Here is a 60,094-nt window from a genome sequence, read left to right as displayed (position 1 = left end):
ATAACAGCAGGTCAAACACAGCATTTAAACAACTCAGGAAAAATGTAAACATGATGCCATAAAAGAAGAATTATTAAGTCTGCTATGAGAACAGGATGGAGGAATATTTGCTCTACTATAGGTAAAGAAACACATGTGGATAATATATGGAATATGATAAGGCATAAGAGTGGGAAAGGTAGAAAGTCGATTCAAATACCAGTTTTAGTAGAAGATGATATTGTAGCTGTAACAGATATAGATAAATAAAACATTTTGGGATGTTAACTTCTAAGTCTTGAGAAGGATTCCACAGTATAGATTTGGGAGAAGAGTATGAATTAAGAAGAAGAGTTATTTTAGAAAACAATCTAGATATTATGAAGAAAAAAAAATAGTAATAGTTGTCTAGATATGGAATATACAATTACAGTATTGAAAATTGCATTGCAAAACTGTTCTAATACTGCACCTGGTCTAGATAGATTAAGCTATATAATGTTTAAACATTTATCAAACAATGTTTCATCTTTGGGATATGGGAGGAAGGTATAATTCCAAAGGTCTGGAAGCAGGTAGAAACCAGGGAAAGATCCAACCAAGTCAGGAAGTTACCATCCAATAGCAATAACTTCAAATTTATGTAAATGAATGGGAAACATGATAGTTCAGAGATTATCTTGTGATCTAGAAAGAAAGGGTAAATATTCTAAATAGCAATGTGGATTCGGAAGTGGAAGATCAACAATGGATGCGCTAATTAAGATTAGCAATGATATAGAAAAGTCTATTGTTATGAAAGAGGTTATGGCAGTGGTTTATTTTGATATTGAGAAGGCATATGATACTATATGGAGAGAGGGCCTGCTAATTAAAGCATCAAGACTAGGAATAGAAGGAAACATGTATAATTGGTTTCTACAGTTTTTATTTGATAGAATATTTGTGGTACATGTAGGTTCATGTTTATCATCTATTTCCTCTGCTGAAAATGTCATTCCACAAGGTAGTGTCATTAGTCCATTGCATTTGAACATAATGGATAATTATATATTTGCAAACTTATGTCTAAGTATAGGGTGTGCTTTGTATGCAGATGACAGTGCTATATGGAAGAGAGGCCAAAATATTTCTCATGTGAATTTAAGTATGCAGACAGCTATTAAAAAGGTGGAACAAAGGTCAGTAGATTGGAGATTTAAATTGTCATCGAGCAAATCATGTTGTATGTACAATACTCGTAAAAAATAAATTCCCAATAATTTAGAATTATTACTATTTGGAAAATTAATAGAATGTGTGAATATATTTAAGGTATGTGGTTTGATAGCCTTTATACATGGAAGAAACATATAGATGAAATGGATAAAAATGTCTAAGAATTTTAAATGTGATGCGAGCAATAGTGGGGAAAGAATGGGGAGCAGAAAGAACACTATTATTGATGATATACTGTATCAAGCCATGATAAGGTCTGTGATTGATTATGGATGCATGATTTATGGTGCTGCTTCAATAACATTGTTAAATCAATTACAGTACAGAACTCTCAGAATATGTCTAGAAGCAGTTAAGACGACACCGGTTGAGGCAAATGAAAGGCCAATGAATATACTCAGAATAAAATTGTTGTTGGCATATTTGGCAACCTTGAATAGTCATGCTGGAAGCCATATTGCTTCTGATGTTTTAAATAACTGTTGGGAGTAAATAATTAAGAAATGAAGGGGTTTTGGGTGGATTATAAGTGATGTGGCAGAAAGTATCAAATTGTAGACAGAATATTTAATGTGTCACCTGTATGGAGTGATGTTCCGTCATGGATATTCCCTGATGTAGAAATAGATATAAGAAAAGAGATGTAAGAACAGAGAATGGGTTTAAATAGGACAAATGAAATATAATGTAAATAAGCATATCAAGGAAAAATTTTATACAAGAACTCAAATATATACAGATGGTTCAAGAGACCCAAATCTAGAGTCATCAAGTAAAGATCTGAGGAATTACATATTTACATTACTGTGGCAAATATATAGGAAATTAGTGGAAGTAGGATTCTGTTGGGTACCAGCACATGAAGGGATATCGGGTAATGAAGTGGCAGATGAGCTAGCTAAAAATGCTTTAAAAAGGAAAGAAGTGGATGTTAGGATGAATGTGATATTAAATCCATTATAAGGAAAAATATTGTTAAAGAATGGCAAGAGGTTTGAAATAATGATTGTAGACATATACGATTAAAAAAATGGTAGATAGTAAAAGGAATATTTATAATTACTAGGTTAAGACTTGGGTATTCAGGTTTGAATTCATACTGCATATAATTGGAGTACATGAAAATGCTTTATGTGAGTGTTGTGGAGGAAGAGAAACAGTTGAGCATGTCATATTTGAATGTAGTAGGTATGAAGAGGAGAGAAGAGAGTTATATTATTATATAGAGAGTATTATATTTAAATAAAAAAGTTAGAAAATATAAGGATTTGGATTTTTCTTGGGTTGTGAGTATAATAGGGATCAAGTAGGGTATGGGGGGTATGAAGAATTTGCATGTTTCCATTGATCATGGTATAAATATTGGGGGGTTTGTACTTGCTTCTTCTGAATATAGGAGGGGTTACCTCCCCCCATCCCCACTGGAATCTACGCCCCTGTGAATGAGTTAAAAGTGAGTTCCGAATTGCAGTTATTTTAAAGCCCCAAACCATCATTCACCACACATAATGAAGCATTTATTGCTTTATTAATGGAGAGGGAAACACCATCACAACGACAACAAAAACAATAATAATATGCGATTCCATTGGACCACTCACATTTAATGTAATTTTAACTGTGCTGTCTTTATTTTCACACATTCATAAATTGAAGATTATGATTTGTGCATTGCCAAAGTATTGTCTTTTGGGCTTCACTCTGTCATTGCACAGGCTTTCTCTTCATGTTGAACTCAAAAGCTGGAATAATGCTGGAATACACATAGGAGAGCAAGCAGAAGACTGTCATTATGATGCACATTTTGCGAGAGAATGCAAAATAATATGCGAGAATGCAAAATAATATGCGAGAATGCAAAATAACTGGCAAGAGAACGCAAAAGTTTTGTGAGAGCATGCAAAAATTATCAGGGTAATGCAAAGTTTTGTGAGAGAACGCAAAAGCATTTGCTTATTTTTTCCCCCACTACATTGACCCTTTAGGGGCTCAGCAGAAAAGAGAGCCATTCCCTGCATCCGAATATCAGTATGCTAGCTTCAGAAGCAGGTGAAAACCTGGCGAGCAGGAGCCATCTCTACTCTTCAGGACTGTTTTGAGTGTACTGACTGGGCTGGCACATGTTCAGGGACGCTGCAACATATGGCGACTCTACCAACTTGGAGGAATACACAGCATCAGTGACCAGCTACATCAGCAAGTGCATTGATGATGTCACTTTCTCCAAGACCATCACCACACGCCACAACCAGAAGCCATGGATGACTGCGGAGGTGCGTGTGCTTCTGAGGACCCGAGACTCCGCCTTCAGAGCAGGCAACAAGGCGGCCCTAAGAACAGCAAGGGCCAAACTGTCCCGGGCCATCAGAAAGGCATAGCGTGCACACGCCCAGAGAATCCACAGTCACTGCCAGGACAGCGGCGGCACGCAGCGCATGAGGCAGGGCATCCAGGCCATCACCAACTACAGGACAACATCAGTTGCCTGTGACAAAGATGCCTCTGTGGCAGGGCGGGGCCGGGTCGTGATCCTACGCACCCGGTGCCGTATTGCCACAGCCTCCCTTCCAGATGCGCTGAACAACTTCTACGCTCGGTAATTACACAGCAGTATCACCTTTTCAAGATTTATAAATAGAAACAAAAATTCCGCTGACTTTGCCTCATCTCACAGCGCAGCACAATGAAGAAATATGGAATTTTGGTCACAAACATGGCGGCGCAGTCATACAGTGACGTCACATATAACACGTTAATACTTTGTCAAACTCAAACTGATCTTGGATGGATTTCAAAATAGACAAGACAAAAACAAATAAAAAAAATTAACACAACTACACATTTAAAACCATGTGATATTTTACTTTATAAGGCTTACTTAAATATGTCCTTAACCTCCTAATTATTTTTGCAACATTTTTCATAAAGCAAGAATAACTTACAAAAAAATAAATATAAGATTTTTTTTTAAACATGGTACCAACATTTTCAAATTCATGTAATTGACCATTTATTTATTTAGTTAATGAAAATGTATTATTATTAGTTTTATTAAATGTTTTTTTCTATTGTATCTTCATATCTTATATTCTATATAATAATATTATATTTTATCTCTATATTATAGATAAATAATTAGAAAAACTCTTAACTTTTAATCAAATGTTTTTAGTGAAAATAACAAAAATTAATCTAATAGAAAATTGGATGGATAGATATGGATAAATATGTATACATTTATGAACAGATAAATAACCTTGTATGAAATGAACATTTCTTCAAATTACATTTATCAATTAATAAAGTTTATTTACATATTCTAATTTTGATGATTATTAATTTAAAAGCTAAATTATTAAAATGAATAAGCTGATGAATTCATAACTGTATTAGAAAATGAATACATCCAAATTAAATAAATTATTCATTATTTTGTTTTTAAGGTTACTTTTATAGATATTTATAAAAAAAAAAAAAAAAAAAACTGCAGTGTAATAAAATTTTCACTTTACAGTACACAAAACTGGGAATGTAAAGAAAGAATAAGAATATATTTGTCGATCTCAGAATTTATTATGTATTTTAAAAAGTTTGACATCAGTAAAAAAAAACAACAACAACAAAAAAACAGGCAATATTCACATGTTCCATGTATTTTTGTATGGAAAGGGCCTGACAACCAACATTGACTGCAATGGCTAAACCTTCAGGAGCATTTTCAGACACAGAATAATTACCAAACTTCATCAGGTTAAACCATCAAATAATATTCTACATTCTACATGAATTTTACAAGATGATTAGTTAAAACAGAAATATGACACACAAAAGAGGGGGACATGATTGTACACATTTCTTTAATAATCTGCTTTTTTTTAATCTAGTCTTCCTTTTATTTCCATTAGATTTATTCAACGTTAAAACAGATATAAATTAACCAAGAAATCAGCATAAATGTTTAATGCAAAATATAAAAATGCAATTCTTCGCAGGAAAGGGGAGACGCTCCATGTCGTGTAATGGTAGTTCACAGAACGGCCAGCAGATGGCGACTCACAATACATCTTTTTCAACTCAACCGTGCTCTTGTTCCTCCATGTCCCTACTTTTATCAGTTTAACGTTATAATATTTTATTTCCAGTGGTCACATCTAAATACCGAGTATGTATGGTTTGGGAAAATTATGCATGTAGGAGGGACTCAAATGCAAAATGCTCATATCTACAAAAATGCTGGATATGAAGGTTAGTCCTTGTTTTAACATGATAAAACAATTCAGTCAACCTAAAAGCAAACAAAAGGTATATCCACAGTGGTTTTAAATTACACATAGACAAGTATTACACAGATTTCTGAAAGACAAGTCACAAGTGAAAACCTACCTAGAAGGAGCATCTTAACAAACAAAAACTACTTCAGCCTAACCACACTACTAGAGTGTGCTTCAAAACATAATTGTTCCCAATGTGTAAAAAAAAAAATAACACTCAGATGAAACCCTTTAAATCCTTAAATTTGACTGGATTTAAGTATGCTCACTGGCTGGATTACCTTAAAGACTTCGTGGAGGTCAGAGGTGAGGGCTAATTAACAGTGAGGTGACAGAAAATATGTGCGCGGGCTTAAACAGAACCGACCACTTCGCATTCCACTGGGCTTCTTTAAGGCAAGAGGTCTATATGAAGACATCAAAGTGTGAACTACCTATACATTTCTAATTAAACCAAACCCAAGTCAACATCTTTTTAAATTACTTAAAAACAAGACATTAGAATAGGTTTTAAGATAGCATAAGATAAGATCATCTCATTTATTAGATTTGTGGAATTACAATGTTCTTTTGTGATGTTGAATCAAGCCATGTTAAATATATCAAGGTTGAGGGAATTTGCCAAACAGTTATTTATGGTATTAAGGTATTGAACACATTCAACAGAAATATACAAGAAATTCATAATAATGAATAGTAATACTATTTATTAACTTGGAGTTAATAAAAAAAGTTTGTGTGGCTAATTAAGTGTAAATCAGCTTTTTCCATTACACCAGGAGCAAATGTTTTCAGGTAAGAAATGTAAACAGTATAAAACATCACACACACAGGACTAAACCTAATTTCTGGTCCCAGAAGATGTTTAGATAATATGATTAAAATTAACCTCTAAACAAGTACAAAAAGTTGATAGACATGATAAAATCAATGGCTCCGCTTTTGAAAACACACACACCACTAATTCTGATGACATTTTTGACTTATAAGACATCACAACACATTAAGAGCAATCATTTCAAAGTGTGAAATTTACAGATAATGTTTCTGTTAAATTATTCATTTTACAAAACCCTTAAAGTTTGTGAGGTTCAAAGTCAAGTCTGACTTCCCAGGCTGAAAGGCCAAGTCTCTGGAGGTTGGCCCAGCTATCACTTATAAAGTGATAACTGTGCCATCCTCCTCCACCCCTCCTCTGGGTAAAGACAGGCTGTGACGGGCGTCTGTCCTCAGACTGCTGAGGATTTTGTGCAGGCTGCCATTGCTCCCCCTCATAGTGGGGTTACTGCTGTGGTAGGGGTGGTGCTGGAGGGTAAGGTCCTTGTGAAGCTTGTAACTCAAACTGTTGTGCACTGTGCCATTAAAGCTCGGTTGAGAATGGAAAGAGGCAGTCGATACGGTGGATGGGGGTCTTGTTTGGGGTCGTGTAGGGGGGCTGGGTGGGGCAACTGCAGTCGTTTGCATCTGGGACCGGGATGCAGTCGAAGCAACCGATGCGTTAGAGCGGCGTGATGGCCGTTTGATGTTGCTCTCAATTACGATGTCCGACTCCTCGTCACTCTCCAGGTCTTCTGGGCTATAACCATGGCTGATGGCGGTGGCACCTGAGGGTGCAGTGATGGCGGGGTAGCCCACAGAACCGCTGCTGTCAGATGACTGACCCGAACTGCCAGAGATGCGACTGCTACGCACCACATTGTTGCGCTGGTTTGCCGGCTTCACAGTCACAATAAGGTTGTGGCTGTTTGCAATCATCATGTCCGTTACCTGGTCCAATGTCTTCCCGGTCACCTCAATGCCATTGACCTCCAGGACCTCATCATTGACGGCAAGCAGGCCTGTGCTCTCGGCCAGGCCACCAGGGACCAGGCGGGAGATGAAGATACCCGGGACCTTTTCCAAACCATGGGCTGTAACACGGACACTGGTGCCATCACGGATGTAGAAGCCCAGAGGCTTGTCTGAGCCATACCGGTAGAGTCGAACTCTCCGGTGGGACTCAGGAAGTATGTCCACGTCAATAATGGATGACACGGGACGGAAGTCCTGAGGCATACCAATGCGGATATGTGGCCGCTTCCGGTTCAGGTCGTTGCGGAGAGTAACAACAGCCTTCTTTTTCCGGGTCAGTGTGCTGGTGCCAAAGCTGCTGTAGTCAACCTCTTCTGCAAGAGAAATGAAAAAAAAAATAAAAAATGATGACTGGTAATACGTTTGAAACTCGGGTGGATTAAAGACATAATTGTATTTATTATCTAATGACATAGCATAACTCTTTTGGACAGCCTTCGGCCGTAATACTGTTAAAATGTAAAGCTTTACAAAGTTGTGGACAAGACATGTAAACCTAATCAGATACAATACATTGTATACCCCTCAGATGCGGATTATGATGTAACATACTTTTTCTGACACGTTAACACAAAACGTTACAGTCTCTTTTTAAAGTTTTCAGGATGGATTAGAGTAGCTACATGTTCTTATATGCAGATACATGTTGCAAAAACACCATGATATTGGAAGAGCATAGATTAGGATATCAAGTGCAAACAAGTTTTGCAGTGCAGAGCCAAAAGTTAATCTCAAATTCCTCTAAAAAAGAGGGCATAAAATGAAGTACACAGGCCTGTCGTAGGTTCCTTGCGAGTCTGCTATTGATGGAATTTAATTTGGTTAACACAAGGTGGGTTAAAAAGGCTTCTTTCTGATTACTTGCACAACTCTCCAGAAACAGGCAAGAAAATACTAAACTGTTCAATTATTCTCAAATTTGTTTCAAAAATGCTTTTACAAAGCTTCTGAATTGTCAAAGCATCCTGCCGCAGTTGTTCTTATGTTGGCTCTATGGAAGCCTTATTATTTTGATTGAGTCCAGACAGGCTTATATTATGTCCTGGAATTTTAGCCACAGAATTTTAGTTTTTGATAGAAAACACATTTAAGTATTTCTGCTTCTGGCCTTGATTAGCAGTGTACCGTTCTCTCCAAACCTCCACCCTCCTCTGTCCTTTTCTGAGAGGAAATATGAACACCTAATGGTTCAAGGAATTCTGCTGAAAACGGCAGAATTTAGGGTCTAGTAAAGGACTTGAGCAAGCAAAACCAAAGAGCAGAAGCTGATCCTAAAGATCAAAAGTCTTGGTACATGGCGCTAGAGAGCAGTGTATCGTTTTTACTCCATTGGACTTATTAACCATTATTCCAGCTGCAGGTCACTAATCCGGACAGGTATCGGCATGGACCCAGCACAGCTAGACAGGTCTGCATAGTGGATTCTTTGTGCCCTCATGCTCAGTCCTAGGGTTGCGGTTAGAAATTATTTCTCCCGATAAAAAACATAGAACATGTGACAAAAGGGACAGTTGTCCTTGCTTATCGGTAGCCCTGCTCAGTCCCATTGAAGGATAAAGTAGGTAAGCTATCCAGTCTCCAAACCTAAACTACTCCTGACAGATTAATCCTCACTGCACTGATGCATAATGGGAAAACAACTTCAGCTCACTGATCAAAGGGTAGCTGGCTGTTTCCAGACATTTCCAGAAGCAAGTGAATTGTCCAGACCAACCAGACAGAAAACAAAGACCCCAGATTGAAGAAAGGTAACAATATTGCCAAAGCTTCATTAAAGGGAGTTTTCTTCAGGAAGGGAATTGTGGATAGGTACATCAAGTATACTTTAAAATGCTTTAGGGGTGTTTGTAATTAAATATTTGCAAGAACGGATTAAGTCCTTTTATCCCAAGCCATTCCCGATTTAGTTCCTGTTTACCAAATCATGTCTTTAAACATCCATTTAAACATGAGGTATATGGCTGTTCCTTGTATTCAGGGGTTCATGGATATGTTCACGATTGTAACTTGTGGACAAACCCATGTTATATTTGGCCATTTTGTTCTGGGAAACTTTTTTGAAAGATTTTCAACCCGAAATTTGTCTTGTGGTTGCAAAGCAAAAAATAATTTGAGACCAAAGCAGCAAAACCCACAAAACTCTACAAAATGTGAGGGAAATATCTGATGGCTTGATAACTTAAACAGTCAATTTGCTTAATGTGTATCTGCAGCTTACACAAGAGCTATAACATTCGAAAAATAAAACCATGAGAACAAGTAAAAAATAAAAGCCTTGCAGTAGATTTTGAATATAAAATTATGTAGTCAATGAATTTCTTTAAAATGTCAGGAAAAAGAGACATGATAATCAACAGAGTAACATTCTCCATAGAACAAAACACGAGACCGAAACAAAGTAAACAAACTCTGCAAACAAAAAGCAGTGGAAGAATTGCTCAAATGTTGTCAATCAGGAATGGTAAACTTGTCTAGACAATGTCTAGATGCTGCATTAGCGCTGTGCCAGGTACTGTAGTCACCTGACTGGACCCTTGAGGAGCATTGTGGAGGGGCTAAGCCCCCAGAATCAGGGGTCATTGGAAATGGGATGGGTGAGACTGAAAGGAATAAACCCACAACTACACATCTCAACTAAGATGACCATCAACACGTTTGAAGTGTAATCCATTAGTTGACTGTAGCAGTGCGGACCCCCTCAGTCACCCAAGGGAGGCTGTGGAAAAAGCAATGAGTAAGGAATTTGAACTTTATTTCGTCCCACCTCTCGTTAATTTCCACATTGAAAGGGTCTCTTTTCAAGTTCTCTTGGATTTTTACAAACGCTCATGAAAGCGGGAGTCAAAAGACCTTTACGACCAATCATTATGCCTCCCAGCTATGGCTGGGCGATATATTGAATATTAATTGTATAATCTAGATAACTTTGCTGACGATGTAAAATTGACCAATATCGTGATATCGCATTGATTTTATTGTGCTTTCATTTGGCCATTAAGTTTCATAAAGAGCACATCAGTAGACTCATTTCATGATCCTTCAGGGCTGCACAATTAATCAAAATAACACCAACATGGCAAACTGCTCATATGTGATTATTAATCCACAAAAAGATGTGATTTAAAGTCAGATAAACATGGTCTGTGTGTGATTCAGAACAAACCGGTGACACGCTGATCTGTGTGCCCGCGCATGGCGGTGCTCTCAGATCAGTTCACGTGCATTGTGAAATCAAAGTAATGCAGGTTCAAGCCTTCGCGCAATTCCAAACATTAGTAACAGTTACAAATTATTGCACATATCTACAAAGGCAGCACAGAATAACAGAAAAGGAGGAGATTACTGGGTTTCAGGAAATGCAGAACATTGTAAACTGTCAAATACACATTGCCTTTGCTGTGTCAAAATAAAAGCTCCTTGTAAAGTTGAAGTAAATACAACAGCAATTTCGGTGTAAAAATAAAAGCCCCCAGGCGAAGATGAAGTAAACAGGACAGAAATATATTACTTTTGTATAACACAAATCTAATAATCAGAAAATTAATGATAATTCAGCATTATATTATAATAATCAACCTGACGTATCCCACAGTAATAATTTAGTATTATGCAATGTTCAACTGGGGTTTCAAAAATAAGTCAGTGAAGTAGCTCTGCACAGTAAAATCATTTGAAGGTAAATAATACTTTTATTAAGCTACTATGTATCATTGTGTATGAAATTTAAACAAAGTGCATATCAATGAATATTATTAAATATAATTCTCCATTGCTGTGATGGACTGGCGACCTGTCCAGGGTGTCCGCCGCCTTTCGCCCAATGTTAGCTGGGATAGGCTCCAGCCCCCCGCGACCCTGTACGCAGGATAAGCGGTTGACGATGGATGGATGGATGGATAATTCTCCATTGTGTTTATTTAATGAAAAACAAATTATTACTATTATATTATTTTTCTACTTAGCTACAATGGCTGTTTGAATGAAATGATGGTTCCTCTGATAAAAAACCAAACACTTTTGAGCTATTTTAGAGCAAATACATATTAATCGAGATATATATAGAATATCGTCAATAGGCTGAAAAGTATATAGATTAGAGCCCTATCGATATGGGATTTTTGAGACCGATACCAATTTTAGAGGGGGGAAATTCACCAATTACCGATATAGTTAATTTTTGAGCTGGAATTAAAACAGACATTTTCTCTGTGAATTGTACACCGATTTTGCACTGATATGACTATGCAAAGGTACTCCGAATGCTGCTTTCTTAACCAAAATTTTTTATCAAAGAATATTTGACATTATTATTATACATCGTCAACAATTCTAGAAATGAACACTGAGAAAATAAAGAATAAATAAAAATACAATAAATAGCTAACTAAACATCAGTACTGTATGTTCAGTATCAAAGTTGCTGATCATTTAAATAAAGAAAAATTAAAATTATAGCCAAATAAAAATCAGTACTGTATGTTTAGTATCAAGTCAATGATTGACCATTAAAATAAAGAATAAATTCAAATAAAATAAATAGTTAAATAAACATCAGTAGTGCTGTTTAGTTTCAGTCAAATGCTGACTATTTTAATACTGCCAGTCAATTAGGGGCAGGTTGTAAAACAAGAAGCATTTACACCTGCGAGTCAAGAGATAAACAGCGGCAGCGGTGTTACACTGTATTCTGGTATACAAGTTCAAGGAAAACTTTCCACTGTGGAAAACCAGACTTTAAAATATTACATTTTGTAAATGCAATGACTGAAATTGTTTGGTTGAAGGGGGTACCAAACTGAGAATCCTTTTGGTGAATACATGTTTACATATTAGCTTACACTCCGATATGATATATCTGTGAAAGGCTAATATCGGTCAGGCACTAATTGAGATGTTATTCAAGACATATCGCCCAGCCCTACACCAAACTCCCATTTTCTCCTGCGCTTCCTACTCTGTATTCTGGAGACACGGCCAATTCAATGTAAACTTTCCAATTTCCATGTAACCCTGCCATAAGTCCTGTCTGGGCTTTAAAATTTGTGCTCAGTGTCACTGTGCTGCAGAAGAATTTGTGTTTTTGGTGAGAGTAATCCATTGATGCTATAAGCAGTAAAACATTAATAAACATACTTACATTAGCATTGAGACTGATAGCTTTAACAAAATTCTACATGACAATACCCTGCACTGTCTGTTGAGAAGCCATCCGTTCTGAAACAAGAAGACTATGTAATACCCTGACAAACAAAACTTTTGATTTACATGATGTCACCAAGCTAACCGACTGGAAAAGCAGGAGAATTCTGTTAAACTGCATATATTGGGTACTCCAGGATTCACCACAGTGCAGGATCAGGGTAATGAGACTGAGCCCCATGGAAGAGTCTGTGGAGAGAAGGCGTCTGTTTGCTTTAAGCCTTTGCACTCAGATTTCCCTGGATGAGTGGAGAGATGGCTTTTGGCTTCGCTCTGTAGCACTGACAGAGATTGAGGAGGAAGTCCTGCCTTTACTAGTGCACACTCAGCAGAGATCTCTATACAGACGTCTACACACCCCTACTTTTTTAACTTGTGTTACCCGCACCTCGCCATTGTACACATCTGGGAGACGTTAGAGGGCTGCCATGAAGGGTGGAGACTATGTCTGTAAACTAAGATCCCCTACCTTTTCTTCTGTATTTCCTCATTTGATTTTGTGTATTTTGCTACAATGCCCCATAAGGATTGCTTAAAAAAATAATTACAGGTTGGCAAAATACAAAAATTGTTAAGACATTCCATCAAGTCTGCCCGGGTCCAGAACATTTCTGCATGGAATTTCTATTAAGCACAGCCCACATATCAAACATGTAGGTTAAATATGTGCACTACGAAATTAAACTTCTGATTCTAATTTGCATGCTTCTAAATGCAGCTTTACAAATAAACCATCTCTACACGAAAAACATATGCTTCGTGTTTAACCTTGCTCTTCACCCCCCATATGTTCTGCAAATGTGGCCAAGATTAGGATATGATTGCCAACAGTCCTTTAAACCATATAACCAAGCATGTCACATCATTCCATGGTATAAACACTGTGTTTACAAGTATGTAACTTTAACTGAGATGTAAAGCAAAGATATTTAAGGCAATTGCATAAGCTCATAGGCTAAAAATCTAATATTTGCTGGCAAAAAGAGACAGGATGTAAAAGATTTGGGGAACTGAGGATGACTGTCAGGAAATAGGACATGGTCCAGGATGCACTGGTTGGCCTGTTAATAATGTTGTGCTTTGTTTATGATCCCATTTACATAAGTAAGAGGAAACTGATGCAAAAGGCAAAACACAGCTCAGGTTGAATGCTCAGCACTTTTGTTAAGACATCACGAGGACCATTTCTAGCTAGGGAAGCACCAATTGATCGACCACCGATTTCGATCTTGCAGATCTTCATATTAAATCTGTGATCAGGCCGATCGTGCCGAGATTCAGGGCTGATTTTTTTTGTATTGCAGCACGCACACAATCACACATACACTGCTACTCTAATGAATAAACATGTGTATTACGGTGTTAGGAATATTAGGGCGCCCATTACATCTGACCCGCTGTACAGTGAGTAGGACAAAGATACTGCTAACAGATGTAAAAACTAATTAAATAACAAATAAAGATGCTAATAATAATCTCTAGGTGCTCTCAATCTCACATCAATCACTCATCCCAGTGCTAGTTTGGGAGAACCTAATATAAAGGTTCTCTCAATCAGAGATATGTGTCTTCTCTCAGTTTGCTTAATAAAAAGTGATTTGTGATACAAAAAAAAGAAGAAAAAAAGAAAACCCGCCAAAGATCAAATCATAGGCCTGGGCATAAACATATAACTACAGCATATAACTTGTAAAAGTGTGGCTGGGGGCACTTTAAAAACAGAAATTGGTGATCTCTTTGGTATCGGCCTATCACAGTGTTAAAATACTGCTGATTGTATCGGCATCAAATTTCACTCACCACTCTTATAGCCTTTAGTTGTGGCCTCTGGACCTGCTAACAGGATCAAAGCTTGTGCCGCCCCATGTGCTACTGATGAGACTCTAAAGGCAGTGGGATCAAGTACAGTTATGTAGAGAGGCATGCAAACAGTTCAAAATGGGGGAGATAGAGAGAAAGACTTTGGCACTGCTATGCTTGGTGATGTAAACCTCATGTTAGTAGCCACCTGTCACCATCTGTACAGTGAAAAAGCTTTTTCCAACCTAGAGCATGGCAAGGGAACAGTAATGATGAGTAAATATCTATGAACTGATCAAGTGCAAAATATAATAAACGTTGCACACTTTGGAAATAGTCCAATAAGATTTAACCACTACTGTGTGACAATTTTGTGCTCTCATGTGATGTGTCACAGATTTTGGAATTTCAAACATTCTTAGTGGTGTTTGCTAAGGCAAACATCGTTATTATTAGAGGTCGACCGATTAATCGGCCGATTTTTTTTGCATTTTTTAACATAATCGGCATCGGCCAATATCAAAGTATATCAAGCCGATTATTAGGCAGGCGCATCTGTGGGCAGCCTAGTGTTGTTGTGGAACACGTGTTCGACGCACGCTGCCCGCACGCTGAGTCATTTTCCAGCAGAGTGAGCAAACCTCATCCAGTGCCTAAGGAAGGAGCTAAGTTCCTTGGAGAAAACAGAAAGGATTAAATTTGTATAACTTATTTATATTTAATTAAAAACTTTTGATATGTTACTGCCAACTTCAAGAAAAAACACGACAAATGCGATAGGCGACATGACGTTCGGCTACTTTGGATATTGATAGCGTAGTTGAAGTTGCATTATCACAGCAGAATGGTTGCTATCATGTCACAATAAGTAAGCAAGAATTTTGCAATTACAGACAGTGAATCTGAGACTTTAATTTGTTCTGTTTGTGTGTCTTATATTTGAGAGGGTTGTCACTCAATGCAGAGAAATAAGTAATAAAAAAGATACCAACGCACTATAGGCTATTGAAGGACTGGCTTTGGTAAGCTCGGACGTTATCAGTTCTGCTGTCAGTACTGGAGAAATTAAGAAAATACATGTATTATTGCTATAAAGAGAAAGTTATTTTATCTCGCCAGCGATTTCTATGTATAATAATATGAAACCATTTGTCTGTGATGCAATTTAGCTATTCACAGTGAGAGAGAGAGAGAGAGATCTCGCGCACAGCGAGCACAACACGAGCCCTGATTCATGAGTGACAGAACTAAACATTCAAACTTAACGTCAGAATAAGCACGACTGGTGATTGTTATAAAATGCAGTCTAGCTACTGTTGCTAAATTGCGGGACGCGTTTAATAATAAAAAGAGCGCAAGAGATACTGTTCCCAAGGCGGCGCGCACTCCGAAACAGACCGCAACGAGACAAGCAAAGTATAGGCTACTTTGGGTTTCATGTACGCGTCTAAACGATCAAATATACACAAAAATATGTCAAAACGACCGGCTTGGAGATTCACTTAAACACAGTTTGTCTTAAATGAATCAAACAACAAAAGGCAAAGAGAAAATCACTTACAGCTCTTGAATGAATAAATTCTGCATTAATAAGCATTAATCTATCTATGATAAACTATGCAGTGTTATTTTACAATTGATTACTTTATTAGATTTATTTTTAGACCACACCTGAACAGTAATGTTAGTAGACCTTCCTGAAATTAAATCACTGTGCCTATATAACGTTTATCTTTGTGTAATTGTGTATCTTTTGTTTATCTTTGTGTAATATATATATATATATATATATATATATATATATATATATATATATATATATATATATATATATATATATATATATATATATATATATATATATTACACAAAGAACCGTTAAGAATACCGTTAAAGTACCAGATCGATAAGCAGTATCGGTAAGATAGTAATACCATTAAAACCTTAACGATACCATCCCTAGTTATGCCTGTGCTTCTCTTGGATGCTCTGAATATTGGATTACGTGTCTGGATTGCCCCTTAATTAAAGCTGCATTTGGATCTCAACCTTCGTGTCTCGGAGCAGTTCGTAACACCTGCTTTGTTTATTTAATATATTTGTTATACATTATTTATATAATATGTTTTTACATTATACATTTTTAATTTAAGTGTCAAGTGCAGATTGGTCAAGAGTTCAATAAATGTATTTGTTGAGAAATTTTGTCTATCTTAAGTAATTATTTGTATTACATTTTATCTTTCAAATAAGAGGTTAAAAACAAGCACATATCGGCCAGATATCGGCCAAAATAAATCGGCAGCATTAATCAGCCATCGGCCGACCCGGATTTCAAAGGATCGGTATGGGCCTGAAAAACCCAATATCGGTCGACCTCTAGTTATTACTATTGCTCTTACTTATGGTTAGGGATTTGACCAAACCCCTAACCCCTAACCCTAACTATTAAGCATCGGCATGTAACTCCTGCATCGTTTGTATTATGGACAGAAAGATACCTGAAATCATGCAGCTTGTTGAAGCGAAATGCATTATTACTTTAAGCAATCACACTTACGAAACCCACCTATTGGATGATAAAAACATCCCCCTGATTAAATTGAAAGAATGACCAGAGTAGATTCTCATAGAGACTTAAGCCCAAATTATACTTCAATTTACCACGAGCGATTAGCATCTGCGTACAGTCGAATGCGCAGCCTTTTAAAGTATATTTAATTAGACTGCGTGCATATACAGGCAGTTGGTGCATGCGCGTTACGACTGCTACGAGATGCTGGATTTTTTCGCTTTAAGAATTTAGACCCATGCCACTTTGTGGACGCACTAATTAGTGAAAATAATACACATACTGCACGTTTAGATTAAGGGTGGTTAGAAAAATCTGGCTGCACGTGTTCAGTGCTTGAGCATTCTGCTGATGATAAAATTTGCATCAAGCGTCCTGTACGCGTCTGACTGAAGAATACTTTGGGCTTTAAGGGTTGGCTATTTTGACTTGAGCAAAGTAAGGAACCACAAAGCAGCCACCCTGCATTTTATATTATTCAATGTCATATTCTACCATGGCAAGAGATCTTTGTTTTGCTAATCATGAATGCCAATATTATTTATAGGAAAAATCAGCTCTGCTATCCAAGTGGAAAGGGCCTGGTATCCTAAAACCACAAATTGAATCCACTGATTTGCTGTTTGTTACACAGTACTATCGCAGATGTTCCCATAGAGGTCACGCACCGTGTGCTTCATTCATCAGTGATATGAGGTCTTCTGGCTCTGACCTCATCCTGCATTTTTAGATGATCCCAACCCTCCCGACAAGCTGCTAAGTGAGACTTTCCAGATATGCTCTCTAATCTCTCACTGTCAATTGTGACACCAAACAGCACCAGGTTTAGGGGGGAGTGCAGGAATGAGGTAGGATTAAGGTGTTTTAATAACACCCACAATCTGTCCCCTTAAAGCTGTTTGTGGAGTGAAGAAAAACTTGACTAAGCAGATAAACAGGGGTGAAAAGATTCCTTGCACCCCAGGGCTTTACAGTGCGAGTATTTCACTCGCATTTGTCCCTAAAAATAGATATGTGCGAACTGGAAAATTATTTACGAGCACAGTGTGCGATTAAAGATTACCACATTCCACAAGCAAAGTTTTCTGTGATGACGCGGTCCAGTCAGAGAGAGAAAGGTGAACAATGGAAAAAAAGTAGCGGTATAGGCGACATCGCATTTTATTTTAAGCGAAAAAAGAGACGAGGAGAAAGAGGAATTTGGCGAGGGAGATTCGCAAGGTTCAACTAACGAAGTCTCTTCAGAAGGTTTACCGGAGACGGCTAACGTTAGGGATGCTGAGACCAAAGCTACCGTGACCACAGCTGTCACGTCAATGTCCACTGTAGCCGGTGGAGGGAGAACATATAGATTCAAATTGGCTCAAATTGTTCCCATGGCTAGAGTTTGAAAACAACGTCATGTTCTGCAAATATTGTAGCGGGCAGAAACAGGTGGGCAACTCATCCTTCGTGTCAGGAAACCCACATCTGAAATAGTGATGGTCATTTGCGAACGAGTCAGCTCTCGTAGGTGAACGTTGGGAGCCGGCTCGCATATCAGAATATATTTATAAAAATATTTAAAAACAAATAAAGATACGAATAATCAAAAGTTTTAAAAATAACAAAAAAAACTAATGAAATAATATAGGCCTAAATGCGCACACATTAGTTCTGACTGTCCGCTCAGACTAAAAGCCTCACCTGTTGTTCCTGTCAATCAGACACTCAGTGTCAACCAATGAACCAAAGATGCGTGAGGGAGGGCGGAGCCAACTTATGTTGTTCAGATTGTATTTGAATTGTTACATTTATATGCACTTTGTTTATATACATTGAAAAGTTATACATTAAATGCACACGTGAAATAACATCCTTCTTTTTTACATTTATTTCAATTTGTGGGATGATGCAGTTTTGCAAATTATTTATTTTTCTTTGATATGGTGCATTATTCTATTATCAGTACCGCCGCTACCTACATACATAGGTCTACAACGCAGTTTGCGTAGGGCAGCAACTCCCTAGGGGGGCACCATCTTACCCTAGGATGGCACCAGAAAGTCCACCGGCTGCCCTTACTCGCTCGCTATACGTTATTCAAGGACCCGAAAGCAGTTACAGAACACAGACAATCGCTTCACGCTCATAATCACGCGTGGGGCATCAATTTGGCCAGCGGTGGCCCTGTCTATTATGCTGTTCAGACTGTATTAGTTTTGATTGGTTAGATTTATATGCACTTTGTTTATATACAATAAGTTATACTTTAAATGCAAATGTTTAATAGTATTATTTTTCTTAACAAATCAATGCATTTTTAAATAAATTGTGGTTAAGGTAGAGTATAATTTCATTTAATAATTTAATTAGAATTGTTTTAACACCAATTATGAAAAGAGCCGGAATGCCCATCGCTGATCTGAAAAGAGATAGTGTAGCGAAACATCTCATGGCGGCATATCCAGTGCTCTGGATGAGACCGGAGAAACCATCAGGCTCTGTGTAAGCAGCCTTGAGAAGGCAAGTGCTGCAGTCTGAGGAGGAGAAGAGGAAGCAGCTGAAAATAAAGATAAACATTGCATATTTCATTGTGAAAGAAGAAGAACCTTTCATCAAATTTGGGCCACTTATCAGACTCCACCACAAAAACTGAGTTTACATGAATCCCACATACGACAATGTGCGGAGATGATCGGTCAAATTGCTGACATAATGAGAGATCGCTGGCTGACCTCTAAGTATGCCAGACGGTCAACATACAAAAGCAGCTGGACAACTGATATCCTTTGATTCTAGTAGGCATGGGTCAATGTGTGATTTGGGTTGTATGTGCTGTTCCACAGATGTGTGTCCCTTAGTATACTCACACACACTCATACACACAGTATAAATATGTATGTAATAAATTGTTTGTTAATAAACTCTGTATTTCATTTTCACTGTGCTCCTAAATTTCTTTGTGTGCTCCTAAATTTTTCATTTAGGAGCGCATGGACTCCTTGGGGAAAAAGTTAGCGTAGAGCCCTGCACCCAAAACAAGCTAACCAACCACTCAGAGTATGCACTTTGGTTAAAATGGTGGGGATTGGCAATACAGACTACTTTTGATTCAGTAAAAAGAAAAAGAAAAAAAAGGCACAAATAAATTGGGCATTTTAGTTAATACATTAAAAACAATTTACAAAATTTATAAAAGATGAAATCGAGATGAAATCAGTTATGTCTTTTTACTTTGAGGCCAAATATATGATGTACTTTGTGTCAATTAATTATTATTATTTTTTAAGAAGATGCTCATTCAAGCTGCAATATGCAAGGTCCAGTCTTAAATTATAATATTAGTTGTTACTGGGTTGGTGTAAAATGTGAGATACACTGTATATATAGATATAAATCTATCATGTATTGCTTTCATATCAACTACCTCAAATAATTAAGACAATTATGTGCTGGTTAACAGTTAAGCTACATTTTATCAACCCAATTTTAAGGGTGTAATTTTCACAATGGCAAAAAAAAAAAAAAAAAAAAAAAAAAAAGAAAAGTTGAGAAACTCGTGGTGAAGATTCCAAACCACAGCAAGAAATGCTTTCACTGCAATTTACTCGTTTGGAGAGTCTAAGCATTGAGTTATATTGCGGTCTGTGAGAAAATGAAGCAGCAGTCTTTACATAAATAATGAGAAAATACAGTATTCATGGGAACTAAAACTCTTTTGGATAAATCAGTATCTTTGATACTTTTGGAGGGAGTCTGGAATCACATTTCCTCATGAAAACACAGACTCGCAGGTGAAAGTATCAGGAGTGTCTTACTTGAAAAGTCGCATGACAATTCTGCTTATTTGAACACAAACACAATTGTAGAACTATGTAAAATATTTATGAAGTATTGGCCACATGAGACAGTCATGTCTTGACTTTAGTCAGGACGAGCCCCTTTCAGTCTGCTGCTATTGAGAAAGTGTTCTGAAGATCTGGGCACGTTCAGGCTGGTCTTCCACACCTGTACTCAACACACACCTTTTCACAACCCACTTCCTGAATGAAAGCTGCTGAAATGTGTGCCAAGATCTCGGATTACGGCTCGCTCCACTGCCTCTGTTTGCAATGAAGACCCTCACGTGTAGACACGTATAGTACGTAAGTGTCAAGAGACACTCAATCACTCACACAGATGTCACACAGCTCTTTGACCGGGAGCTAAAACCATTCAAAATCAAGTTACTGAACTCCAGAAATCCAAAGTGATATTTTTTATCTAAAGATATTAATTACAAGTAATGAAATAAAATAAAAAAGTTTCTTAATCTGTGCTTCTGTCTTGTTTTCCAGTAAAAATAACCTAAACAGCTTTAAAACAAGATACATTTACTCGAGAAGCTAAACTGTGCAAGATGAGACTTGTTTTCAGAGAATACATAATGAATTTAGTTTATTTTTCTTATCTCATTACAAATTATATTTTGTTTATTTTTTAAGCATAAACCTCACAAAATGTTATTAGGTTTATGCTTAAAACAAGGGGAAATAATTTAACAATTACTACTGGAAAACAAGGAAAATTAAAATTATTTAAGCATTATATCATATTCACAAACCAAAGTTCAGCCAAAGTTCTATCAAACACTTCAAGTCCAGCTGTCAATTGCTCTGCAGACCTCAGAACTACATCTGGTTTGACTGGCTTCAACAACTCTACAGAGCTGAACTCCTGAACTGCACTGCAGCTGATTTACAAGTGGCCCACAGATTTGTACATAGAGATGGATTTATTCCATATGACCATTTGGGCTGCAATGATTAAACTGGAGGTAACAATGCAAATAGGCAATATAACCAGGGTTGGACTGGAAAGAGAAATCTTGCTGTCCTTTTCTGCATATTGCTGCCCCCGTTTTATGGCCTGTTCTGCATAAAGTGCGGCTCAAAAGTGCGTCGGCCCACATATGCCAGATTACCAATCCAGCCCTGAATATAACAAACTCAGAACAGATGCTTTTTAATTTGATGACAAATTTACATTTACATTTATGCATTTGGCAGACACTTTTATCCAAAGCGACTTACAGTGCACATATTACAGGGACAATCCCCCCGGAGCAACCTGGAGTTAAGTGCCTTGCTCAAGGACACAATGGTGGTGGCTGTGGGGATCGAACCAGCGACCTTCTGATTAACAGTTATGTGCTTTAGCCCACTACACCACCACCACTCCTAAGTGTTCCCCTTTCATAACTTGAAACTTGAAAATATGATTATTTACTGTACACCATACCATCAAACATACGGTAAAAACATTGTACAGATCAAAAAGTTCTTGAGTAGAATACAACAAATATTGAGTCAATCAAATACCAAATACAGTAACTATCAAGTGAAAGTCCAGAGAAAAAGCAAAGATGTGTCTTTTTTTTTTTCACGTTTTCACTTGAAACATCATGAAGCATAAACTGAATATAAAAACAGCAGATGATCCCCATTAAAACATTTCTCCAAATCAAAGTCCCTTGTCCAACTACAATGTAATATGATGAATAGATCTTAAAATAATCTTGGAGAAAATGCTACCTTTTCATCCTCTTATGGGACAGTCTCTGGCTACAAAGTAGACCAAATTACATCAGGCCACGCCATAGGTTCGAAACAGAAGCATAATGAATCATGATGTGTTTGCATCATCAATGCGAGTAACAGCTAACCTGAGTTCTAATGGCAGATGTTTACCACTAATAACTCTCTGAATTCTGATGTCAAATGGACTTGGATCCACACCAAAAGCTCTAGTGTGAATATGCCCACAGTTCTGTGATGTAACCCAATGGTTAGGGGATCTTGACAATTAGTTCAAAGGCTACAGGTTAAATCCCAAGTAATTGTAGAGTTACTACCATCCCAATTGTGCCTTTACGTAAATCTCTTAACCTTAGGTTACTCTGGTGTGCCTGCCCCTTTAATCATTGGACTGTAAAATCACTTTAGAAGAGTCACTGCTAATTGGCAAGCAAAAACTAACATTTGGTTGGGCGGTATTTCAGACTCAGTGACTAAACAAATAAATGCCTCCTTCTATTGATCCTGGATATGGAGAAAAAGAGTGTTTATGCTCTCTGTAGACACTTCTGACTTTCGGAGCACGAATGTGCACAACGTCAAACCAATTGTGGTCCGATTAACGTTTGGAGAAAGCCAAGGTACAAATGCATTATCTAGGTCCATTAGTACCACTTCATAAATATTGGACTGAATTAGAATTAGTGAGTCCCAAATCATGGTACATTAAAAAACAGGATACCAAAGCAGCTGAAATGGTGTACTTTACCAGGAATTTTTAAATTGAGCATCTGTGCATGCTTTTTCATGTATTACTACCCACAACCCCTTACGTAAATTAAGAGCAATAGTTCACAATGGTTCTCTTTCAACTTCAGCTGTACAAGAGGCAAGAAATACAAGGCCAATACTACCACAGTAGTTTTTTTTTAATGATTAACCTATAGGTTAATTACGGTAATAATAAATTGTAAGGTAATTCATTTACTAGCTAGATGCCAATGTTTTCATGTAATTAAAAACCGTAGACAACATGAGGGTCTGTTTTAAAATGCAACTTTATTGCATGGAAGTATATGACTCAGTACTCATCTTACTGAATGTAGGTTATTAAAAACTATGTTACCTTATAAGAAGATACTTTCCCATAACAAGTACATAGTTCCACAATATACTCGTACTATTCATGTTATATAGTTGCCTAAATTATGCAATAGTAAAGTATGCATACTGGGATGCAGCCAACTACATTTCACTTTACTCAGTACCTGTGAGAGACACTGGGGTTGTGCCAATCACGTTACCCTAAATGACAGCTCACCAGTCTCCGAGCAACCAATGAGATAATACCTCAGCTCTGGGGCCATTATGGGTCAGGTGCCCTCACAGTGAGGGGGAGCTTATTGTTTTTAAAGGTCTCTGACCTATATACGTGACTTCCATTATTGTCCTACCATTCACAGTCTAATTGTTTCTTTAAATGAACGTCCACACCCACACCCCCTTATAGCAGCCTTAAGCCAAATTGGCTTACAAAATATATCAACAAACCACTAATAAGGCCTGTACATTTCTGAATTACATCTTGTAGGATGGTTTAAACAATAGACTGCAATGATATAGGCAGACAAGTTATGAGGAATGTGGTCTACCGAATGACTACAGATGAAAGGATTAAAAGAAGGTTTCCAAAAATCCATTTACCATCCCCCTACTCACAAAAAAATGAACACAAAACAATGGGTTCTGAGTCATTTCCCTTGTTTGCTCACATGGGGGCTATTGTCTGTGGCGCATGAAACATGCAGACAATGCTAATCTAGAGATTTTTCTTTAGTTTGGCGTATGTGTGTGTATGTTTATAAATGTGACAGATTTTGAGACAGAGAGATGACAGTCAACTCATGACACAAATAGTTCACAGCTATTATGTGACAGCTGAAGGCAGCAATCATGCAATCCGTGGTCCAGTAAATGTACTTTTCTAATATGCTTAACATTAACAACATAATGAGAGCTAATTCGGACCACAGTCTATACTTTTGTAACAATCCAGTTATAATGTTAGTCAATATTTCATGCACTAAAAAAATTATATAATTTAGTTTTACATTGGATGTCCATCCTCTTTCTGACTTAAACTGTAAAATAAATTGGGGTGATTTTGCAAATGTATCTTTAAGACTTCTAAATGCAAAAGGCCATTGTTATGACAGGCTAACCTCCATGTACTCTTTACCGTAGTTCAAAGTAAGTTGCTCACTGGGGCAGGCCAAGTTGCAGAATATTGAATAGGCTTGATATATAAATGTAGGCAGTAATATTTTAATGTGCGTATGGTTTTTAAGCCAATATAATACTGAGACTAGGGCTGCAACAACTAATCGATAAAAAAAAAAAAAAACTATAATTAAAATAGTCAACAATGACTTTCACTATTGATTAGTATGGGTCTGTGTGCTATGGCATACAGAACCTCCATCACTGCTGTCACTTTTCAGTAGAGAGAAAATGCATTTCTATGAAAAATGGCAAAGGCCACAGAGCAAGCTTTTTTTTTTGCATCTTTGTAACATAAATGTTCTGGGTGGACTGGGTAGCTTTGAGTTGTGAACATCAGAGCATGTCTACATAGTATATGTGAGTGTGTCAAGCTGTGAATGATAGTGTAGTCAACGTGAACTTCTGTCAGGTTAATCAGACTCACATGTGTGCTCTTACATAGACAGTAGGAAGATGGGGATTATTCCAACCATCTCATCTTGTGCTTGCTAGAATTGTGAAGGGAGTAAATGACAAAAGGAAGGGGGATCTGAAGCAGCTACTGTGGGTGGGATATGTAGCCAGACACTGCAGTCAGCAATGAATATACTTTTGGCTCAAAGCCTCCCAAAACCAATATGCAGCAGGAGCACAGGGCAAACCGAACGGTCCATGAATAATCTGTAAACACCCCTCTCACTGGCTGGTGCGTCTTCTTTGTAATACATTTTCCTAAATGAGCTTGGTGGTAGAGGTGGAGGAAGGGTCACTCCTGCAGTTCTCATGACCTCATCTATACCACTGGCTCCGAGATTAAAATCAATTATTAGAGAAATTTGAGATTATGACGTTGCAGCAGAAATTTGTGGATGGAGTGGCACAGTGATTAAATATCTGTGTTGGTAGCCAAAAGGTTGCTGGATTAATCTCTACAAGGGACAATCCATGATCTATCATCTCTGTGCCCTTGAACAGTGTTTTTAACACCAGGGGGTTTGTCCCTGTAATAAAGGTTGTCTGCTTAATGACTACATAATAAAATCAGGGTCATATTAAACAAAATTAATCCAGGGAACCCTAGTCAAGGCCAAAACTGCAATGTCCAGCATAGTCCAGGACATGGAACACACTATGGAAAAGACAACTGGTGAATTCAGGTTTCATTCACCAACATTAATAATGTTGAAGGGCTAGTATGTTTTCCTTATAGAACAGCTTCATCGCGAGATGGGCCAGATTATTGTAAATCATAAAGTACAAACCACAACTGCACCATTCAACAAAATATCTGCATAGCACATAGTCATATAATAAAATATTTTCTAAAACACTGGCACAAAACAAAAGACCAAGGTGATCACATGAACCCTGAATTCAACTAATTCCAGTTATGCGAACACAGGTTTTACTATACATCATTTTGAAAAACGTTATGGTGTGAGGACATAAATTTGGAAACTGGGAGATCAGAGGATAGATTGAAAGAAAGAGGAAGGCTATGTACTGTTACCGGAAATAGGCTGAAATGGCCCAGACAGCCTGTCTACAAATGAGAATTCACAACAAGTTTGAGAAGTTTGTGAATGCAGAGGCAATAGAGAGGGATTGTTCAGTTGATAAGAATCACAAAATGACACAAAGGTGTCTTAGTGATTGAAAATAAATTATATTTGAGTCATATGTCTGTCTAAAGCATCAAATGGCTCTGATTACAGTTTCAAAAGAAACATCAGGTATGTTTTTCCATACACCCGAAAAACTGACCCAGTTGCTTCACAAATGGCGCAGATGTAATCTCAGATAAACAAGCACGCACATGCCTTTAAAACTCTGAATCAAAGTGAGTAGATCCCTTGAAGAGGGTGCACTGTGTTAGGATAAACAGCTCATGTGCTGTACATGTCTTGTCTAGTCCAAGAAAACAGCTCTAATTTGCAAGGAACTGGAACAAGCTTTACAAAAACCAGCTACTCTTGCTCAGCCAGGCGCCTCAAGACAAATTTCAGTAGAGTGACTAAACCACCATCACCCAGAATACACCTCTCCGGTTGCACACACCCTGAATGGGGCTGTGGCCTTAAATCTCAGTCCAACCACAAGGAACTGGGCTAACTACAGAGGCCACAGAGTTTTGCTACTGGCTATAAACAACTATAGCTGCCAGAATCTTGGTGTAGGCCACTTCCTCTCTCTCGAAGATGACTGGAAAACATGAGATTCATTCTTCCTGAGTCACTTTCTTTTTTGGGAAGTGGGCACCGGGGGTATTGTATGGCTCAGAGTGTCTCCAACTGGGCATTGTAGAGTGATACTGATTCCAAGTGAATTCACACAATGTAGGCAGAAAGGTCACTTGGAGGCCAGCTTAAGTTCTCATTGGGCTGAACTTAACCAAAAATGGTTTCATATTGTGTACAATATTGGTAATTTGGTGATACATTTTTGAACATACTAAGTACTAAGTAAATTAATCAAATTGACCAAGACGACATCAATAACTGGCCAAGCAAAACAACATTTTAAGGCTGGCAATGGTTCCTATTGCCAGTATAAAAAGGGTATGGTGGTGGAGAAAGACATCACAGAACGCAAGATCGAAGAATCAAGGAATGAAGCCCATTTAAATGCCATTTTGATTTTGGATTCTTCACAGAAGAAAGTTGCCGTTGAAGACCAGTCCTAAAATAAAGACCCTTTATAACAAAATCAAGAGGGAAAACCATATGCTTTAAAACAGAAACCAAAATACAACTGAATCTGAAATCTCAGCCATGCTCTTGCTTGTTCAGAAATTCCACTTGGAAAATGTGTATCAGAGTTTCTGTTAAAATCCACCTGTATGACACAAAGAACTCACATGGCTTCTGCCCCATCCTCCACCCTCTTAAATGTCTTTTACTGCATCCTGTAACCATACCACACATGCTGGACCACACAACACACACGTAGGCCAAGCTTGGCAAAAGAACACAGAACAGATCTTAGTGGCACAATATAGGCCCAGAATCAGGCCCATTAAAGTCCAAAAAATATGCACTTGCAGAAACCCTAAAAAAACAAGATTATGCTATGCCCCTGTTTTTGTGATATTAGCACTGGAAAGAACAGAACTGCAGCAGTATCAAAGAGCAGCCTGACAGCTGCTTTTATGTCTTCCTTTTTAAGACATAATTAAAAGCAATCTATGAATACTTTTATTATATGATGTTTCTGAGAATCGTTGCTGTTAATGGAACTGCCTCAGGCTCCTCTCTGCTGTGCAGATAAAAAGATTGTGTCAAGAGTAACCACTAACAAAAGGAAGTGATGCTGCACTACTGTGACTAGCGCTTTAAACTCAGTCAGAAACCCTCTAGTCAAATTTTTAAGTCATTTTCCCCCACATGAAATGGGCAACACACAGCCCTGCTAATGCTCCACAAGTGCCAAAAATAATCTCGGCAAGACCAGCCGCTCTGCAGTGAACAGCACGTGAATTGCATAATCCACGGATGTCCTTACATAAGAGACGTAGCACAGAGAGCAACAAGGATTTTTTTGCACAAATAAACTCTATATCAAAATAATCAGGGATGCAATATAATCTCAAAAGCATGGCGAGATTAGTTTCTGCTGGTGGTGGCGTCCTCGACCAGCCAGATATGCAAACGGTTCACTGCAGTTGGCTGCCACAGCAGACGAAAATCATGGCAGAATCTTCTAGAAAAATTTAATGGCTATTGTGCTGTAAAAAGCACAGTGAATTATGAAACATCATGAAGACTTACTAATTAATAGGTAAAAGCATCATAAAGACATAAAAACAAACGCCTTGTGTGAGCAATGAAAGTTAAATGCTACAGGAATTAGTTTATGTTGAATTGCCTGATGTCTCCTCCAAAAATAACATGCACACTCACAAGAGGGAAGAAAGGAGAAAACGTTTGGGCCTTGTGAAAACAAATGTCATGGAGGATATAGCCTACACATACTTAAGTGAAATTCTCAACAGATATGGAGATCTTTCCTTTCGATGTAGCAATGTGAATGATAATATCAGATCTATTAACCAAGTAATCAGACAGAAAAATTTAAAACTGTCCAGACACATAGAATAGTTCACAATAAAATGACATTTCTGTCATCATTTACTCACTCTATGTGCCCGGTACACAGCAGTACACCGTACCGGCAATAATGAGCAATTTGTTTCACAGTACAGGCACCTATTGCTTGCATAAAAGGCAAGTACCGGTACTGTCTCAGTACCATGTAATCCCCAGTAGGACTAATGGTCAGATGGTGAGAGGAAATACAGGCACAGATTTAGTTTTTCACTCTTATGTCAAACACATATGATTTCTTTCTTTTGTGGAGCACAAAATAAGAAATTCAGATAAATCCCCAAACTGACCTTTTTCATACAACGGTAGCTTTGTGTGAGAAATAGGACAAAATTTAAGATCTTATTCACAAAAGTCTAGCTTGAAGCACTCAAATATCATATGCACATGCACATTTTCCCCAACATGCAGATTAATCAATGAAGTCAAACTACTTTTTGGTCTCGTAACTGTTTTAATTCGTATTCGCGAGAATATAAAAGGCCCATCCAGGGGAATGGTGGAACACTCTAAAGGCCCTGATATAATTCTGGAGAAGTTCTCCTTCGTTCTTCATTCAGGGGTAAAAAGAAGTTCGAAAGAGCTGAGCAATAGTATACTGTTTGCAAACATTCAGACACCCACAACACCGCTGTGGGAGGTGTTTAGAGGAGCATTTAAATATGACAAAGCTAACTGTAAAATCTTAACTAATGTAACATTAAAATGTGTTATCAATGACTTGTTTACATTTTGAATTAATGGAGCTATTGAGCTAGCACGCTATACGTGGCAATAATATGCGCCGATTACACTGTCAATTATGATAACACTGATACTACTGCAAAGATGGATGTACAGTATAAAAGTATGTTAATGTGCAGAATATAGACAAAAGAATGAAAATAAGATATTTTACTATTGGCAGATGTGTGAATGGCATTCGCTACAGATGGCATATTTAAATTTATATTACATTTATGCATTTGGCAGACACTTTTATCCAAAGTGACTTACAGTGCATTTATTACAGGGACAATCCCCCCGGATCAACCAGCCGTGGGGATCGAACCAGCGACCTTCTGATTAACAGTTATGTGCTTTAACCCACTACACCACCACCACTCATACTCATGAGTGAATGGGCACTTGTTTGTATGTTCATTTTGACTGACTGAACAATATAAACAAAGTAAGTTGAGCTTCAAGTCAACCAATAACGTGGAGCAATGGCAAGTGTTTATCAGCGGTTAGAAGTTTTCCTAAAAGTTTAAAAGACGAGCTGTTAAGAACCGCCAAAAAGAACTAAAAAAAACCATTACGTCACACCCGTTCATTCTTCGAATTCATATGAAGTCTATCGGGCCTTAAAACTATTCACTGACTCCTCCTTACTATTTAATGCTTAGTATGTCCTCTCACTCACTTTTCCAGCATTTTTCCCCTCTTCTCCTCCCCTGTGGAAGAAGCCTTTTAGTGCAACTCTTCTAAAATTAGCCAGTAAAAGCACACAGAACCAGCAATGCCAGAGAATGCCTTGGAAAGCAATTTCCTGCAGTTTTAGCAGGCAGACTTTGAAGATCATTCCAGTGTAGATTAAAAGGCACATTTACAAGTGCAAGAGAAGAAAGATTTTCTTCTCATTTTTTTTAGGCTCTCACAAGCAAGGTCGAACGCACCGCCATGCTTTAAAAATACAGTTCGTTTTTGAGTTTGAAAGAGTATTAAAATACAGTTTTCATTTCTGTCAAAAGAAATTCCGAAAGCTACTTTAGGTGTTAATTGAAATTCAATGTCAAAATATAGCCTGTATTATAAATAACAGATTTAGGATTGTTTTCATACAGTCAATCAATAAAGAACACACTATACGAATTGCAGACTGTGTGTATCAACTACACAACCATTTATCCCCAATTGAAAATACGGTTCTGAAATGTATTCACAAACTTAAGCATATAGCAATGAGAGAGTTCAATTGTGATAACATTTCAATTTATGAGATTTATGAGACATGGGTGATGTCTTTTGTTTTCCAAAAATGTTTTTACTCCTGCTTCCCAATGCCTTGTTCTCCTCTTGCGCTTTCTCTATATTTTATTGCCTGTTGCTGGTCTCTATCTTGTTGGGACAGTACACTACATGACTATCGGTTGTGCAATCTGAGACTTTTTGGTCACAGACCAGTAGCCGACTCAAAACACCAAATGAGACAAGCTTGAGTTATGTAGTGTGCAAGGTTTTACAGAAAAAACGCTAGAGCTTTTTGCCAAATTGTAAGCATATTTCAAAGGATACATTTAGACCAATAATTAAGGCAGTTAAGAGCAAAATTTTGAATCTAAAATAGTATGTCAAGCGGTTTCTACTGACCCAGTTTTCTCAGGTGAGATTTTGTTGCCATTAGTGAAACACTGTGTAAACATACATGCAGGACACAAAACCCTGTTTAAAAGACCTTGGCTACACCACAATCATCATTTAGTCTACCTAAATTTTGCCTTTTCCCTTTTCCGTTTAGTTTAGCTTCGCCAACAGCAACAATCCACATATAGGAAACCTTCATGTTTGTTGATGTTCTGAGTCCTGTATTTAGAGTGGGCATTGACACGTCTACTGTAGGTCACTGTGAACTAGAATAACCCCATTCATACAGATTCCCAGCACTGTTACAGCTTTTATAGCATAAAAATATGCCGGATCACTAGCTAGCTTGGAGATGTTTTAATTCTGCAATTTCGGTCTGATCAATTTCCTTAAGAATCATTTTCATATGAATTTGAATGGACAATTTGATATAGTGACACAACTTAAATAAACCATTAGCAAACTGGCTGGCACACATAGACGACAGCAGCACTAGATTAGGAGGGTTTAACACACCACATGTGTAAGTGATGTTAAGACTTATCCAATCTGAGCGATGTAATGATCAGAATCAGATACAAGTGCATTGATCAGGACATATAGAATATGGCAAACATGTATTATTATTTCTGAGTTTATGATATAAATCATGGATTAGTGATTGACCAATATGAATATACCTATTGCCGATATGATAGTTGGAAAGCATATAATGCAGATATGCAATAAGGGATAATGTACAGACAGTTGGTTGATGCCAAATAAACCCCAGCTGGGTAGTCAGGATAAACTGTCATGGCTAAAAATAAATAATTACGGTAAATGGACATAAATTAATGATTTGAGCTAAAATTATGTTATTATGCGAGGAGGAGGAGACCGATCTCAGATACACCTTTCCACGCAGTACGAAAGATAGCAGTACATGGGAAGAGACATATCATAGAACACTGGAAAATTGCTAACAGCAAGAATTAGACTTTCATCCATCTTTCTGTTACTGCAAGAAAGGATCACGTGAGCTCTCCCGTCTTCTCTCCAATTGGCTGTCGCTTCCATAAGTCGCTCTTCATTTGAATAAAGTTAAACTTGTCTCAACTTTGTCGTGTTGCTGGACGCGCCCACATCTAGTCGCCAGAAGTCGCTTTGCTCTCATTGAAAATTTATGGGATGGTGTCGCTGTGTCGCTGTGTCGCAGTGTCGCTGGCAGTGTGTACGCAGCTTTACTCGTAGAGTTTGCAGAGTGATACGAGAAATAGGAAAGATGGCTTGCAATACTCGTGTGACCAGTGAAATATAAACTTTTTCCTCGATGTGCGTCATTTTTCACAAATATCACAACGTAGGTTGACATGATTGACCAATCAGAATAGAGTATTTCACAGAGCAGTGTCATAAAGGCTAATAAAATATGATTGCTGTAATTGAGATTCTCGTGCACGTACTTGCTGAAATGTTTTCACAATATTTACTTGAAATTCTCAAACAAATGACTGAAATAAAGAATTGCACTTTATTCATTGACTAGACTGCTACTTCTATAACTCTTCTGTTAATCGGCCGAGCGGGCATGGTTATACTGATAGTCTTGAAAGAACCAAATATCAGCTTATTTACTTCACTAGGATCATTACGCAAGCATAAGGCCACATTTATATATGGTCTTCTATTTTCGGTCTCTGTAAAATAAGACAACATTACTTATATCATTAAGTGGTAGCCAACCTAGTACACTATGAAGACTTCTGACAGGACATGTGTTCTCCATCAACTTCATTTCTAATTTGGGCTTGAATAAACAAAGAACATGTGTGTGTTTTTATCCTCTAAACTTCCACGGTAACGACAGAAAAACAAAACCACTCCAGATTCAAATGTTCATTTAAGCAACAGATGTTGCATGACAAAGATGAACCGTGTGATGGTTTTAAAGTCAAGACCGTCACGACAGTGCGGCAGTATTTTGCTCCAGTTTATCATTATGTCATAAACAAAACATGATGGGCTAAATTAAATAAGTAAAACAAAACCTGGGTCATATTCCCTAACTCAATACATCATATTTAGTTCCCATCTGGAATCATAAGTGCTTTTAAAGAGTGGGTTATTTTTATGAAAACATACTGCTTTTTTTTTAGCAAAAAGACCTAAAATGTCACATAAGGACTTAAGGATTCAAAAGAATCAGCGAATTGGTCGTCTACACGACCAATTCGCTACAATGAATCAGACTTCCTAGCACCACTTGAAAGACGATCATGCTACTGAAAAATATACTTAAGTTGGAAAATATCGCTACTTTTAGTTAGTTACAGCCCAACACCGCAACTGTACAAAAGATCCACCACATTCCTTTCCTGTGACCCTAGATTAGTCATTACCCAGTGAAGGGAGTTCCCGTGTTTTTGGCCAACCACTGGCCAAAGCAGGTGCACAGGTGGGTCTTTCCTACAATACTCTGGTGTAGAAGTCCCCTGAATCTGTCTCCGCAGGGGCAGGATCTACATTTGGGTCTTAACTGAGCTATCCTGAACATTGACCCTGAGTCAGAGTCTGCTAAATGTTCAATGTCTGGCTGAACCAAAGAAAGGAAATTAACTGAAACTGCCTAGACCGTTGTTTTTCCTTCTTCTTTCTGTTCTTTATAGTGTATTTAAATAAAGGAAGCCTTCAGTGGTGACCTCTCTTAGAGTGAAAAAAAAAGAGAGCGGAAAAAGATAATTTGAAGAATAATAAAAAGTTTTGTGAGTTCCCAGAGCTTTGTTGGCTCCAGGGGGGCATGTAAAGAAACTGTTTTGTCTGTGTAAGTTAAGGCCATTGCTTCAGGTCACATCTGGCCCATCGTCAGCCTTTAATTTGTGGCCCGCAACATGTCTTGTTATGAATGTATATTTATGGCGAGAAAACATACTTTACGCAAGTAAGTGTACACAAATTCGAGTGCTTGGCCAATGCATTTGAAATACAGTCCGGTTGAACATGCTTAGGGCTGTCAGGATTATGAAATTTGGCGGACGATAAATTGTCAAACAAATAATTGTGATTATGACTATAAATTGTCTGTTTTAGGGCTTTAACAATTCTAACGATGAATTGTCATACAATTGGTCATACTTTTTTTTTTTTATGTGTGCATCATACGCCTTAAGTTGTTTATTTATATATAAAACATGATATCATATAAGAAAATCGGGATATATGATTTCCTTTAAGGCTTTAAAAATGTATGAATGCCTTGAAAAATCATATTTAAAATATCAAACTTTTTCCAATATCTTAAAATATTTGTCTCTTTTGGTCAACTTTAGTCTTGACCCATTTTACATTTACACTGTTGTTGTTTGAACACAACCAGCGTGAATTATTAAACTATATTATATTATGCAATAGTTAAATATTACTGTCCTAAATTAACAACTTATTAACTCTCAAGCCAGTTTAAATCGCATGAAGGAAGACGTTTAATTTCAATGTTTCATTCTATCGTCTCTTCTGCGTTATTGCGAGTCATTAACACTGCGTATATATGAACCCACAAAGACCAAGAACATTTGACATTACACAAACATTAAATTAAAGTGAAACTGAAGTGCTTTGCATTCACTACTAAAATCCTCATTTATATTTTCACAGGAGTTTGACGCACACCTCCGCAGACAGCGCATGCATCACAGCACTTCAAAGTGGATATCTTCACGCACTCATCAGGAAAGTGATGCAGGTTAGCGAGACGCTCAGAGTTCAATTGAATAAGACAAACAAAAATAATATTTGATATATTATACTTTACATAAACTGGTGGCAAAAGTTTGGAATAATGTACAGATTTTGCTCTTTCTGAGAGAAATTGGTACTTTAATTCACCAAAGTAGCATTCAACAAGTATAGTCAGGACTAGGTGTGTAACAGTACGACATTTTCACGGTATGATAAAGAGTCACAAAAATGACCACAGTATTACGGTTTCACGGTATTTAGGTGCATTGATAATATTAAAAGCAGTTCAATATTTGGTTATGAAACAGGCTATATCTGATAAACACACAGATAAATATTTCAGTTATAACCCTTTCATTTTTGTTCTTGAACATCAGAACACTCTCTTAATCCGACAAATCACAAACAGGTAATTAATTAATAAAAACACATTTTGGCAACATGTTGATTATAACTAAAAATATTTTGTTATTTTATGATTTATGAAATTGAATTGTAATAATTTGTAATGATTATTGCCCAGGTTAACACTTCAAACATGCGTTTGCATGCATTCAGTAATTTGTTGCATTTGTGATTTAGTTCAATTTTACAACACCTACTGAAAATATATTATTCGTGTGCAGTTTATTAATTGCCATTTTGTCCAACATTGACCATTTCTGCCACAGGTTCACTGTCAATTTCTTGCGTGCATATTGTCAATTTCCTGAACACTAAAAGCCATGCAGTTTGTAAACCCAATTTAGTACAATTTGTATTTAACAAATAAAACCTATTATTAGTATTATCAAACACGTTAGCCTCCTGTTGCGCTGCAAAAGAACAAACAGTTGGCACATCGTAAAGTTGAACGAGGTCTTCAATCCGTTTGATGCATTTGTGAATGTGACAGAAAGCATAAACATATCTTCAGCCTAACAAGTCATTTCAAATCATGTAAAACTACATTGAATCTGATGTTTTTATGAAACGGGCTATAATTTAATATCCTGTGTACTGTATTTTCACTTACATTCATCTCTGCAAATTCTGTGTGATGGTTCTCCCAAAGATGGTGCTTAAGGTTTGAAGTATTTCCTGTCTGAGACGATATTTTTTGCGGCAAACTTTACAGACTGGCTAACCATCAACATTGATGGTGCCTCGTGGGTCTTTTAAATAGCCAAGTAATCCCAGACAGAGGACCAACTTCTGTGGCATCGGAAATACAGTTTCAGGCTCGGACATGCCTGTATGTTGCACTTGTGCTGCACTCATACTGTGCTCCGCTCGTGCTGGACTTCTGATGTGCTCATGATGCACAGCACTCACAACACCTGCGTGTCACCTTTAAAATTGAGTGACAGTCAAATGCACTGTAAGGAAGGCGCAATTTAAATATTTATTAGCTAAGTTTATATGATGCTGTGTAAATTTCGCAGATTCTATCTTAATTAAACCGTCTTAATTGATTTGGATTTTAGAAAAGTTCTGAAAAAAATCTGTCTTTATCTTCATGCAATACCATCAATGAGAAGATTGAAATGATATGATAACGTCCGTTTTAAAACCAAGGTATATTGTGAAATCTTGAAACGGTTACATCCCTAGTCAGGTCATTACTGATGTAAAAACAGCACCTTTTTATTTGAAAAATGTCATTTTTGATCAAATCTAGACAGGCCCTATTTCGAGCAGCCATCACTCCAAAACCTTATCCTTGAGTAATCATGCTAAATTGATCATTTGGTACTAGTATATTTACATTTATGCATTTGGCAGACACTTTTATCCAAAGCGACTTACAGTGCACATATTACAGGGACAATCCCCCCAGAGCAACCTGGAGTTAAGTGCCTTGCTCAAGGACACAATGGTGGTGGCTGTGGGGATCAAACCAGCAACCTTCTGATTAACAGTTATGTGCTTTAGACCACTACACCACCACCACTCCACTAGAAAAATCAATTGCATTATATCAAACACTGCTGAAAGCTATTTGGTTAGTTAAATGAAACTTAACATTGTCTTTGTGTTTGTTTTTGAGTTGCCACAGTATGCAATAGACTGGCATGTCTTAAGGTCAATATTAGGTCAAAAATGGCAAAAAACGAAACAACTTTCTCTAGAAACTCATCAGTGAATCATTGTTTTGGTTGAATGGCATTGTTTTGGCTATATGATGATTGAAATTGCCAAACAAACTGAAGATTTCATACAAAGGTGTCCACTACAGTCTTCAAAGACAAAGGACAACTGGCTCTAACAAGGACAGAAAGAGATGTGGAAGGCCAGATGTACAACTAAACAAGAGGATAAGTACATCAGAGTCTCTAGTTTGAGAAAGAGATGCCTCACATGTCCTCAGCTGACAGCTTCATTGAATTCTACCTGCTCAACACCAGTTTCATGTACAACAGTACAGAGAAGACTCAGGGGTGCAGCCTTATGGGAAGAATTGCAAAGAAAAAGACACTTTTAATATGGTTAAGGTTAGAGTGGGCAAAGAAACAGACATTGGACAACAGATAATTGGAAAAGAGTGTTATGGATATTAACCCCATTGAGCATTTGTGGGATCAGCTAGACTGTAAGGTGCTTTAAGTGCCCAATGAAACTTTTCTTTTTTTTCTAGTAAGACCTTTGATAATAGGGCAAAAATCATAATCTTGATCATTTTTGTATTGTTTTCCTGTAAAAATATCAAAAAATCCTTAAAACAAGATCAATTTGATTTATCTAGTTTTAGAAACAACACTGCATAAGATATTTCGGTTTTTCAGAGAAAGTATTTTTAACATGTATTTTGTCTTACTGTACTGGCAGAGATTTATTGTCAAAATAAGTGAAAAAATCTACAAGTGCTGAAGAAGTAATCCAAAGTATTTATAATAAGTTACTGACTTTGAGTAATCTAAAGGAATATGTTACAAATTACATTTTTCAGCATGTATTCTGTAATCTGTAGTGGAATATATTTCAAATGTAACCCTCCCAACCCTGTATTACACACACACACACACACACACACACACACACACACACACACACACACACACACACACACACACACACACACACCGATCAGCCACAACATTAAAACCACCTTCCTAATATTGTGTAGGTCCCCCACGTGCCGCCAAAACAGCGCCAACCCGCATCTCGGAATAACATTCTGAGATTACATTCTTTTTACCACAATTGTACAGAGCGAGTATCTGAGTTACTGTAGAACCTTTGTTGGTACGAACCAGTCTGGCAATTCTCTGTTGTCCTCTATCATCAACAAGGCATTTCCGTCCGCAGAACTGCCCTTCACTGGACGTTTTTTGTTTTTGGCACCATTCAGAGTAAATTCTAGAGACTGTTGTGTGTGAAAATCCCAGAAGATCAGCAGTTACAGAAATACTCAAACCAGCTCATCTGGCACCAACAATCATCCATGCGATTATCTAATCAGCCAATCATGTGACAGCAGTGCAGTGCATAAAATCATGCAGATACGTGTCAGGAGCTTCAGTTAATGTTCATATCAACCATCAGAATGGGGAAACAATGTGATCTCAATGATTTGGAGCATGGCATGAATGTTGGTGCCAGATGGGCTGGTTTGAGTATTTCTGTAACTGCTGATCTCCCATGTAAACTTCTGACTTCAACAGTATATATATATATATATATATATATATATATATATATATATATATATATATATAAACCTGTGGCTATTTGCATATTTTGTGGTTTGAGTGTTGTTTTGGCCTCTAAAGTTCTATACCTGTACTTTAGTATAGTGCCCTTCAAGTGGACTTGGAAAAATCGTAATAAAGAGTTCCGAGCACATGAATGAACCAGCAAGGTTTGAAGTTCAAGTGGGAAACTCGGAATTCTAGTTGATACCAGAGTTGCAGAGATGGGAACTAAACTTTCAACATGATGGAGGAGAGTACAGTTACTGTAGTGAATGACAGGCATCGTCCATGTTTCCTGAACGCGAACGCGACCACTTCAGAATTGGGAAGTATGAAAATTAAGATAGCACATGAAGACAGCATATAATTTGTCATTTACACTGCTCTGACTCACCGTCTATCTGTGTGAGTGTGTCTATGTCAGTAACTCATGTGTGACATGAATGCTGGGAGCCCAGCGAACACTGCTTGTCACAGGCTTACTCACGCCAAGGTTAAGAGATAGCAAAACTGTGAGAAAGCACCTCATTGTCCCACATTCACAATGGTCACTATGAGCGCTGAATGGCACTCAGAGCTATGTGCAAAGATACTAATTAGCATAATAGTACTGCTGAATCCTGCTGACAACTTAAAAGCTTGTGCTGTTGTAAGAAAACACGACTTACGTAATCCATGATTCGAAGCCAAACCGACGTGAGGAAAATAACTTTACGTGCATGAACGGTTCGACCACATTCCACTAATTTTTCCGAAAACAGCATAAGCTGTGATATACAAAATATGTTTCGGTCACCAAAACATTTAACTAATGGTCCTTGCTGAGGATTTATTAAATCTTCTTCATAAAATGTAATCTAGTCATCAGAGGTGGGTAGTAACATGTTACATTTACTCTGTTACATTTACTTGAGTAACTAAAAAGTAGGTTTAAAAGTGGGTACATTTACTCTCACTCAAGTAAATTCCGAATGAAATTTTTTTACTTTTACTTTACAACTGGTGGCGTTTGTGTCGTTACATTACTGGGTTTAATTTGAGTTCATGTGGAATTTATTGAGAGATTATTCAATGGGACTTTTATGACAGCGGAAGTTGCTGTCACAGACTGTCACTCAATCACTGCTGCAGCATCAAACTCTTCAAAGTGAAACACTTCCTTCGCGTCACACAGTGCAAAAAATTATAGTTTCGTCATACAATGCCTTCATAAAACACCAAGACAAGTGGATATTTCATGATTAAAATCACAGCTCCAATTTAAGGCAGCACTCTGAGGTAAGTTTTGGCTCTAATCGTAACATGTGTAATTAGATAGTCATTTTCAGGGTGATTCTGTAACTGGGCTCATATGACATCAGTTTTAAGCGTACATTTTTAAATCAGTGCAGCAATATATCAGTGCGCTTTGTCCCAAATCCAGCCTGTCCGGAGCAATATTTACGCATTTACACCACGCCCTAGCGGGGGTACTGTAAACTATCACAGCTTATTCAGGCAGATTAACTGTATAAATCTATGTAAACATCCAAGTTGAGTGTAAACATATTCATTTTGCTCTGCCATTCAAGTGATTGACAACTGGAGCGTGAACAGACAGCATTTCTGCACGTGCACAGCGAGGTGCACAGGGCGTGCGTGTGTGAGATGTGCAGGTGCGAGGCGATCGTATGGTAAAGAGAGTGGCTGTGTCCAAAATCATTCACTCATTTACTATTTCCTATATAGTGAATGGCAGTTAGTGCACTATATATCAGCAGTGAGTGAACGAAATGAGTGAGTGATTCGGACACTGGCGTATACACAAATACATGTCAGATCTCAGGGGCTGTCACAGAAACAACATCACATATGAAATTGTAAAATACATGGGCCTTACTTGTTATTCTTATTAAATAAAATATTAATACAATAAATCTTCATTCTGATTACCAGTTTTAATACATACTGTGTGTTAATATAAAGAGTAAACACATTTGATCAAATAAAGAGTACATTTTTAAATGTATCTGTATGTTTTGTCTCTCTATATGATATTATGTTATTTGAATCAAGTAATGATTTGTCAAAAAGTAATTTACTACATTCAGCATGAAATATAACATTGCAGGAGTGAAGGAAGCAGTAAACTCCCAGCTGCTACATCTTCCCATGGTGAATTATGGGCAATCGATCCTCGTCAAATGTGTACATCAAGTGTACACTCGAAATTAGAGTGCTTTGTTGGTAAAAATGAGTGAACAAAAATAGAGTGGCTCACTCAGAATTCAGACACTCCTACAAAATGGCGGACACTCGAAATAGTGCACTGTATAGTGGATGGGGCGGTTTCAGACACAGCGATTGTTCTGCAACAGGTGTTGGTGCTCTAAGCACTAGCCTGCGTACTCTGCGTTTGGAGAGTGGCAGTACTGCGGTACAGAACTAATGATTTAAATTCTTTCAACGCTGAAAACTGTAACTACACTGAAATAAGAATCCACACAGGACTTTAAAAGCTATGAAATAGCTAAAGTAGGCTTTAATAAAACATGATCTTGCTTTGGTGTATATTTCAGCATTATATATAATGTCCTTGTGGGACATTTTCATGTTTTCACTGTAATAATTATTAGAAATGCTTCCAAACCTCTCTTGTTGACAAATTCATCCAGATCTGACAAGAGTCTTTAAAGTGATGGTTCAAACTAAATTCTCATTATTTACTCACCCTCATGCCACCCCAGATGTGTATGACTTTTTATTCTGCTGAACTCAAATGAAGAAAAATATCTCATCTCTGTAGGTCCATACAATGCAAGTGAATGGGTGGCAACATTTTAAAGCTAAACAAACAAACATAAGTCAGCATGAAAGTAATCCATAAGACACCAGTGGTTAAATATCAGTATCTTCAGAAGCGATGTGATAGGTGTGGATGAGAAACAGATCACTTTCACATTCCTCTTGTGTTTTAGGCGATTCACATTGTTCTCTGCATATCGCCCCCTTTTGGGCAGGGAGAAGAGTGTTTAGCAAAAAATAACAAATATTGACCTGTTTCTCACACACACCTATCATATCACTTCTGAAGACTTGATTTAACAACTGGAGTCTTATGGATTACTTTAATACTGCCTTAATGTGCTTTTTGGATCATCAACATTTTGGCCTACAGAGCTCAAATATTCTTCCAAAAATCTTAATTTGTGTTCAGCAGAATAAAGAAATTAATACGCATCTGGGATGGCATGAGGGTGAGTAAATGAGGAGATAATTTCCATTTTTTCCATCTCTTTAAAGTGATAGCTCAGCCATAATTTAATATTCTGTCATAATTTCCCTACCATCATGTTGTCCAAACCAGAGTGACATTTTGTATTATGTGGAACACAAAATGTGTTAGACAGAATGTTAGGGACTGACAGTCTCCATTCACTTTCAAAATATGGAGAAAAAAAAAACATTAAATGAAAGTAAATAGTGATTCATGCAAACATTCTGTCTAATATATCAATATTGTGTTGCATGGAAGAAAGAAAGTCATACGGGTTTGGAACAACATGATGGTGAATGATGACAGAATTTCCATTAATAATAATAATAATTCTGTAGTACATGTTCAATGTGTACTATGTAATAGAATATAGGGGAGTAAAGGTCTATTACGTAATTTGTGAAAGTAACTACTTTTAATTATATCATTATATCGTCCTTTATGAGGTCTGCTAAACTCAATTGTGCATAGTGTCAAAAGTGTCACCAGCATTATCTGTTAATTGTACTAAACAAAATATTTACTGTAAACAGCTCAAAGCCAGTTCTTGGGTTTAACTATGCATGAAGTCTTCATTGAGGCATTAGTGGACTGCAGTTGTGTAACTGCAGATATGTGAAGTATGCAAATGTTAAAGCGGTCATATCTCAAAAGTGTGGTTAGAGAAGTTTTGTGTGTGGTTGTGGAGAGATTAGCAAAGCCTTGTCTGCTAAGGTGCCTCTCTCTATCTGTTTGTCTCTTTTCACATGGCTCTTTTGTTTGTGTGAAATGCCTGCCATGCCAACAAACAGAGAGATGGTTCTCTGTGACATGCATTCTACAGACAGCAGTCCCTCTGAGAATAGAGAGAGCTCAACCCACAAATGAACAGCCAAGCACACTTTATTCAAAATAATAATCCATATAATCCACACACCAATTATATAACAACTAGTGGTCAACCAATAAGGTTGTTTATGCATTTCATCCACAATGAAACAGCATTTTCCTTCAAAAAACTTTTGACTTTAGAAAACGCTCTACATAACTGCAGCAATGCTCCAACAATGGAATTCAATGAGGCAAAGCATTCCACAGGGTTAAAAAAAAAAAAAAAAAGCTTAAATGTGAAAATTGTATTTCTGTTGAAGCAATTTCAGGTCACGTCCAGCCTAATCAGTAAACTCCATTTTCAGTTTTCTAATATTATCGTTTTTCCAAATTATGTGGTTATGGAGAAAGTTTTCAAAAGTCTCAGTTTTTGGTGGAGGAAAATGGCATTCCTGTGTGGATGAGAAGTGTAAACGTAGCAAAATCAATGTGTTTTAAAACAAAAAAGTTTTAGTGTGGACAGAACCTTAAATTGAAGCAGTGGACTTCTATTTCAGGTGGATGAACATCTAGCTTTTGTCACCAATGTAATTTCTCTGGGTGGATTTTCTTCTGTGCTTTCCGCAATCCTTGAAAATATCATGCAAAGATTACTGGGTTTACTGTCTTTGCATGGTCAAGACAGGAGTTGAAAGATTTGATACTTTGCACAGACAAGGTTAGTAAGCAATTCTATCACATTAGTCTCATGTTAATGTGTATGTAATGTTTACATTTTGTGGCTTTATAAAGATCCACTGCAAGTGCTTTACTGTAAACTCAAATTTCATTCATTTTTGCAAACTGAGGGACAACATTTTCAGTGGTACTCAACAGAATGCCACAGATGCTGTTGACAGAGCTTAAATAATGGCGGTTTCACATATCCTCCGTGAGCAGGACGTGAGCAGTGCATTTACATTTCGGCACCCATATTAACAGATTACACCCTCCATATTGCAAGTGTGAGTTGCGAGGTGAAGCGAGGTGGGCATATAGTTTCAGCGCCGAGCCTATTTTTTCCACACGGCTCTGCTGAACTCAGCGTCTCTGAGTGCAGTAGAAAACTAAAATAATCAGAATCTTTTAGAAAAGATGCAAAAATAAATAAACAATATTTAAACCGAACCAACTATACACTACAATTTATAGGTCTGCATCTTGACCAACCTTTTTGGACATTTAAGTCTTTCTCATTCAAGTAGTTAGGAGCTGTACTTTTTTGTCGCATGTTTACAAAGTAAATAGGTGCCCACCCAACCCGAGAGTGTTCCAAAGACCACCGAGAGGACTGACTTGCCTGCTTTGATATATTAACCAATCATGACCAAGTACATTGATAAACAAGTGCATGTGACTGCCCGCCTTTGCCATAGGAACCTAAAAAAGAGATGTGGCTAATGTGAAAGCCCAAACGCAATGCGTTGCTAACACCCCCTTATGTGTGAATCCGGCGTAAAGCGCAACAGTGCCGGCTAACTTTTTCAGCTGTCTTGGTTCCAGAAATATTTTCCCCATTCACTTTTTCCAAAGAGATTTCATGAAGTCCTTCATTTTCAGAGTTCTAAGCCATTAACCAAACCAACCAGCTCTGAGGTGAATCACATCATTACAAACTTTGATTTAAAACAAGACTATTTGAAAAAAAACTGTACTTAGCGTATTTCATGAACTACAATCACATGAAACATTGTGAATTACATAAATTAAAAACAATGGCAAAAATATTAGATTATAAGTACAGAAACAATATATTTTAACTGTATTACAAAATATTCAGATACTTACAAATATATGTGTAGTTTGAGAGTGTAGGGAGACTCGATTATCTCATTCATAGTGCTCATTCATTATCTCATGGGAGTGGGCGGTCACTGCATAGCTCTTTTGGCATGCTTTGTTGGCCACATTTCTCTGATTGGTGGAGCTTTCCTTTTCAGGATCATGGGTAATGTAGTTCTTTACCAGGTTCTACACACTTAAACATGACTACAAGTAACCAAGTTTTTGTAAGCAAATTTTGCAGCTGAAATTAAGTCATTAGCTGGCACCTAAACAAACACAGGACTGGCCCAAATATTTAACAGCACACACAGACATTTTATCAGTTTGGCTACAGGAAACTGATTTGTCTTTACGGCTGCATTGGGATTTAAAGGAAGAGTCGGAGTCTCGCTACAGGAAAGAACGGTCACTCTCTTCCCTACCATCAAAACAAGCCGTCATTCCTGTAGAAACATACAGATCAGTGTGTACTGGCCCACGCAAGGGAAAATGTGACAACATAATAGCTGCACATGGGGCCACATTGAGGACGTTATTTTTGTCCATTTGTGTGTATATATATCTATGCATAAAGAACACTATATACAATCACATGACTGTGTTTACCCTGTATTTTTGCCTAACCACAGGATGAGGCAGAGAAATTGTAGGCTGTGTATCCTTGGATCGCTCTGTAAATACTTTATGCACTGAATTCATATGCTACATTCTGTTGAGTTTTAACCATAAAGTGACTGGAGGTGGGAATACACCAAGATTCGATTCAACGTTAAGTGTCACAAAACAATTTCAAAATGATTCTCCAGGCATCTCAATTTTTGACTGACTTCTCTGTTTGACTCATTCTAATGTTCTCCTACACCAAAAACAACCACAGACAAAGAGACAATGCTTCAAATAAAGCAGTAACATCCACCTTGAAGAAACAATGCAAGGCAAATCTAGGACACAGACAAAGGGATGTGGGAGGAAAGCATGAGGAGTGAGAGAGATTGTACCTTGTTTTTGTATGAAGATTCGCAGCAGAGGGTGTGCGGTAGACACAGCCTTGCAGAAGTTCTCGTCATTATTGATGGGAAGGAGATCTCCGTGGATGTCAGCATATCCGATCATCACCTCCATGTTTGCGATCCGGTGGATGGTCATGATGAGGTTGTAGAACTCATCAAATTTGCCAGGTTTTAGACGATCCACTGAAAACCTTCGGAACTCTGCCCCATACTACAAAAGAAAAGAAGAAGTCTGTATGCTGCTACCAAACATTGCAATGAAATGTCACTACTAGTTTGACTTAACATGATCAACTCCATATATGACAATGAATTTCCATGACTTTTCCATGACCTTTCCAGTCATTTGTGACTACAGGATAAGGATTTTTAAAAATCATTCAAATTCAGACTGTTTTGCTAAAGAATCATAGCGAGAGATTTGTAAGATTCTGACCGATCCATTGAAAGGAACGGACTCAAAAGAACGATTCCCTCAAAAATCAGACATCATTATATGTCTATTAAATATTTTAGAGCAGAGCATAACTGGAAACATTAATATTCACTTTAGAAATTTCCTTCACTTTTACATGATTTAATACTAATTTCCAGGCCTGCAAAACACAATTACAAAATTACAGAAATTCCAAATTTCCAGGTCTACTAGCATCTAGAGCAGCTTATATGCAAGACAAGGAAACTCAGGGTTAAATCAAACCAACATCATCTGCACAATGTTAACCTGAAACTGAAGGTAGACATAATATGTCTTACTTTCACAAAGCTTCTTGTTTTCACTTATTAGTCCCTAAATACATAAAGCCTTTAAACAAAACATGTCAGGAACCAAATAACACTGACATTGAGAGATAAAGAGTTATTTTGCTAGGCTCTAACAGGTTTCCACATGCGGAAAGGAACCGTTCACTCTGCTAAGCGGTTATGAACTTGCCAGTTCTGCTGTTTGAAATGAGGAAACAGGGACACAATAGAATGAACCACAATACAGGTTGATGAGTAAGCAAAATAAATCTCGACAACAATGCAAACCAACGGATGTCACCCTGTCACTTTCAGAACATTTTCTGCAGCCGAGTAGCGCAGGTGGGCAAGACAAAATATCCTTACTCTCAAAACACATTACCATCTCTTTCCAAATGTGAAATCGCCACACGACGCTGGTGGGATTGGTTTCCGCAACTTTACTGTGATGTCCATATGGAACTACGGCAAATAAACTTACATGGCATTGAGTGCCATACTCAAAGACACAATGGTGATAGTAATTAATGGATTCGAAGCTACAAACTTCCTGTTAGAGAGTGCAACAATCCGGTTCTGAACGAAAGTAAAGATTCCATTGGGTAATTGATTATTAACGCTAAATAATAAACCTTTAAAGACAGACCTACAATGAGCTCAGAGGATGTTAATCGATGAAATATTTCTGCTGAACCATCTGTCAAACAAAGCCCACCAAAAGTGCTCTGCTGCGACTGGCCACTCCCAATAAACACACTTCAAATGCCGAAATTGTGTCGGTCTCCCTACACTCGATTACTTATATATTTGTACATGAATAATCTGAATTTATCTAAACAATTTGCAATAATCTTAAAATGTATTGTTTCTGTACTTAACATTATATAAACAGTTTTATGTTTTTCTAAAAAAATTTGTTGATTATGTCATTTGCAAAACTTCATGGGATTGTAGTTCACTCCCTAATTTTTTTTAATAATTTGTATTTAAAACCAATATTACGCTACACCTTAAAAGGTGCACTCAGCGATTCCTGAGAAACACTGTTGATATTCGAACTCAACTGCCAAAACAAAACATCCCTCCCTTCATTGCTCTTTTGGAAACTCTGCCCTCAAATTAATGCACAGGAGACGGTTTTACGCACATCAGCTACAGACACTCACAACTCTCTTGCAACTAAATCATCACAACAACAGCATATTTGGGTTCTGTGAAACATCGCAAAATTTATGTTACCCATCAATCGAGAAGAAAAAGAGCAACTTCTGCATCTGTCTTCAAGCCTTTTACCTCTCGGAGGTCTCTGCACTGCTGAAAAGCCTCGCCGAAGTTGACGCAGCTCATAGCCCTCGACTTATCATAATTCTTATTTTTTAGTTTATATTCGTCTGACCTTTTTCTCTTGGTCTGTTTCTCAGCCATTTGTCCTCCTTGGAGATTAGTAAGTTTGCATGAATTTCCCTCTCGCTCTGCCCCCACCCCCCATCCTGTGCATGCGCAAGAACCACCCCTGCTGTTGATTGGCTGGAGTAGTGTTGTGTTGATCAGTCTGTTCCACTTTGTTTTTGTCCCATTTTCAGAGCCGGAGCAGTGTACAAATACTAGATTTTTTTTTCCAGCCCACCCACATAACGGGCAGCTAGCCTAGCTAGACTGTGGGGAGATACATGCAGGATTTGACCAAAAAAACATTTTGGATTAGAATTACTGAGTGCACCTTTATTGGCCACCAAGTATTTCTTCTTCCCAACCTAAATTAACTAATTAAGAAATGCACATAACATTCTGCACAGAAATGATTGTGTTAAACTATTTGAAATGAATGTCCAACTTGGAAGCATATAATGGGCACCCAATGCACCACAAGAGGTCAAGCTGAGGTTGTATCTCTGATCACGTGACTGCCATGTAGATGCAAGTCTTGACTGAATGCGTGGGTCGCCCCATTCAGCCTGAAAACACAGGCCTTGCTTTGTCTTTCGCAAAAGTGGTTGCGGCTGCAGCATCCCAGCAGTCATTTGTGGACTGCGTTGCTCTACTGCTGTAATTATGCCCTTAGAATGAGAGTCCTACATTAGCCAATGGCAGCCTGTTATTAGCAACACAGGAAATAAAAAAGCATGCAGCAGAAATATAATCTGAGGCAGGCGTATGATCAAGCTGACTACATGTGAAAATGTGAAGAACTGGAAAATAACTCTTCGATCAGTGTAAGAATTTACCCTATTCATCATTATAACTAGAGAGCAATTAAAAGGTGCTATTTCACTGACAAAAGACCAAGACACATGGCAGAGTTTACAGAAACGTCAAGCCAGCTGAAAAGGATATTTCTGTAATATGATTATATTTCGTTTGAGCTCTGAAATACACTTTCTCTGTTTGCTCAATTTCAGTCATAGGAAAGCAGTTTGGAAAATTGTGAAAAAATGGCATTAAAAAGGTTATATTATATAATTTTTTCTTTGAAGCCCACAGATAATTTTGCTCAAATGTTTCTTGAACAAAACGTCGTAATTGACTATTGCATGACTATTTTTTGCCCTCTTTCTGACCTTTAAGGCCCTTTCACAGCATTGCCCAATACATTGAAGTCTATGGAGTAAAGTGTCAGCGTTACACATGGCACTGTAAAGTGTTGTGGGCTAAAAGTTCAAAAATGTAAACTATTTAATAAATCTTGTCAAACTAAAACATCCAAAATTTAAATCTCCCAGGGGACTACTATTTACCTCAGTTCTTACCTCTTGTTTTATTCAGATGGAATTATTTGTATTGTATACAACCTCCATTATGATCCTCCTCCTCAGTCATTTGTTTTCCAGCAAGACGTGCAATCATATGCCAACTTACATTTATATTGTTGTTGGCTAATACCTCTAGCAAATACTTTTAAAGCTAGTTAAAAGGATAGTTCACCCAAAAATGAAAATTCTGTCATTATTACCAAACCATATGTTCTTCCAAGACAATATGCATTTCTCTCTTCTGTGGAACACAAAAGGAGATGTTAGGCTGAATGTTAGTCCTAGTCACCATTCACTTTCATTCATCTTTATTTCCATACAATGAAAGTGAATGAGACTAACAGTTTGCCTAATATCAAAAATAGAAAATAATAAAATGTAGAAGATAGATAGATAATAAGATGATATTTTGTATATCATGCATTTACATTCATAGTAATATAGCTTTTATTTTATGTAAATAAAAAAAACATATACAGGTCAGATGGAGATGAGAGATGACCTATGCTTATGGCATTGCACTGTAAAGAAAAGGGTAAGTAAACAAAGGGCTTTTAATGTCCTCCAAGGCTTATGAAAAATAATGGACAAATTTGTCCTCCTGTGTAAAATATGTTCTGTTTGAATGATCGTTGAGGAAATAAGTTATTTATTTGGACATAAACTGGCCTTGTTTGCCTTCAGATATTCCTAAATATAGCTTAAATCATTAAAGTCGTCTACTCATGAGTAGTCAGGTTTAGTGTTGTCACAGTACTAAAACTTCAGTAGTTGGTAAATTAGCAAAAATATGCTAATATGACAATGTGCTATTGAACACACCCGTTTATCCTAGTTAAATTTCAATGTAAATAATAAATTAAAAGAAATACATGTTTCCTTAATGTGTTTTTCAATCAAGGATGCATTGCTTAAGTGTTTTTAAGTAGCGCCCAGAAATCCTTTTAGATTTCCTTTTAGTTATAATTATTTCTATTTTCCAGAACTCCATGTTTTAGAGTTTAATTAAATCATCAAAATGGTGTCTAACCAATTAATTCTTAAAGTTGTCTTAAAGTCTTAGAACATAAATGTGTGTTGGCAGTGTGTGTACACAACCACCCAATAATGATAAAAATCCACCCAGTCCTTTTTTTAATCCCCATTAATCATAAGCACTGTCTCAGAACAAGCTGTTCGCAGATTCTGTACAAAGTGACGTCACTTTGTACAGGTCCCGCCCACGACTGTTGACGGACATGTTTATTTGTGTGTGTTGTTTCGTTATAGTGCATAGCAAACATTGTAACAGTATTTGTGTGTGTGTGTGTGTGTGTGTGTGCTGCTCAACCATCGTTGCAAATCTGCTGAAAAAACTCTACAACAGCTAGTTTTTTATTCCCACCCAAATATTTGCATTTTTAACATTGTATAATAAATGATCTGTAGGGTATTTTGAGCTGAAACTTCACAGACACATTCTGGGGTCACCAAAGATTTAAATGACATCTTGTGAAAAGGGGCATAATAGGTGCCCTTTAAAATTTAACAAGTGAAAATAGAACTTTCCAACATGTCATTGCATTGTTTTGCCAAACTTCTATTCAACAGCTCAACTCAACAGACTAGCTTGTGATATATTTCTTAGTTATTTTTATTACTATTATTATTACAGTATTATTATAATTACAGTGAATATTACATTTTACTATAGTTGTAATGTATTTCTGTAACAATGTCTTCAATTTCAGGTCTCTAGCTTATATTTTGAAACGTGCTTTTATTATGATGTGTATTTTTTTGCTGAAGCTTCACTTTCTGGATTAAATCATATCTGAAATCTCATCTCTTTACACTGAACTTTGAGTCTGACAAATGAAATGTAGGACACAGTTTTGGACTGTTTGTATTTTAGATTACTGGTGTTTGTGTATATGGTCATTTTTACATTTTATTTTTTACATTTTATTACTGTGAAGCACTTTGGTCAACCCTGTTGTTTTAAATGCTTTATAAATAAAGTTGAGTTGAGATTAAAGCACAAATGCTGCTGTGATTTAATTATAGAAATACATATTTTACATGTGCTGTATGGTTCACACTAGATTAGTGCTCTGCTTTGTCATTTTAAACAATGTGAGTGACTATCAATGCCTGTGGAGTTTCCAGTGTAAAAGTACATTCATTCAAAGTATGCAGCTCATCCACACAAAGATTGCAGCCTTTAGCTGTATAATAAATCACACTAGGACATGTCATGATTTTAATTTGATAAATTGTCTATTTGAGTGTAAGGAGTAACAGAGCAAGTGCTCAAAATGAGCATTTTAAAGCAGCCGTGTGTCAGTCATACTGTGTGCTTGTACTGGAGTCGTTGCTCAGCACTGCAGAAACACTAGTATCATTACATCTTTTTATTTTAGAATGGACTTGGTACCGATCTACCGGTACTTCTGACAACACTACTCTGGATATTATAACTAGTGCTATAGAAATACGGTGTTAATTAAACTGCATTTAGTTTGATTTCACATAGCACCTAAAGCAAATAATTCTGTGTCAAATTCAAAAGGTTCCAGATGCTCAGCAAAATATTGCTTTATTGATTTGCTTTAAATTTTTCTAAATTCAAATTGCACTTTAAACTAAACAAAAAAAGCAATAAAATAACTAAGTGATAAAAACAAACAAAAAAAAACCCTTATTTAAACATTTACCATCTCCAACGGTTCAAACACACACGACGGACATGCTCGTAAACTAGCTCTCCCTCCCGCACCATCTTCCGCAGTCGGCCTTTATCCCTCTCAGAGGCTTGATTAGCCTGATAATGGACCAGGTGTGTAGAATCACCACCCGGCCCTGCCCTCCACCCTCCGCCCTGCCACAATGACTTAATCGCCTTCTTCTTTGTTTCTTTAATCCAAAAATATATATATAACTGAACTTGCAGAGTTGCGTTCACAATGCATGATAACCGCATGGAAATAAAGCTAACTAAACTCACAGCACCTCCCGAGATGATTGGAGATAATTGGCAACATTCTAAAAGACGACATTGTTCTTGAAAACAGTTTTCAGACAAATGAAACAGGAAAAAAAGAGTGAAAACTCTTTACATGCGCTTGTTCCATGAGACAGGCTTGCAGTGCACGCTTCTGAACAAACAGCAAATCAGGAACCAGCACTGATGGCTTTTCTTTTGTCTGTTCTTAAAACTAAAATAAAGTGTGTTTCTTCAAGCGCCTGTCTTTGTGACTAACAGCATTTCTTATCATGTGTCACTCCAAGACGTCTTACAGGTCACCCACTTATTGCAGGTAGATGAGCAAAATTACCTGTGCATGAAATACATTTGGACGAGGTGCTTGCAAACTGGATTCATCCTTGTTGCATTTTGCGGGTGGCGGGTGCTAGTTTCACACCATGGGCTACTGTTTAATATATTTATTTATTTCCCAGATCCATTGTTTTTACATTTCTCTATATTGTCGATCATCGTCTGTCAATGAGTGTCGCAAAGAGCATCGGACCTTTGCAACACATTGTCGATATCTGATAACATTGTCCTATCGCCCATCCATAGTATGGAGTGTAGATTGATGTGAAAAAAAAAAAAACATTTTAGCATAAGGCTGCAACATCACGAAACGTGGAATAAAAATGAAGGAGTCTGAATACTTTTTAAATGCACAATATAATCTGTCATCTTACACGGCATACAAGTAATTGTTTTAGCACCTCTTTTAATTTACCAGGAACGTGCTACAATACATACAATGAGCAACTTGAAAAGGAAAATTACATTTCCAAGATATGACTCTTTAAATATTGTTGTAATATTTCTGTAATCCATTTGCAAACTCAAGCTGTGTGCAATGGCTGTTTGCACAACTTGTGATCACTGCTGCTCAAAAAGCATTACATGACCTCGGGTCATTGAGAATACGGGTCTCAACAGAGCCAAATCTAACCCAATTTTCAAAATCTCTAAATCTTATGACAGCGAACATTTTTCCCCAGTCCACAGACCTTGACAGGTTCAGGCAAGTCAAAACAAGAAGCTAGAGCCAATAGAGAGCTACAGCTCTTTATGCTACATACTTGTCTGACATTAAACAGTACCCAAAATGAAATCTTATCAAGTGTCAGTAGAGTTTTCCAACTGTGTATTTCCTATTAAAATCGAGCTACATCAGTGGAAAATTTGGCAGTGAAATAGCAGAAGGGGGTGTGCTTCTGGAAGACATTCAAAGCCCTAGACACATCAGTGGGCTTTCTTTAGATATGAAGTGTTTTAGAAAAACAGCTCCAAACAAAATAACACTGCAACATGGTGTACTTCAGAAACCCCCTCAAACACTCTTATCAACAACAGAATTCCTCAGAACAACCCTTTTCTTGACTTCGAGATACAGGAATTGTGCGATACTAAAACATAAGTGACGTCAAAATGGTGAGTCAGTGCATGATTGGTGAACATGACTACATCCTTTGTGTTGTTGACACAAATGTGGTTAATACGCAATGTACCAACCATCACTGTTGGGAGATCTTGGATAACAAGTGCAACTTTGATTTCAGGTCAACATTCACGCTTGCATTCTTGCCTTGCAGGTTTTAGTTTCACACATTCCTCCATCATTGTTTTTGCTGGGGGGGTTCCACTTACGACAATTACTGGTTCTTTCAAGTTTCATTGGGCAAGAAGGTTGATCTGCACCACTCCAAAATTAAAATGGAAGTATCAGGCTCCTCAAAGAGAGGGGGAAAATTAATGGGGCCCTCATGTCTTCACAGACACAACACAGTGGCTCCTTTCAATGACAACAGTAGCAGGGCCTTTCAGCCACTGTTATGAATTAGAACATGGTTGAATAATAGAGGTGAACAATCAGACCACAGCAATGGAGTCTGCATTCGGGCACGTAGCCAACACATTCCAGCAATTAGGACTATCACATCCATAACCACATTCTAAAATGTGTCTGGTCCAAGATCTCACAATAGACAGCAGAGTATCTTTGGCCACTATCACTTAATTTTAAATTTAGGCTTTAAATGTTAACTGGTTAATGCTTTTATATAAAATAATAATAATAATAATAATTAAAATGTGCTAAAAACATTATACACAACTAAAATATAAAGGCAGATATGTGCAGCAAATCATCCAGGTCCAATGGACTCAAATGACAGCACTTTGATAGCTACAGGGATACAGGATCAGCTTGGCAGCAACAGCTGTATGATCAACTGAGTCCACATCACCATAAATGGAAGCGGTGATAGACAAAGAGTGATTTCTATTTGTGAATGGTTGGTTGAAGCTTTGTCAGTCAGGCATTACCTCAGGCAAACAGAGCAATTATTTGAAAAATCTGTATGACCCTGCTTTGAGTGATAACAGATATATCATCACCAAAAATAAATAGAACCCATACTATTCTTCATGGGAACTATTATGATAGACAGAACTATACAAGAGATGGATGGATGGATGGATGGATGGATGGATGGATGGATGGATGGATGGATGGATGGATGGATGGATGGATGGATGGATGGATGGATGGATGGATGGATGGATGTGAAAGTGATCAGACAGACACACAGACAGAAGTAATAGTTAGACAGACAGACTAATCATATAGACAGACAAATTAAGGAGTGGTCAGACAGACAGTGGATGGATGGGTGGATGGATGGATGGGACAGACACACACAGAAAGAGTGATCGAATAGACAAAGAGAAATTAGAGTGGACAGACAGACAGACAGATTTTACATACACTTAGGTTGAAGTCATTTCAACTCATCTTATAACCACTCCACAGATTTAAAATTAGCAAACTATAGTTTTGACAAGTCATTTAGGACATCTACTTTGTGCATGACACAAGTAATTTTTCCAACAGTTGTTTACAGACAGATTGTTTAACTTTTAATTGAATGTCTAACAATTCCAGTGGGTCAGAAGTTTACATACACCAAGTTAACTGTGCTTTTATGCAGCTTGGACAATTCCAGAAAATGATGTCAAGCCTTTATGCAGTTTGCTTCTGATAAGCTAATTGGTTAACTGGAGTCAATTGGAGGGGTACCTGTGGATGTATTTTAAGGACTACCTTCAAAACTCAGTGCCTCTTTGCTTGACATCATGGGAAAATCAAAAGAAATCAGCAAAGACTTCAGAAAAAATTCTGGTTCATCCTTCGGAGCAATTTCCAGAGGACTGAAGGTACCCAAGTTCATCTGTACAAACAATAGTATGCAAGTTTATACCCCATAGGACCATGAAGCCATCATACTGCTCAGGAAGGAGACACATTCTGTCTCCTAGAGATGAACATAGTTTGGTGCAACAAGTGCAACTCAATCTCAGAACAGCAGCAAAGGACCTTGTGAAGATGCTGGAAGAAACAGGTAGACAAGTATCTATATCCACAGTAAAGCGAGTCCTTATCGACATTACCTGAAAGGCTGCTCAGCAAGAAAGAAGCCACTGCTTCAAAACCACCATAAAAAAGCCAGATTACAGTTTGTAAGTGCACATGAGGACGAATATCTTACTTTTTTTGAGAAATGCCCTCTGGTCTGATGAAACTGTTTGGCCATAATGACCATTGTTATGTTTGGAGGAAAAAGGATGAGGCTTGCAAGCTGAAGAACACCATCTAAACCGTAAAGCATAGGGGTGGCAGCATCAAGTTGTGGAGGTGCTTTGCTGCTGGAGGGACTGGTGCATTTCACAAAATAGATGACATCATGAGGAAGGACAATTATGTGGATCTATTGAAGCAGCATCTCAAGACAACAGCCAGGAAGTTAAAGCTCAGTCGCAAATGGGTCTTCCAAATGGAAAATAACCCCAAGCATGCCTCCAAAGTTGTGGCAAAATGGCTTAAGGACAACAAAGTCAAGGTATTGGAGTGGCCATCACAAAGCCCTGACCTAAATCCAATATAAAATTTGTGAGCAGAACTAAAAAAGTGTGTGCTAGCAAGGAAGCCTAAAAACCTGACTCAGTTACACCAGTTCTGTCTGGAGGAATGGGCCAAAATTCCAGCAACTTTGTGAGAAGCTTGTGGAACACTACCCAAAACGTTTGCCCCAAGTTAAACAATTTAAAGAAAATGCCACCAAATACTAACAAAGTGTATGTAAACTTCTGACCCACTGGGAATGTGATGAAAGAAATAAAAGCTGAAATAAATAATTATCTCTACTATTATTCAGACATTTCACATTCTTAAAATAGTGTTTAAATTTATTCGGCTATGGTGCATGTAAACTTCTGACTTTAACTGTAGATAGATCGGAGTGATCTGACAGACAAGACACATACGGACATAAGTAATAGACAGACAGACAGACAGACAGATCAGGTCAGATAGACAAGAAACAAATTAAAGAGTGGTCTGATTGATAGATAGATAGATAGATAGATAGATAGATAGATAGATAGATAGATAGATAGATAGCTAGCTATCTAAGTGATCAGACAGACACACACAGTGATCAGACAGACACACACAGTGATCAGACAGACACACACAGACAGAAGTAATAGACAGACAGACAGATAGACAGACAGAGTGATCAGATAGACAGAGACATATGAAAGAGTGGTCAGACAACAGACGGACGGACAGACAGATAGATAAAGACAGACAGGAAAGAATGGTCAGTCAGTCAGAGAAAGGTGGACGTTAGGCAGACACAGATAGCCAGAGAGAAATTAAAAAGTGGACAGACAGACGGATCTTAAAAATAAGTTGTTTAAAGTGAATCTACAGTGTAAGACTATATGGGGTAAATAACAAAAGTATCAATTCATCCAACTGTCACAAAACCTTAAGGAAATAGTATGCAGCACACGGGCAGGAGAAGAAATCTCCATATGAAAGCCTCATGCTGAACAGAAACATTACTGAAACATTCGCAGACAACTTCAATCCAACTATAGTATGTATGCTTCGGGGGGAATTTAAAAAAATATATCCATTAACGTGACAGTTCAAGCACAAAAACAGTTATGTGCAGTGACCAAATCTACTGGAGTCAAAACAAAATGATCAGGAATTTTTTAGGGTATTTAATACTGGCTTGACATGGGCTAACCAAAGTTAGCAATCCATACTTTTCCCAACTAAACATATACAACATCGAATATGAACGCATATTTCTCGTGCATGGCATTTATTGAACACTTACCTTGCTTTTTACTTCCACTGCGTTCATGTTTAAGCTACGCAAAGACTGCGATTTATTATTAAAGCTCTGGTTCATTTTGCTCGGTTGAAAGTTTTCAGCCCGTCCAGGATGAGGGGCTCGATTCAAAAACCCCGTCCCGTTAGTAAACGTCCAATATTCTCTTTAAAGATGGGGTAAAGGTAATCCTGCGAGATCGTGTGTCACTTTATCTGAACTCTGGTCCGCGGTCTTTCTCAGTCACTTCTCAAAACTTCTGCAGAACAAAAATGAGAAAGACAAATCAGCGCGGCTCACTAGGGGGAGTGGGGTACGTTTTCACATATGACATCATCGCTTCTTTTCTCTCAAAGCAGTTTTTACGAATCTCACTACGCTGAAGGCTTAGCTTATGAATATTAATTACGTAACATGACGTTCGATCAGTGGGCGTAACTACTTGGCTGAAAAGCAGACGTTATAAGTGGGCGGTAATCAGCTGGCTAATTAACGAAACATACTTTATCTGAAGTGCTACACACACAACAACAAAAACTTTCAAGGTATGTTTCCTTAAAAAATCAAAAAACAAATAAATTCCTCCACCCACACTTGAAAAGAAAAGTTAAGTAACTGGGATTTCGCGGGTGGGCGGTGCTTCAAACTGAATATACGGGAAAACTTGTCATATGAATATGTATGAGTCATTCTGTCATGTGACTGTACGCTCCAGAAAGTAACCAAACAACCAAAGCGTGACTTAGTTAATATTCATGAGCTATGCCTTGGACATAGTAGGACTTGTAAATTCCCCAAAATGTGTAAACGTGTGAGGACTAACCGTTCCGTTTAAATTTGGATTGCAACATTTACATTTATTTTACTGCACAGCAGAAGGGGTATAAAAACACTCGTCTTTTAATATGGTGATGGTGCAGACAGTCGCAGAATGTCTGGACGTGTGGCATTGCAGGGAAGCGAATCTCAGGCGCCGATACCCGACAGCTGCCGTGTTCAGGAATGTTTTTAGTAGCTACCTTCTGGGGAAAGCATGCTAGTTACCATGCTAGTTACCATTAAAAGGACAAGGTTATGTTTGTTTGTAATTTTGCAACTACATATGAGCTGGGGGATAACTATGCTAACTGCTCAATACAATCTCTCATACACTTTAAAAAATGTTATCATGCCAAGATAAACAAATTTAGTACATATTTGCGTTTAAGAGTCTTCATGTGGGCAATCCAGAGTTTTGCTGACAAGAATTGTACCGGGAATTAACTGCATTCCTTATGCGATCGAATATCGATCACCGTGTACCATGAAGCCGGTTTCGGTGGCTAGCCAGGTAAGTTTTAGATTAGTTTGCCTCAACCCCAGATTTTAGGTACCATGAAAGTTGTTCGGCATTATCCATAGTATCGCTATTATCTCCATAGTAACTTACGCTACCACTGCTATCCGAAGCAGGTTTCTTTCTGGATTGCAGATCACTAACAGATGCGGAACCAACCAGCTGTGAGTAAAATTACATCTCTGACGCAATCAAGTCACTCCCCCATCATGGCCCCATGTCAAATAACATCTTAGAAATCCACAAAATCGACTCTTCATGATAAAAAAATTATTTGAGAATCTAAATGTAGATTTTCAGCAGATGTTGTATTTTGTTTAAAATGTAATTACTTTTAATTTACCCTCTTTATATATATATATATATATATATATTTGCTATGGTAAATGAAAATATAAGCATAAAATATTAGGCTACCCATTAAGAATGATTAATATGATACCTGCAAAAAAGAATAGTTTTTAAAATATTAAAAGCTCAAGATTGCTATGGAAAGGGGTGAATGCCACCCAAAACCCTCCTTCCATGGTCTCAAGATGAACATATAGTATTTTACTTGAAGTTATAATAATATAAACAGAACACAAAATACTTCTTTGATACAAATTAACAAATATGTCTTATATTTGCTTACCGATTTCTTTTGCATACAGTATTCCAAGTGCTCACTTTTTAATTAATCAATAGCCTTTTTATGTTTTTATTTTTGCATTTAGTTTTTACTAAAGGCCACCTTTATCCCTCGTGCGCCTCATCAGGCCGATTGGGGACCGGGCGCGCGATATTCCGACCCGGCCCCGCCCCCCTCCGCTCCACATTCCTCCCGGCGTTATCTCAGGCCAGGGTGCCACCGGCATGACTTACACCCCCCCATCCCTGGGGCGGGGTGTATCTCGCGTGGTCATCCCCGCCTTCCTCGCCCTGGGAGGAGACAGAAGGGGACAAACAACAACAAAATAGGCGAGGGAAAAGGCCAACACGGTGCGAAAGGGAGAGAGAGAAAAAGCTCACTCACCGGTTCTCTGATGTACCGTCGCGTGGTCCTCGAACACTCCTCCACACTCAGGCGGACGACAGCCGCTCCACCCCCGGGCGAACCGGAGTGAAACCTTCGACCCCCAGCGGGCAGAACGCGCCTCCGCTTTCCTGGCAGCAAATGGGGACACTCCTCCGCCCCTGGCAGCGGCTCTACCGCTCCGGGCAGTCGGAGAGTTTCTTCCCTCCTTCCCTCGCGGACGGCGGTCTCCCTCGACCCCTCCGCGTCTCCGGGGACGGCAGGGCACTCCTCCGCCCCCGGCAGCGGCTCCCATGCTCCAGGCAGTCGGGGTATCCCGTCCCCACTTGCCCCGCGGACGACGGCCGTTCCCCGCATCCGGGCGGTCGGGCTACTCCGTCACCCGGCAGATGGCAGCGGCGCTCCCCAGGGTGGATGGCAGTGTCGAGGACTCTGCGACGGGCATCCCTCCTCCCTCCCGGGTTTCGGCACCAATGTAAAACAGTTAAAGGATGGGCAAGGAGGAGGCGAGAACCGGCTTGTCAACATAAATAATAATTTAATAAGAAACTTAAAACACAACATAAACAAACACACATGCGGACATGCCCGTAATTCTCTCTCTCTTTCAAACAATCGTCACCGGCCACC

General features: G+C 37.8%; 1 protein-coding gene across 1 annotated transcript; it reads right to left on the bottom strand.

The window, feature by feature from the left end:
• Positions 1-4,750: 4,750 nt before the first annotated feature.
• LOC127620034 (partitioning defective 6 homolog gamma-like) lies at positions 4,751-57,399 on the bottom strand. Its single transcript, XM_052093106.1, has 3 exons — positions 57,120-57,399; positions 45,418-45,640; positions 4,751-7,633 (listed from the first exon to the last, which is right to left on the bottom strand). Exons 1-3 carry the CDS (start codon positions 57,192-57,194, stop codon positions 6,624-6,626), a joined length of 1,308 nt encoding a protein of 435 aa, XP_051949066.1. The 5' UTR covers positions 57,195-57,399; the 3' UTR covers positions 4,751-6,623.
• Between the last annotated feature and the right edge of the window lie 2,695 nt (positions 57,400-60,094).

This window comes from Xyrauchen texanus, chromosome 26 (genome assembly GCF_025860055.1).
Source record: "Xyrauchen texanus isolate HMW12.3.18 chromosome 26, RBS_HiC_50CHRs, whole genome shotgun sequence".
NCBI lineage: Eukaryota > Metazoa > Chordata > Actinopteri > Cypriniformes > Catostomidae > Xyrauchen > Xyrauchen texanus.
Note: the sequence above shows the minus strand (reverse complement) of the source record. Positions and strands in the feature narration are given on the sequence as shown.

What these genes read in the sequence shown, in the direction of transcription:
- LOC127620034 (XM_052093106.1), bottom strand. Translation starts at nt 57,194, where the DNA reads ATGAACCAGAGCTTTAATAATAAATCGCAGTCTTTGCGTAGCTTAAAC. An exon ending in CAGTGGAAGTAAAAAGCAAG is followed by an intron (nt 45,641 to 57,119) that starts GTAAGTGTTCAA and finishes TTTCTTTTGTAG; the next exon opens with TATGGGGCAGAGTTCCGAAG. An exon ending in AATCTTCATACAAAAACAAG is followed by an intron (nt 7,634 to 45,417) that starts GTACAATCTCTC and finishes TTTCTCTTGCAG; the next exon opens with AAGAGGTTGACTACAGCAGC.